This window comes from Oncorhynchus clarkii, chromosome 13 (assembly GCF_045791955.1).
Source record: "Oncorhynchus clarkii lewisi isolate Uvic-CL-2024 chromosome 13, UVic_Ocla_1.0, whole genome shotgun sequence".
Taxonomy (NCBI): Eukaryota; Metazoa; Chordata; class Actinopteri; order Salmoniformes; family Salmonidae; genus Oncorhynchus; species Oncorhynchus clarkii.
Genome location: NC_092159.1, coordinates 62,200,627 through 62,272,715, shown reverse-complemented (window position 1 = coordinate 62,272,715; position 72,089 = coordinate 62,200,627). Strand labels below are relative to the sequence as shown.

The 72,089-nt window shown below is 46.6% G+C and overlaps 1 protein-coding gene across 1 annotated transcript; it reads right to left on the bottom strand.

The window, feature by feature from the left end:
• Positions 1–25,380: 25,380 nt before the first annotated feature.
• On the bottom strand, positions 25,381–57,646 carry LOC139365226 (meteorin-like protein). The gene is made up of 4 exons (XM_071102725.1): positions 57,293–57,646; positions 42,143–42,555; positions 27,014–27,073; positions 25,381–26,234 (listed from the first exon to the last, which is right to left on the bottom strand). The coding sequence occupies exons 1-4, from the start codon at positions 57,586–57,588 to the stop codon at positions 25,909–25,911; spliced, it is 1,095 nt and encodes a 364-aa protein (XP_070958826.1). The 5' UTR covers positions 57,589–57,646; the 3' UTR covers positions 25,381–25,908.
• Between the last annotated feature and the right edge of the window lie 14,443 nt (positions 57,647–72,089).

Below are 72,089 nucleotides of genomic sequence, written 5' to 3'. Positions count from 1 at the left end.
AGGATGTTGTGTTGGAGTGAGCCCCTGGCTATCAATAATAAAAATAAAATTGTGTCGTCTGGTTTGCTTAATATAAGGAAAATGAAATTATTTATACTTGTTTACTTTTGATACTATATATGTAAAACCAAATACTTTTAGACTTTTACTCAAGTAGTGTTTTACTGGGTGACTTTTACTCAAGTAGTGTTTTACTGGGTGACTTTTACTCAAGTAGTGTTTTACTGGGTGACTTTCACTTTTACCCCTGCCCCCCTCCTCTTCCTACCCCTGCCCCCCCTCCGTTACACCCCACCTTGTCCTCCTCTTCCTACCCCTGCCCCCCCTCCTCTTCCTACCCCTGCCCCCCCTCCGTTTCACCCCATCTTGTTCCTCCTCTTCCTACCCCTGCCCCCCCATCTTGTTCCTCCTCTTCCTACCCCTGCCCCCCCTCCTCTTCCTACCCCTGCCCCCCCTCCGTTTCACCCCATCTTGTTCCTCCTCTTCCTACCCCTGCCCCCCCATCTTGTTCCTCCTCTTCCTACCCCTGCCCCCCCTCTGTTTCACCCCATCTTGTTCCTCCTCTTCCACCCCTGTCATCTATATCTCTGTCTGTATTTATATGGTTATATCCAGAATGTGTCTCCTCTCTCTTTCTGAAAGTCGTGACATAGGGTCAGGGGTCGGCGGGGGGGGGGGGGGGGGGTCAGTCTGGTTGCTATGACGACGTCCCACGGTGACACAAAGCTCATTGGACTGTGCAAACAGCCGATCCCGATCCAGGGTCTCACCCTGACACTGAGTGAAGGGGGGGGGGGGGGGGGCTCTCCCTTGGTTACGGGGTCTTTAGTTACAGTCAGACAACAGGGTTGTGATTAAAGATAGGATGTATTGAACTCACACACAAAGCATTCAAACCCCATTATGATAATATACAGCTATTGTTATTTTGTCACTTTCAGTTCCGTTTCTCCTCCATGTCTTGTCTCAGTCAATGTGACGGTGATGATGAGTATGAGAGAAAGATGCCAAAAACTCAGAGAGAAGAGGAAGAGCGAGATGTGAGAGGAGGGATGAAAATAGCCAGGGGTGGCTGAGCTGGCCAGCTGGAAGGAGTGGGATGAATTTGAAACCAAAGCTCGACCCACACACAGTCCAAAACTCAGAGTACATGGTTTACACTGTTCATAACCAGGCCACTGAATGACATCTGACGTTTTTCTAGACTGTAAACGTATTAAAGAGAGACTTCTGGTATTTAATTTTTTACATTTTAACGTTTATTTAACCAGGCCAGTCAGTTACGAACAAATTCTTATTTACAATGACAGCCTACCGGGGAACAGTGGGTTAACTGCCTTGTTCAAGGGCAGAACGACCAATTTTTACCTCGTCAGCTCGGGGATTCGATCCAGCAACCTTTTACTGACTGAGTTCTGTATCTGACTTTTAGATCCGTAGTTTGAATATTCAACGTGTGAATTTCATTTTTTTTTATTTTTATCGGTGGGTCAACTCTGATTGCCTGTCGCCGTGGAAAAAAAGTAGCGCTTCTTTTTAATACATTTTGTCCTCAAAAGGAGGGTAAACTTCATTTACTTCCATTAACCCTCTACTGAACTGTTCCTATCTGAATGGCAGTGAGTAAAGGCTGAACTTCAAGACAGACGCACCAGCCAAACCTCACTATAATACACAGACCAACAATACACCAGCCAAACCTCACTATAATACACAGACCAACAATACACCAGCCAAACCTCACTATAATACACAGACCAACAATACACCAGCCAAACCTCACTATAATACACAGACCAACAATACACCAGCCAAACCTCACTATAATACACAGACCAACAATACACCAGCCAAACCTCACTATAATACACAGACCAACAATACACCAACCAATCACAAAGCCATGGTGACATCATGAGAAAGTTGTTGTCCTTTTTGACAGGGCCTACGGTTGCCATGGAGCTGCTGCTGCCTAAATAGAACTGCAGCAGATTCTAGTAAATGAAGGAGTTGTGTGGTGGAGGAGGGGTGTGAGAAAGGGGTGATGTTGGTGTGAGTAAATAAAAGTGCTATTTGCAGCCCTGACATTGACAACTTCATCTTGTTGGAGCCATACATCTCTGTTATTAGTCCTGCAGAGGACCCAGACAGAGCCTTCAACAGCAGATTCACACGCACACTCTCACACACACACACACACACACACACACACACACACACACACACACACACACACACACACACACACACACACACACACACACACACACACACACACACACACACACACACACACACACACACACACACACATTGCTTTAGAAGGATCATGGCCCCTCTTCTCTTACCTTCTCTGTCAGAGTGTTTGGAGAATGGCCCCTCCCCTCCAATGTCCCCTGGGATGCCATTTACTCTGTCCAAAATAAGTTCTGACTGCAATGCTGAATGTTTGCTACACTATAAATGCCTGCTCATACAGTGCCTTGCAAAAGTAATCATCCCCTTGGCATTTTTCCTATTTTGTTGCCTTACAACCTGTAATTTAAATGGATTTTTATTTGGATTTCATGTAATGGACATACACAAAATAGTCTGAATTGGTGAAGTGAAATGAAAAAGTGAACTTGTTTCAAAAAAGTTGAAAAGTGGTTTGTGTGTATGTATTCACCCGCTATGAAGCCCCTAAATAAGATCTGGTGCAACCAATTACCTTCAGAAGTCTCAGAATTAGTTACATAAAGTCCACTTGTGTGCAATGTTCACCTGTGTGCAGATCACATGATCTGCCACATGATCTCAGTATATATACACCTGTTCTGAAAGGCCCCAGAGTCTGCAACACCACTAAGCAAGGGGCACCACCAAGCAAGCGGCACCATGAAGACCAAGGAGCTGTCCAAACAGGTCAGGGACAAAGTTGTGGAGAAGTACAGATCAGGGTTGGGTTAGAAAATGATATCCAAAATTTTGAACATCCCAAGGAGCGCTATTAAAACCATTATTAAAAAAGGGAAATAATAAGAATATGGCAGCACAACAAACCTGCCAAGAGCGGGCCGCCCACCAAAACTCACGGACCAGGCAAGGAGGGCATTAATCAGAGAGGAAACAAAGAGACCAAAGATAACCCTGAAGGAGCTGCAAAGCTTCACAGCAGAGATTGGAGTATCTGTCCATAGGACCACTTTAAGCCGTACACTCCACAGAGCTGGGCTTTACGGAAGAGTGGCCAGAAAAAAGCCATTGCTTAAAGAAAAAACATAAGCAAACTTGAATTTGATATTTGCCAAAAGGCATATGGGAGACCCTCCAAACATATGGAAGAAGGTTCTCTGGTTAGATGATACTAAAATTGAGCTTTGTTGCCATCAAGGAATACACTATGTCTGGCACAAACCCAACACCTCTCATCACCCCGAGAACATCATCCCCACAGTAAAGCATGGTTGTGGCAGCATCATGCTGTGGCTATGTTTTTTATCGGCAGGGACTGGGAAACTGGTCAGAATTGAAGGAATGATGGATGGAGCTAAATACAGGGAGGTTCTTGAGGGAAACCTGTTTGTATTCCAGAGATTTGAGACTGAGACGGAGGTTCACCTTCCAGCAGGACAATGACCCTAAGCATACTGCTAAAGCAACACTCGAGTGATTTAAGGGGCAACATTTAAATGTATTGGAATTGCCTAGTCAAAGCCCAAACCTCAATCCAATTGAGAATCTGTGGAACAACTTAAAGATTGCTGGACACCAGCGGAACCCATCCAACTTGAAGGAGCTGGAGCAGTTTTGCCTTGAAGAATGGGCAAAAATCCCAGTGGCTAGATGTGCCAAGCTTATAGAGACATACCCAAGAGACTTGCAGCTGTAATTGCTGCAAAAGGTGACTCTACAAAGTATTGACTTTGTGGGGGTGAATAGTTAAGCATGCTCAAGTTTTCAGTTTTTTTGTCTTATTTCTTGTTTTATTCATAATAAAAAATATTTTGCATCTTCAAAGTGTTGTGCATGTTGTATCAATCAAATGATACAACCCCCCCCCCCCCCCCCAAAAAAAAAAAAATCTATATTAATTCCAGGTAGTAAGGCAACAAAATAAGAAAAATACCAAAGGGGGATGAATACTTTCACAAGCCACTGTATTTTCCCTATAAATAATAGCTTGACTTACTTGTGATATTACCCAAATCAACTTCTGTGAAGGTTTGTTGTGACTATTATTAAGCTTTAGCTGCTGACTCTGACAGTTTAACTTGAGGTGATGAAGAATGTTCCAGGCCAACCAGAGCTACTCCTATAATTTAACAAAATATAACGCTTATCTTTATACAACATATTCTGAAATCAAATGTATTTATAAAGCCCTTCTTACATCAGCTGATATCTCAAAGTGCTGTACAGAAACCCAGCCTAAAACCCCAAACAGCAAGCAATGCAGGTGTTGAAGCACGTTGGCTAGGAAAAACTCCCTAGAAAGTCCAAAACCTAGGAAGAAACCTAGAGAGGAACCAGGCTATGTGGGGTAACAAGTCCTCTTCTGGCTGTGCCGGGTGGAGATTATAACAGAACATGGCCAAGATGTTCAAATGTTCATAAATGACCAGCATGGTCAAATAATAAGGTAGTATTCTGTAAATCTATCTGTATAGCAGACGCAGTAGCCATCTATTATAAAGGAATACAAGTCGGATTAACCTCCTGTAAGTCTATCTGTATAGCAGACGCAGTAGCCATCTATTATAAAGGAATACAAGTCGGATTAACCTCCTGTAAGTCTATCTGTATAGCAGACGCAGTAGCCATCTATTATAAAGGAATACAAGTCGGATTAACCTCCTGTAAGTCTATCTGTATAGCAGACGCAGTAGCCATCTATTATAAAGGAATACAAGTCGGATTAACCTCCTGTAAGTCTATCTGTATAGCAGACGCAGTAGCCATCTATTATAAAGAAATACATGTCGGATTAACCTCCTGTAAGTCTATCTGTATAGCAGACGCAGTCGCCATCTATTATAAAGTAATACATGTCGGATTAACCTCCTGTAAGTCTATCTGTATAGCAGACGCAGTAGCCATCTATTATAAAGTAATACATGTCGGATTAACCTCCTGTAAGTCTATCTGTATAGCAGACGCAGTCGTCATCTATTATAAAGAAATACATGTCGGATTAACCTCCTGTAAGTCTATCTGTATAGCAGACGCAGTCGCCATCTATTATAAAGTAATACATGTCGGATTAACCTCCTGTAAGTCTATCTGTATAGCAGACGCAGTAGCCATCTATTATAAAGTAATACATGTCGGATTAACCTCCTGTAAGTCTATCTGTATAGCAGACGCAGTCGTCATCTATTATAAAGAAATACATGTCGGATTAACCTCCTGTAAGTCTATCTGTATAGCAGACGCAGTCGCCATCTATTATAAAGAAATACATGTCGGATTAACCTCCTGTAAGTCTATCTGTACAGCAGACGCAGTCGCCATCTATTATAAAGTAATACATGTCGGATTAACCTCCTGTAAGTCTATCTGTATAGCAGACGCAGTAGCCATCTATTATAAAGAAATACATGTCGGATTAACCTCCTGTAAGTCTATCTGTATAGCAGACGCAGTCGCCATCTATTATAAAGAAATACATGTCGGATTAACCTCCTGTAAGTCTATCTGTATAGCAGACGCAGTCGCCATCTATTATAAAGAAATACATGTCGGATTAACCTCCTGTAAGTCTATCTGTATAGCAGACGCAGTAGCCATCTATTATAAAGGAATACAAGTCGGATTAACCTCCTGTAAGTCTATCTGTATAGCAGACGCAGTAGCCATCTATTATAAAGGAATACAAGTCGGATTAACCTCCTGTAAGTCTATCTGTATAGCAGACGCAGTAGCCATCTATTATAAAGGAATACAAGTCGGATTAACCTCCTGTAAGTCTATCTGTATAGCAGACGCAGTAGCCATCTATTATAAAGTAATACAAGTCGGATTAACCTCTTCCAGGTATCCCGGTATTTCACGTCCAAAACCAGAAGTGTCATTCTAAAGCATATTAATATGTCTGGATTTGATTGGAGCTTTGATCAACATGAACATTCTAACCTGATGCTACCTGAACCTGATGTTACCTGAAGCTGATTCTACCTGAGCTTGATGCTACCTGAGCTTGATGCTACCTGAGCCTGATGCTACCTGAGCCTGATGCTACATGAGCCATACCAAAAAAATGTATTGTGCCTTAAGGCACTACAGAAAAGCATAAAAGCCCATAGGTGTTGCTATGTTAAAAAACAAGATGACCCCCCCACAGCAGCCAGATGGAGATACACTACTGGTCAAAAGTTTGGACACAGCTACTCATTAAAACGTTTTTCTTTATTTGTACTATTTTCTACATTGTAGAATAATAGTGAAGACATGAAAACTATGAAATAACACATATGGAATCATGTAGTAACCATTAAAAGTGTCTTGTGTGTGAACATATGTGGAAACTCTCAAGACTGTTGGAAAAGCATTCCTCATGAAGGGTTGATACAGTTATTGTTTTTGGTGGTTGTGAACATTATTTTAAGTAAATTATATGAAGGAGGAAAGAGAGAGAGGGGGAGATGGGGAGGAAGAGAGGGAGAGGGGGAGATGGAGAAAGGGGATGGTGAGGGGGAGGAGGAGGAGAGGGGGTAGGGGATGAAGAGAAGGAGTGGGGAGGGAGAGAGGGGGAGATGGAGAAAGGGGATAGAGAGGGGGAGGAGGAGGAGAGGGGGTAGGGGATGAAGAGAAGGAGTGGGGAGGGAGAGAGGGGGAGATGGAGAAAGGGGATAGAGTGGGGGAGGAGGAGAGGGGGTAGGGGATGAAGAGAAGGAGAGGGGAGGGAGAGAGGGGGAGATGGAGAAAGGGGATAGAGAGGGGGAGGAGGAGAGGGGGGAGATGGAGAAAGGGGATGGGGAGGAGGAGAGGGGGTAGGGGAGGGAGAGAGGGGGAGGAGGAGAGGGGGTAGGGGATGAAGAGAAGGAGAGGGGAGGGAGAGAGGGGGAGATGGAGAAAAGGGATAGAGAGGGGGAGGAGGAGAGGGGGAGATGGAGAAAGGGGATGGGGAGGAGGAGAGGGGGTAGGGGAGGGAGAGAGGGGGAGGAGGAGAGGGGGTAGGGGATGAAGAGAAGGAGTGGTGGAGGGAGAGAAGACGAGGGGGAGAAGGAGAGGGAGAAAGAGGAAAGGAGAGAAGGGGGCCAACCTCGTACGACCACAAAACCACATCCCCTTTTCATAAGCAGACAGTCACAGGACAGGAGCCATTGGTAATATCAAGGAAGCCAACCACAGCAGTTGGTTGAGATATTACTGGTCGCCGTAGCGATCAGAGCACAATGGTAATACAACATTAAGTTCAAAGGATGTCAACAGATTGAGGAAACGTATCTCTTCTTTAAAGGGATAACTTAGCATAACGTCTGGGACAGTTTCTTTGAGGTTTTACCGGCACAATGTGACTGTCAACCTTCGAAGTCTTTGGGTTCAGTGTAGTTTGGCCGTTCCAGTGTTTTGACTGCAGAGTAATCCCAACGGTACCTGACACACACGCACACACACACACACACACACGGTACCTGACACACGCACACACACACACACACACACACACACACACACACACACACACACACACACACACACACACACACACACACACACACACACACACACACACACACACACACACACACACACACACACACACACACACGACACACAGGGCCCTAATCCTCCTGTACGTCTATGATCCTGTGACACACACACTCCTAGGGCCCCAGGCCCTTTGTACCTCTGACCCTACAGTGGAGGGTGAAGTGAGGGTAGCGGTGTGGGTGAGGCGGGGTGTGACGGAGGAGGAGGCTACAAGGTATTTCGTCTGTCTAGACACACAGTCCCCTTGGGGATTAGAGAGGTGCCTTGGCTCTCTGACTCTCTCTCTCTGGCTCTCTGACTCTCTCTCTCTGGCTCTCTGACTCTCTCTCTCTGGCTCTCTGACTCTCTCTCTGGCTCTCTGACTCTCTCTTTGGCTCTCTGACGCTCTCTCTGGCTCTCTGACTCTCTCTCTCTGGCTCTCTGACTCTCTCTTTGGCTCTCTGACTCTCTCTCTGGCTCTCTGACTCTCTCTCTCTGGCTCTCTGACTCTCTCTCTCTGGCTCTCTGACTCTCTCTCTCTGACTCTCTCTCTGGCTCTCTGACTCTGACTCTCTCTGACTCTGGCTCTCTCTGACTCTCTCTTTGACTCTCTCTGATTCTCTCTGATGTTGTGTTTCCATAAGTGGATGAATTGGTCTAATTTAGCCTGTATGATAAAGCCTCAACTCTCTTCCAATTCAAATGACCCCCCCCCCCCTCCAAGTTAATAATGGCATTTATATTGTTTTGTGTGACTACAGCAGCAGCAATAAAATGCTAAAATAAAGACACGTTCTGACTGAGTGACGCATCAAAGCAGACAACCCGCCCTGTTTCGGTTGGGTCATTACAATTCAAAACAGCATTCTAAAATAAATCACACGCGCCTCGCTGGCCTTTGGTGAGTTTCGTTCTCTCTGCTCTCTGCTCTCTACTCTCTGCTCTCTACTCTCTACTCTCTACTCTCTACTCTCTACTCTCTACTCTCTACTCTCTCTCTGCTCTCTGCTCTCTACTCTCTACTCTCTACTCTCTCTCTACTCTCTACTCTCTACTCTCCCTTGTATCCTGTTGTATATAAGGACATCGGTGTCTATTGATGGTGAATACTGATGAAACACACTGAAATAAACCTCACATCATACATAACAGAAACAACAACAGGAAAATCAAGCCAGACAGAGTTCTGTGAACCTCCGATGTCAAGAGGTAGCAGAGTTGTACATTTCCTCCAATCAGCTGTCTACTTACTGGATTAGAGAAAAACGTCTCCTAATTTAGTGTGAGAAACAAAACAAATATTGAAGCAGAGGTTTAAATCACAAATCAAATGCAGGACTGATGTGGGTTTGACTTTCAAGGTGAATGTAACATTGTGGCGGAGGTGATGTTTAGAGGGAGACAGCAGGGTGCTGTCAGAACCAGGAGAAGGTTTGACTGTCAAGGTGAATGTAACGTTGTGGCCGAGGTGATGTTTAGAGGGAGACAGCAGGGTGCTGTCAGAACCAGGAGAAGGTTTGACTGTCAAGGTGAATGTAACGTTGTGGCCGAGGTGATGTTTAGAGGGAGACAGCAGGGTGCTGTCAGAACCAGGAGAAGGTTTGACTGTCAAGGTGAATGTAACGTTGTGGCCGAGGTGATGTTTAGAGGGAGACAGCAGGGTGCTGTCAGAACCAGGAGAAGGTTTGACTGTCAAGGTGAATGTAACGTTGTGGCGGAGGTGATGTTTAGAGGGAGACAGCAGGGTGCTGTCAGAACCAGGAGAAGGTTTGACTGTCAAGGTGAATGTAACGTTGTGGCGGAGGTGATGTTTAGAGGGAGACAGCAGGGTGCTGTCAGAACCAGGAGAAGGTTTGACTGTCAAGGTGAATGTAACGTTGTGGCGGAGGTGATGTTTAGAGGGAGACAGCAGGGTGCTGTCAGAACCAGGAGAAGGTTTGACTGTCAAGGTGAATGTAACGTTGTGGCGGAGGTGATGTTTAGAGGGAGACAGCAGGGTGCTGTCAGAACCAGGAGAAGGTTTGACTGTCAAGGTGAATGTAACGTTGTGGCCGAGGTGATGTTTAGAGGGAGACAGCAGGGTGCTGTCAGAACCAGGAGAAGGTTTGACTGTCAAGGTGAATGTAACGTTGTGGCCGAGGTGATGTTTAGAGGGAGACAGCAGGGTGCTGTCAGAACCAGGAGAAGGTTTGACTGTCAAGGTGAATGTAACGTTGTGGCCGAGGTGATGTTTAGAGGGAGACAGCAGGGTGCTGTCAGAACCAGGAGAAGGTTTGACTGTCAAGGTGAATGTAACGTTGTGGCCGAGGTGATGTTTAGAGGGAGACAGCAGGGTGCTGTCAGAACCAGGAGAAGGTTTGACTGTCAAGGTGAATGTAACGTTGTGGCCGAGGTGATGTTTAGAGGGAGACAGCAGGGTGCTGTCAGAACCAGGAGAAGGTTTGACTGTCAAGGTGAATGTAACGTTGTGGCGGAGGTGATGTTTAGAGGGAGACAGCAGGGGGCTGTCAGAACCAGGAGAAGGTTTGACTGTCAAGGTGAATGTAACGTTGTGGCCGAGGTGATGTTTAGAGGGAGACAGCAGGGTGCTGTCAGAACCAGGAGAAGGTTTGACTGTCAAGGTGAATGTAACGTTGTGGCCGAGGTGATGTTTAGAGGGAGACAGCAGGGTGCTGTCAGAACTACGAGAAGGTTTGACTGTCAAGGTGAATGTAACGTTGTGGCGGAGGTGATGTTTAGAGGGAGACAGCAGGGTGCTGTCAGAACCAGGAGAAGGTTTGACTGTCAAGGTGAATCTAACGTTGTGGCCGAGGTGATGTTTAGAGGGAGACAGCAGGGTGCTGTCAGAACCAGGAGAAGGTTTGACTGTCAAGGTGAATGTAACGTTGTGGCCGAGGTGATGTTTAGAGGGAGACAGCAGGGTGCTGTCAGAACCAGGAGAAGGTTTGACTGTCAAGGTGAATGTAACGTTGTGGCCGAGGTGATGTTTAGAGGGAGACAGCAGGGTGCTGTCAGAACCAGGAGAAGGTTTGACTGTCAAGGTGAATCTAACGTTGTGGCCGAGGTGATGTTTAGAGGGAGACAGCAGGGTGCTGTCAGAACCAGGAGAAGGTTTGACTGTCAAGGTGAATGTAACGTTGTGGCCGAGGTGATGTTTAGAGGGAGACAGCAGGGTGCTGTCAGAACCAGGAGAAGGTTTGACTGTCAAGGTGAATCTAACGTTGTGGCCGAGGTGATGTTTAGAGGGAGACAGCAGGGTGCTGTCAGAACCAGGAGAAGGTTTGACTGTCAAGGTGAATCTAACGTTGTGGCCGAGGTGATGTTTAGAGGGAGACAGCAGGGTGCTGTCAGAACCAGGAGAAGGTTTGACTGTCAAGGTGAATGTAACATTGTGGCCGAGGTGATGTTTAGAGGGAGACAGCAGGGTGCTGTCAGAACCAGGAGAAGGTTTGACTGTGTGGCCGTAGGCAGGCCCTGCTGCTGTGGCTCAGTTCAGTGTGGGTGGTGGCTGTGTCTCTGCGCTGGGGGCAGGGGACCACGTGCAGAACAGACACCACAACACAGAACTCCATTGATTCACACTAATCAGGGCTGGGAGGGGGGCTGAAAGGGGGTCGGGGAGAAGTGGTGCACGCGTGTGTGAAGTCAACACATTCCTCAGATTCCTCTACTTCCCTAAAGAGGCAGAAATGTCTCCATTACATTGAAGACTCGTTTTCTCTCTTCTTCCCTCTCTCTTCTCTCTCTCCAGGGGACCTCTTGCTCTCCCTCTCTCTTCTCTCTCTCTCTCTCTCCAGGGGACCTCTTTCTCTCCCTCTCTCTTCTCTCTCTCGCTCCAGGGGACCTCTTGCTCTTTCACTCTTTCTCTCTCTTTGGTTGGCCCTTCTTCTAGCTGCCAAGTGACTGTGCAGTTCGCTGCCTCTGCACTTACCAACAGCTTGTCTTTTTTTCTTTCTCTTGTTCCGCCCACGAGACAGCGCCGACCCGGTTTCTGGATGGATCAGATCAGATGGCCAGCCCACGAGACAGCGCCGACCCGGCTTCTGGCTGGATCAGATCAGATGGCCAGCCCACGAGACAGCGCCGACCCGGCTTCTGGATGGATCAGATCAGATGGCCAGCCCACGAGACAGCGCCGACCTGGTTTCTGGATGGATCAGATCAGATGGCCAGCCCACGAGACAGCGCCGACCCGGCTTCTGGATGGATCAGATCAGATGGCCAGCCCACGAGACAGCGCCGACCCGGTTTCTGGCCGGATCAGATCAGATGGCCAGCCCACGAGACAGCGCCGACCCGGCTTCTGGATGGATCAGATCAGATGGCCAGCCCACGAGACAGCGCCGACCCGGTTTCTGGCCGGATCAGATCAGATGGCCAGCCCACGAGACAGCGCCGACCCGGCTTCTGGACGGATCAGATCAGATGGCCAGCCCACGAGACAGCGCCGACCCGGTTTCTGGCCGGATCAGATCAGATGGCCAGCCCACGAGACAGCGCCGACCTGGTTTCTGGACGGATCAGATCAGATGGCCAGCCCACGAGACAGCGCCGACCCGGTTTCTGGCCGGATCAGATCAGATGGCCAGCCCACGAGACAGCTCCGACCCGGCCTCTGGCTGGATCAGATCAGATGGCCAGCCCACGAGACAGCCCCGACCCGGCTTCTGGCTGGATCAGATCAGATGACCAGCCCACGAGACAGCGCCAGCCCACGAGACAGCGCCGGCCCGGCTTCTGGACGAATCAGATCAGATGGCCAGCCCACGAGGCAGCCCCGACCCGGCTTATGGCTGGATCAGATCCGATGGCCAGCCCACGAGACAGCCCCGACCCGGCTGTATCAGATCATATGGCCAGCCCACGAGGCAGCCCCGACCCGGCTTCTGGCTGGATCAGATCAGATGGCCAGCCCACGAGACAGCGCCGACCCGGCTTCTGGCTGGATCAGATCAGATGGCCAGCCCACGAGACAGCCCCGACCCGGCTTCTGGCTGGATCAGATCAGATGGCCAGCCCACGAGGCAGCCCCGACCCGGCTTCTGGCTGGATCAGATCAGATGGGCAGCGCACGAGACAGCGCCGACCCGGCTTCTGGCTGGATCAGATCAGATGGCCAGCCCACGACACAGCTCCGACCTGGCTTCTGGCTGGATCAGATCAGATGGCCAGCCCACGAGACAGCTCCGACCCGGCCTCTGGCTGGATCAGATCAGATGGGCAGCGCAGCACAGAGAAGCCTATGTTTTCATTCACTGTGATCTGAACTGTATTGTCATCAGGGTCACACAGTGAGGTCCAGCTGCTGTGAGGGAGTAAGATTACTGTAAATCCTACAGTACTTATTCAGCAATGAATTGTCATAGTATTGACTCATTCTTCAGCCGACAGCCAAAGCGTTGTACGACAATGTATGGAAAATACAGTACTGTACAACAGATACTGTAAAAGAAAACTGTACCAAATTAAGGAGATGTACAGTAGCCTGAGAGAGAGAGAGAGAGAGAGACCCAGAGTTCTATTTAAACATTATGCTGAGGTGAGCTGGTCATTATGGAGAAAATGACATCACTCTTCAGAAGCCAGGACTGAATACGTCTGGACCCAGCAGCTACTCTGCTCACCCCTCTGTGATACACAGACACTCACTCACAGAGAAAGGTGGCCTGAGAAGCCTGACAGGACAGACAGCTGTGCAGGAGAATACATTGTCAATGGCAAAGAGCCAACCGTTAGTTCTCCTGTCTTCTCTTCTCTTCCTCTGTTCCTGCTCTCCCCTCTCAGGAGCACAAGGAGAGAGAGAGAGAGGAGAGACAGAGAGGGGAGAGATACTGAGAGAGGAGAGACAGAGAGAGAGGAGAGACAGAAAAAGAGGAGAGATACTGAGAGAGGAGAGACAGAGAGAGAGGAGAGACAGCGAGGGGGAGGCAGAGAGAGTGTAAGAGAGAAAGAGAGTTACAGAGACGAAGACAGTTGAAAAGGGAGAGAAGGGGAGACAGAGAGAGAGAGAGAGTCAGGGAGAGGGAGACAGAGAGAGAGAGAGTCAGGGAGACAGAGTCAGGGAGAGGGAGAGAGAGAGAGACAGGGAGAGGGAGAGAGACAGGGAGAGGGAGAGGGAGAGAGAGAGTCAGGGAGATGGAGAGAGAGAGAGAGTCAGGGAGACATAGAGAGTCAGGGAGAGGGAGAGAGAGAGAGTCAGGGAGAGAGTGAAAGAGAGTCAGGGATACATAGAGAGTCAGGGAGAGGGAGAGAGAGAGAGAGTCAGGGAGAGGGAGAAAGAGAGAGAGAGAGAGTCAGGGAGAGAGGGAGACAGAGAGAGAGAGTCAGGGAGAGAGAGAGTCAGGGAGAGGGAGAGAGAAGGTTTGCAGCACAGCAGTGTATCCATAGGAACTCTGTTTGCATTTCCCAGTGAGTGATTCTGGGGCCTCTGGCATTCAGCTGGAATTCACACATTCAACTGAGCACACAGCGCTGTCTGGAATAGCAATTGTCTATTTGGGTCAACTTATTGAAAGACATTCGAGGTACATTTCCGTCTTGAGAGAAAAGCAGAGACAAAAAAGACTGCCTCTGAATGTTGTCTTAACAGACACAGCTACCAGGGTAGCATTAACAGCCTCTGAATGTTGTCTTGACAGACACAGGTACCAGGGTAGCATTAACAGCCTCTGAATGTTGTCTTGACAGACACAGCCACCAGGGTAGCATTAGCAGCCTCTGAATGTTGTCTTGACAGACACAGCTACCAGGGTAGCATTAACAGCCTCTGAATGTTGTCTTAACAGACACAGCTACCAGGGTAGCATTAACAGCCTCTGAATGTTGTCTTAACAGACACAGCTACCAGGGTAGCATTAGCAGCCTCTGAATGTTGTCTTGACAGACACAGCTACCAGGGTAGCATTAACAGCCTCTGGATGTTGTCTTGACAGACACAGGTACCAGGGTAGAATTAACAGCCTCTGAATGTTGTCTTGACAGACACAGCCACCAGGGTAGCATTAACAGCCTCTGAATGTTGTCTTAACAGACACAGCTACCAGGGTAGCATTAACAGCCTCTGGATGTTGTCTTGACAGACACAGCTACCAGGGTAGCATTAACAGCCTCTGAATGTTGTCTTGACAGACACAGCTACCAGGGTAGCATTAGCAGCCTCTGAATGTTGTCTTGACAGACACAGCTACCAGGGTAGCATTAACAGCCTCTGAATGTTGTCTTGACAGACACAGCTACCAGGGTAGCATTAACAGCCTCTGAATGTTGTCTTGACAGACACAGCTACCAGGGTAGCATTAACAGCCTCTGAATGTTGTCTTGACAGACACAGCTACCAGGGTAGCATTAACAGCCTCTGAATGTTGTCTTAACAGACACAGCTACCAGGGTAGCATTAACAGCCTCTGAATGTTGTCTTAACAGAAACAGCTACCAGGGTAGCATCAACAGCAGCATCTAGTGTGGTAGGCAGTGGCACACAGTTCAGAGATAAATAGCATTTAACTCTCTCTTCGTATTTAATTTGAGGGGAAAAGAAAATTGAAAAATGAGTCCTCTGGGAACACCGGATTAATTTTACATGCCAATCAAAGCTATAACTCCATTTCCAGATTCCTGTGCTCTTGTCCAGTGGCCAGTCATTCACAGTAGTGTATTCAGTGCAGTCAGTCTCTTCTCCTTCTTCTTCTTCTCAGACTGGGGCTCTACGCTGAAACAAAGAGGCCTTTCACGTTGACCTTACACCACCACCCCCCAACACCACAGGAACCAGAGGAGAGGAATACTGTCACCCCCCAACACCACAGGAACCAGGGGAGAGGAATACTGTCACCCCAACACCACAGGAACCAGGGGAGAGGAATACTGTCACCCCCCAACACCACAGGAACCAGGGGAGAGGAATACTGTCACCCTAACACCACAGGAACCAGGGGAGAGGAATACTGTCACCCCAACACCACAGGAACCAGGGGAGAGGAATACTGTCACCCCCCAACACCACAGGAACCAGGGGAGAGGAATACTGTCACCCCAACACCACAGGAACCAGAGGAGATGAATACTGTCACCCCCCAACATCACAGGAACCAGAGGAGAGGAATACTGTCACCCCCCAACACCACAGGAACCAGAGGAGAGGAATACTGTCACCCCCCAACACCACAGGAACCAGAGGAGAGGAATACTGTCACCCCAACACCACAGGAACCAGGGGAAAGGAATACTGTCACCCCAACACCACAGGAACCAGAGGAGAGGAGAGGAATACTGTCACCCCCCAACACCACAGGAACCAGGGGAGAGGAATACTGTCACCCCCCAACACCACAGGAACCAGAGGAGAGGAATACTGTCACCCCCCAACACCACAGGAACCAGGGGAGAGGAATACTGTCACCCCCCCAACACCACAGGAACCAGGGGAGAGGAGAGGAATACTGTCACCCCCCAACACCACAGGAACCAGAGGAGAGGAATACTGTCACCCCCCAACACCACAGGAACCAGAGGAGAGGAATACTGTCACCCCCCAACACCACAGGAACCAGAGGAGAGGAATACTGTCACCCCCCAACACCACAGGAACCAGGGGAGAGGAATACTGTCACCCCCCAACACCACAGGAACCAGGGAAGAGGAATACTGTCACCCCCCCAACACCCCAGGAACCAGAGGAGAGGAGAGGAATACTGTCACCCCCCAACATCACAGGAACCAGGGGAGAGGAGAGGAATACTGTCACCCCCCAACACCACAGGAACCAGAGGAGAGGAATACTGTCACCCCCCAACACCACAGGAACCAGAGGAGAGGAATACTGTCACCCCCCAACACCACAGGAACCAGAGGAGAGGAGAGGAATACTGTCACCCCCCAACACCACAGGAACCAGGGGAGAGGAATACTGTCACCCCAACACCACAGAAACCAGGGGAGAAGAATACTGTCACCCCAACACCACAGGAACCAGGGGAAAGGAATACTGTCACCCCAACACCACAGGAACCAGAGGAGAGGAGAGGAATACTGTCACCCCCCAACACCACAGGAACCAGAGGAGAGGAATACTGTCACCCCAACACCACAGGAACCAGAGGAGAGGAGAAGAATACTGTCACCCCCCAACACCACAGGAACCAGAGGAGAGGAATACTGTCACCCCCCCAACACCACAGGAACCAGGGGAGAGGAATACTGTCACCCCCCAACACCACAGGAACCAGGGGAGAGGAGAGGAATACTGTCACCCCCCAACACCACAGGAACCAGGGGAGAGGAGAGGAATACTGTCACCCCCCAACATCACAGGAACCAGGGGAGAGGAATACTGTCACCCCCCAACACCACAGGAACCAGAGGAGAGGAGAGGAATACTGTCACCCCCCAACACCACAGGAACCAGAGGAGAGGAATACTGTCACCCCCCAACACCACAGGAACCAGAGGAGAGGAATACTGTCACCCCCCAACACCACAGGAACCAGAGGAGAGGAGAGGAATACTGTCACCCCCCAACACCACAGAAACCAGGGGAGAGGAATACTGTCACCCCAACACCACAGGAACCAGGGGAGAGGAGAGGAATACTGTCACCCCCCAACATCACAGGAACCAGGGGAGAGGAGAGGAATACTGTCACCCCAACACCACAGGAACCAGAGGAGAGGAGAGGAATACTGTCACCCCCCAACATCACAGGAACCAGGGGAGAGGAGAGGAATACTGTCACCCCCCAACACCACAGGAACCAGAGGAGAGGAATACTGTCACCCCCCAACACCACAGGAACCAGGGGAGAGGAATACTGTCACCCCAACACCACAGGAACCAGAGGAGAGGAATACTGTCACCCCCCAACACCACAGGAACCAGGGGAGAGGAGAGGAATACTGTCACCCCCCAACATCACAGGAACCAGAGGAGAGGAATACTGTCACCCCCCAACACCACAGGAACCAGGGGAGAGGAATACTGTCACCCCCCAACACCACAGGAACCAGAGGAGAGGAATACTGTCACCCCAACACCACAGAAACCAGAGGAGAGGAGAGGAATACTGTCACCCCCCAACACCACAGGAACCAGAGGAGAGGAATACTGTCACCCCCCAACACCACAGGAACCAGAGGAGAGGAATACTGTCACCCCCCAACACCACAGGAACCAGAGGAGAGGAATACTGTCACCCCCCAACACCACAGGAACCAGAGGAGAGGAGAGGAATACTGTCACCCCCCAACACCACAGGAACCAGAGGAGAGGAATACTGTCACCCCCCAACACCACAGGAACCAGAGGAGAGGAATACTGTCACCCCCCAACACCACAGGAACCAGGGGAGAGGAATACTGTCACCCCCCAACACCACAGGAACCAGAGGAGAGGAATACTGTCACCCCCCAACACCACAGGAACCAGAGGAGAGGAGAGGAATACTGTCACCCCCCAACACCACAGGAACCAGGGGAGAGGAATACTGTCACCCCCCAACACCACAGGAACCAGAGGAGAGGAATACTGTCACCCCCCCAACACCACAGGAACCAGGGGAAAGGAATACTGTCACCCCCCAACACCACAGGAACCAGAGGAGAGGAGAGGAATACTGTCACCCCCCAACACCACAGGAACCAGAGGAGAGGAGAAGAATACTGTCACCCCCCAACACCACAGGAACCAGGGGAGAGGAATACTGTCACCCCCCAACACCACAGGAACCAGAGGAGAGGAATACTGTCACCCCCCAACACCACAGGAACCAGGGGAGAGGAGAGGAATACTGTCACCCCAACACCACAGGAACCAGAGGAGAGGAATACTGTCACCCCCCAACACCACAGGAACCAGAGGAGAGGAATACTGTCACCCCCCAACACCACAGGAACCAGGGGAAAGGAATACTGTCACCCCCCAACACCACAGGAACCAGAGGAGAGGAGAGGAATACTGTCACCCCCCAACACCACAGGAACCAGAGGAGAGGAGAAGAATACTGTCACCCCCCAACACCACAGGAACCAGAGGAGAGGAATACTGTCACCCCCCAACACCACAGGAACCAGGGGAGAGGAGAGGAATACTGTCACCCCCCAACACCACAGGAACCAGGGGAGAGGAATACTGTCACCCCAACACCACAGGAACCAGGGGAGAGGAATACTGTCACCCCCCCAACACCACAGGAACCAGAGGAGAGGAGAGGAATACTGTCACCCCCCAACACCACAGGAACCAGAGGAGAGGAATACTGTCACCCCCCAACACCACAGGAACCAGAGGAGAGGAGAAGAATACTGTCACCCCCCAACACCACAGGAACCAGGGGAGAGGAATACTGTCACCCCCCAACACCACAGGAACCAGAGGAGAGGAGAAGAATACTGTCACCCCCCAACACCACAGGAACCAGCGGAGAGGAGAAGAATACTGTCACCCCCCAACACCACAGGAACCAGAGGAGAGGAATACTGTCACCCCCCAACACCACAGGAACCAGAGGAGAGGAATACTGTCACCCCCCAACACCACAGGAACCAGAGGAGAGGAATACTGTCACCCCCCAACACCACAGGAACCAGAGGAGAGGAGAGGAATACTGTCACCCCCCAACACCACAGGAACCAGAGGAGAGGAATACTGTCACCCCCCAACACCACAGGAACCAGAGGAGAGGAATACTGTCACCCCCCAACACCACAGGAACCAGAGGAGAGGAATACTGTCACCCCCCAACACCACAGGAACCAGAGGAGAGGAATACTGTCACCCCCCAACACCACAGGAACCAGAGGAGAGGAGAAGAATACTGTCACCCCCCAACATCACAGGAACCAGAGGAGAGGAATACTGTCACCCCCCAACACCACAGGAACCAGAGGAGAGGAGAAGAATACTGTCACCCCCCAACACCACAGGAACCAGAGGAGAGGAGAAGATTACTGTCACCCCCCAACATCACAGGAACCAGGGGAGAGGAATACTGTCACCCCCCAACACCACAGGAACCAGAGGAGAGGAGAGGAATACTGTCACCCCCCAACACCACAGGAACCAGAGGAGAGGAGAAGAATACTGTCACCCCACAACACCACAGGAACCAGAGGAGAGGAGAGGAATACTGTCACCCCCCAACATCACAGGAACCAGAGGAGAGGAATACTGTCACCCCCCAACACCACAGGAACCAGGGGAGAGGAGAGGAATACTGTCACCCCCCAACACCACAGGAACCAGAGGAGAGGAATACTGTCACCCCAACACCACAGGAACCAGGGGAGAGGAATACTGTCACCCCCCAACACCACAGGAACCAGAGGAGAGGAATACTGTCACCCCAACACCACAGGAACCAGGGGAGAGGAATACTGTCACCCCCCAACACCACAGGAACCAGAGGAGAGGAATACTGTCACCCCCCAACACCACAGGAACCAGGGGAGAGGAATACTGTCACCCCCCAACACCACAGGAACCAGAGGAGAGGAGAGGAATACTGTCACCCCCCAACACCACAGGAACCAGAGGAGAGGAATACTGTCACCCCCCAACACCACAGGAACCAGAGGAGAGGAATACTGTCACCCCAACACCACAGGAACCAGAGGAGAGGAATACTGTCACCCCCCAACACCACAGGAACCAGAGGAGAGGAATACTGTCACCCCCCAACACCACAGGAACCAGGGGAGAGGAATACTGTCACCCCCCAACACCACAGGAACCAGGGGAGAGGAATACTGTCACCCCCCAACACCACAGGAACCAGAGGAGAGGAGAGGAATACTGTCACCCCCCAACATCACAGGAACCAGAGGAGAGGAATACTGTCACCCCCCAACACCACAGGAACCAGAGGAGAGGAATACTGTCACCCCCCAACACCACAGGAACCAGAGGAGAGGAATACTGTCACCCCCCAACACCACAGGAACCAGAGGAGAGGAATACTGTCACCCCCCAACACCACAGGAACCAGGGAAGAGGAATACTGTCACCCCCCAACACCACAGGAACCAGGGGAGAGGAATACTGTCACCCCCCAACACCACAGGAACCAGAGGAGAGGAGAGGAATACTGTCACCCCCCAACACCACAGGAACCAGGGGAGAGGAGAGGAATACTGTCACCCCCCAACACCACAGGAACCAGAGGAGAGGAGAGGAATACTGTCACCCCCCAACACCACAGGAACCAGAGGAGAGGAATACTGTCACCCCCCAACACCACAGGAACCAGAGGAGAGGAATACTGTCACCCCCCAACACCACAGGAACCAGAGGAGAGGAATACTGTCACCCCAACACCACAGGAACCAGGGGAGAGGAATACTGTCACCCCCCAACACCACAGGAACCAGAGGAGAGGAATACTGTCACCCCCCAACACCACAGGAACCAGGGGAGAGGAATACTGTCACCCCCCAACACCACAGGAACCAGAGGAGAGGAATACTGTTACCCCCCAACACCACAGGAACCAGGGGAGAGGAATACTGTCACCCCCCAACACCACAGGAACCAGGGGAGAGGAATACTGTCACCCAAACACCACAGGAACCAGGGGAGAAGAAGAACACTCCATCTCTCTGTCTGTCTGTCTCTCTCTCTGTAACGCTGAACATTAGTGATGCAAAGACACTGACCTTAACTGTGACTCTGCACCGCCCTGCAAGGTGAGGAGACTAAACATTCATAACAGGAACCAGGAAAGTCTTCAATAGGAAATGACCAGGAACACTGAAGTCTGTCTGTGGGCGTTCTAGGTTGGTTTTGTCCTTGGTGATTTGGTTTGTGTAAATATAGTCACTTCACACACAAGACAAACACAACGGTCCAGGGAATAAAACCTTTCAATCACTGGAGAAAAATAAATAAATCATGTTTTTATAATTCAACAGCCTTGGGACATAATACAGACTGCAATTTATACTTCTATATTTTTATTACAATTAAAATAAAAAATCAGGTTTTTAATGTATACATTTATTTCATAAGAAACATCTTCAAAACTGTACATGAAGCTTTTCACAAAGCAGTTGGATCCTCCGTTTCAGAAATGTTCCTGGTTCACATCTTCTACACATCAGGTCCAGAGAGGGTCTGTTACCTTAGAAACCTCACATCGTCTGACTGTTGATGTACGTCTCAGAGAATGAAGTCTGAGAACATTCCAATGGAACAGTCTTACAACATTCCAGAACGGTCTAGAACATTCCGGAACAGGTTTAGAACATTCCACAACAACAACAACGTTGGCTTTGAGAAATTAGTTGCTTGGCAACATTCAGGAGCTCCAGAGCAGGACGACAGTAGGATCAGAAGGTGTCTGTCTGTCTGTCTGTCTGTCTGTCTGTGCCAGTCTGTCTGTCTGTCTGCACCCCTCTGTGGAGAGAGAAGAAGGGATGAGCCACAGGCCAAAAGAAAGTCCGACAGGTGTAGTACACCATGTCCAGCAAGAGACAAAATGGATGCCTTTACTCTTATATGTCATACAACAGTTACTGTCACAGACTTACTATCAACTCTACCACTTTCTCTAGCACTGTACAGCTTCAACTACCTCAGTAACAGACACACACAGGGCCAGTCATTGGCACCAGGCACGTGCTCGACACATACAGGAAGTGGGCTGTGGCCCGCAGGGAGGCATGTGCTGTAATTAACTTCATGTTTCCCAGATGGTTGTTTATTTACCCAGCAGCCCCAGCAGGCAGGCAGAACAGGAGTATAACAGGCAGCCCAAGCAGGCCGACAGGCAGCAGAAAGTGAGTCTCCTGTCATGGACTATGATTTTAACACCAAACAGAGCAGACCTGATCCATGCTGTCTTCTCAGAGGCTACAGAAACCACCCCCAATACACCCTGCCTGACACTCAAAATTCAGATTATTCTCTTCAAATGGATGCTAAACAACAACCATTGATTTTGAAGTTTAACAAACCATACAACTCTGTGCACAAGGGCCTACTTTGAACAATTTACCTCTGAAAGTTACCCAGTACCCGTTTTTTTAAAATGGTATGGAAGTAGTTCTGTGCCAACAATAAAAAGGGGTTTAAGGCGCACTGTGTACGGAGACAGAAATCACTCCGCCAATTCCTGGCTGAAACAATCTTAGTTTTCCTCATTTCAGTTTGTGATAAAACGTGTGAGTATATTGTAGAAAATGTACATCTAATTGTATTGGTCACATAGCAGATGTTAATGTGAGTGTAGAGAAATGCTTGTGCTTCTAATTCCGACCGTGCAGTAATATCTAACAAGTAATCTAACTATTTCATAACAACTATCTTATACACACAAGTGTAAAGGAATGAATGAGAATATGTACATATAAATATATGGATGACTGATGGCCGTGCGGCATAGGCAAGATGCAGTAGATGGTATCGAGTACAGTATATACATATGAGATGAGTAATGTAGGGTATGTAAACATGATATAAAGTGGCATTATATAAAGTAACTAGTGATACATTTATTACATCCATTGTTTAATTGTTAAAGTGACCAGAGATTGAGTCAGTATGTTGGCAGCAGCCACTCAATGTTAGTGGTGGCTGTTTAACAGTCTGATTGCCTTGAGATAGAAGCTGTTTTTCAGTCTCTTGGTCCGTGCTTAGATGCACCAGTACTGACCTCGCCTTCTGGATGATAGCGGGGTGAACAGGCAGTGGCTCGGGTGGTTGTTGTCCTTGATGATCTTTTTGGCCTTCCTGTGACATCGGGTCCTGTAGGTTTCCTGGATGGCAGGTATTTGCCCCCGGTGATGCGTTGTGCAGACCTCACTACCCTCTGGAGAGCCTTACGGGTGTGGGCGGAGCAGACCTCACTACCCTCTGGAGAGCCTTACGGTTGTGGGCGGAGCAGACCTCACTACCCTCTGGAGAGCCTTACGGTTGAGGGCGGAGCAGACCTCACTACCCTCTGGAGAACCTTACGGTTGTGGGCGGAGCAGACCTCACTACCCTCTGGAGAGCCTTACGGTTGTGGTCGGTGCAGACCTCACTACCCTCTGGAGAGCCTTACGGTTGTGGTCGGTGCAGACCTCACTACCTTCTGGAGAGCCTTACGGTTGTGGTCGGTGCAGACCTCACTACCCTCTGGAGAGACTTACGGTTGTGGTCGGTGCAGACCTCACTACCTTCTGGAGAGCCTTACGGTTGTGGTCGGTGCAGACCTCACTACCCTCTGGAGAGCCTTACGGTTGTGGTCGGTGCAGACCTCACTACCTTCTGGAGAGCCTTACGGTTGTGGTCGGTGCAGACCTCACTACCCTCTGGAGAGCCTTACGGTTGTGGTCGGTGCAGACCTCACTACCTTCTGGAGAGCCTTACGGTTGTGGTCGATGCAGACCTCACTACCCTCTGGAGAGCCTTACGGTTGTGGTCGGTGCAGACCTCACTACCTTCTGGAGAGCCTTACGGTTGTGGTCGGTGCAGACCTCACTACCCTCTGGAGAGCCTTACGGTTGTGGTCGGAGCAGACCTCACTACCCTCTGGAGAGCCTTACGGTTGTGGGCGGAGCAGTTGCCGTACCAGGCGGTGATACAGCCCGACAGGATGCTCTTGTACCATCCAAAATGCTGTGAAATATGTTTTCCATAACCAAAAATATTGTATTTTCAGCTGGTGAACAAAACCCAAAGTAAAAGACGCAAAAACTAAACTTAAGAACCGGAAGCACTGCAATAGCACACATAGAACATATCTACAGCTTCCTAGACTTGCTTTCAACGACAATCACAGATCTATAACTACATTTCTATATGAATTTGTTCCAAGTCACCCAGAAAGTTACATATCAAATTTTGTTTTTTTTTACACATATTTCCTGAGCTTTCCTAGATACGGCACAGACACGTAAATCCTATTCCTTATGATGTATTTTGTGACTGTCTGGTTTGACATGTATGAATGTGTTATTCAATATGTTTCTATGGTCTATAGTAGTAAAGGCCACATTTTAATATTTTGTCAATAAAAAATGCAGTATTATTTTTTGATACGATACAGTGGTCTTACAATTGAAAATCAAATAGGTAAATGATCCTACCCCCCCCCCCCCCCCCAGAGGCTTAGACGTTTAGAGGTTAAAGTTCAGTCCCTACTGAGCTGACATAGGCAGCGTTTATGCAGTCTCCACTAACCCGGGAACAGTTTTAAATCACACTGTAACTTCAGCGAAACAGATTGAATCCAGCCCCTGATGTGATCCGTGTCTACTAGTGTTTACTGGTTGAACCTCTACTCATGTCAACACACTGACCTTAATTGTGACTAGACATTTGACTCTGCACCGGCCTGCAAGGTGAGGAGACTAAACATTCATAACAGGAACAATGAAAGTCTTCAATAGGAAATGACCATGAACACTGAAGTCTGTCTGTGGGCGTTCTAGGTTGGTTTTTGGTTTGTGTAAATATATATCTTCACTTTATATATACACACACACACACACACACACACACACACACACACACACACACACACACACACACACACACACACACACACACACACACACACACACACACACACACACACACACACACACACACACACAAAGGAGGTGTTCCAAGGAATACAACTTTTAATCACACAAAAAGGGGGGTTATAATTCAACAGCCTGAGGACATAATAAAGACTGTAAATTGCACTTCTACATCTTCATAAAAACAAAATTAATCACAAATAAAAAATCAGGCTTTTAATGTATACATTTCTTTCATAAGAAACATCTTCAAAACTGTACATGAAGCTTTTCACAAAGCAGTTGGATCCTCCGTTTCAGAAATGTTCCTGGTTCACATCTTCTATACATCAGGTCCAGAGAGGGTCTGCTACATTAGAAACCTCACATCGTCTGACTGTTGATGTACGTCTCAGAGAATTCAGAAGTCTGAGAACATTCCAATGGAACAGTCTTGGAACATTCTAGAACAGTCTTAGAACATTCTGGAACAGATTTAGAACATTCCACAACAACAACAGCGTTGGCTTTGAGAAATGAGTCCAACAGTCGCAATGCTGCTTGGCAACATTCAGGAGCTCCAGAGCAGGAAGACAGTAGGATCAGAAGGTGTCTGTGTGTCTGGGCCAGTCTGTCTGTCCATTTGTCTGTCAGTCTGCACCCCTCTCAGTTAGTGTCCACATTCGGCTCAGACCCGGGTCTGCTGTCCATTCAGGAAGAGGCCTGTTGTTGTGGGTGTGGCCAGGTAGCTCAATGACACTCAGTCTGTGTCCACATGACAGGGGTTAGTCCCACTCTGCTCTGCCTCCTGGTACAGTCTGAGGAAGTCCTTGTATCTCGGGGCACAGCCCATCCAGGCCTCCCCGAACCTTACGCTCCCCGTGAACAGGAAGTCTCCATCCCCCTTCCCCGGGCCGGGCCTCACCCCACACTGCCTGGGCATCCTCACCCTGCCTGTCCACCTCCTCACTCTCACCCCCCCTGACACAAACACCTGAGTCTTCTGTCTGTACAGGAGGCTTATTTCCACGGTGACCGACAACTGCTCCGCCTCCTGCTCCACCCCCTGGATGGTGCCCCTCCCCACTGCAGAGAGGAGGAGAGGAGATGTTAATATATGTTACAGTACTACAGTACAGTGTACTGATACAGTATAACAAATAGTACAGTGTACTGGTACAGTATAACAAATACTACAGTACAGTATACTGATACAGTATAACAAATACTACAGTACAGTATAAAGATACAGTATAACAAATAATATAGTACAGTATACTGATACAGTATAACAAATAATATAGCACAGTGTACTGGTACAGCATAACAAATACTACAGTACAGTGTACTGATACAGTATAACAAATAGTACAGTGTACTGATACAGTATAACAAATACTACAGTACAGTATAAAGATACAGTATAACAAATAATATAGTACAGTATACTGATACAGTATAACAAATAATATAGCACAGTGTACTGGTACAGCATAACAAATACTACAGTACAGTATAAAGATACAGTATAAAGTATAGCAAATACTACAGTACAGTATACTGATACAGTATAGCAAATACTACAGTACAGTGTACTGGTACAGTATAACAAATACTACAGTACAGTATAACAAATACTACAGTACAATACAAACTGTGCCATAACCACAAGAGTAACATTTCATATTTAAAGGTCCAGTTTGTAACTTTGTGTGCGACCCAACCAAATGCACATAGTTATAGATCTGTCGTTCTCATCGAAAGCAAGTGTAATAAGCAGTGAGCCACAAGGACATGGCAGAGTAATTTGAACCTACTGTACCTTTAAAGGATGCATATAAAGGGTTTGTATAAATAGTTCTTACCAAAGTCACTGGTGCAGACTGCTAACAGCACCTCAGCATCACTGCAGGGCTGACAGGGAGCTGTGGAGAGAGAGAGAAGAAGAAGAGATGAGCTGCAGGACAAAAGACAGACAGACAGAGGAGAGAGAGCGAGAGAGACAGAGAGGAGATACAGAGAGAGAGAGAGAGAGAGAGAAGAAGAGATGAGCTGCAGGACAAAAGACAGACAGAGGAGAGAGAGAGAGAGAGAGAGAGAGAGAGAGGGAGAGAGAGAGAGAGAGAGGAGATACAGAGAGAGAGAGAGAGAGAGAGAGAGAGAGAGAGAGAGAGAGAGAGAGAGATAGAGAGGAGATACAGAGAGAGAGAGAGAGAGAGAGAGAGAGAGAGAGAGAGAGAGAAGAAGAGATGAGCTGCAGGACAAAAGACAGACAGACAGAGGAGAGAGAGAGAGAAGAGATGAGATACAGAGAGAGAGAGAGAGAGAGAGAGAGAGAAGAGATGAGCTGCAGGACAAAAGACAGACAGAGGAGAGAGAGAGAGAGAGAGAGAGAGAGAGAGGGAGAGAGAGAGAGAGAGAGGAGATACAGAGAGAGAGAGAGAGAGAGAGAGAGAGAGAGAGAGAGAGAGAGAGAGAGAGAGATAGAGAGGAGATACAGAGAGAGAGAGAGAGAGAGAGAGAGAGAGAGAGAGAGAGAAGAAGAGATGAGCTGCAGGACAAAAGACAGACAGACAGAGGAGAGAGAGAGAGAGAGAGAGAGAGGAGATACAGAGAGAGAGAGAGAGAGAGAGGAGATACAGAGAGAGAGAGAGAGAGAGAGAGAGAGAGAGAGAAGAAGAGATGAGCTGCAGGACAAAAGACAGACAGACAGAGGAGAGAGAGAGAGAGAGAGAGAAGAAGAGATGAGCTGCAGGACAAAAGACAGACAGAGAAGAGAGAGAGAGAGAGAGAGAGAGAGAGAGAGAGAGAAGAAGAGATGAGCTGCAGGACAAAAGACAGACAGAGAAGAGAGAGAGAGAGAGAGAGAGAGAGAGAAGAAGAGATGAGCTGCAGGACAAAATACAGACAGAGAAGAGAGAGAGAGAGAGAGAGAGAGAGAGAGAGAGAGAGAGAAGAAGAGATGAGCTACAGGACAAAAGACAGACAGAGGAGAGAGAGAGAGAGAGAGAGAGAGAGAGAGAGAGAGAGAGAGAGAGAGAGAGAGAGAGAGAGCAGGAGAGAAGAAGAGATGAGCTACAGGACAAAAGACAGACAGAGGAGAGAGAGAGAGAGAGAGAGAGAGAGAGAGAGAGAGAGAGAGAGAGAGAAGAAGAGATGAGCTGCAGGACAAAATACAGACAGAGAAGAGAGAGAGAGAGAGAGAGAGAGAGAGAGAGAGAGAGAAGAAGAGATGAGCTACAGGACAAAAGACAGACAGAGGAGAGAGAGAGAGAGAGAGAGAGAGAGAGAGAGAGAGAGAGAGAGAGAGAGAGAGAGAGAGAGAGAGAAGAAGAGATGAGCTGCAGGACAAAAGACAGACAGTTCTACCAGGGATCAAAGTGAGGCCTTCCTTATTTAATGTCATACAACCCTATCAAAAACTAGCCATCAACTCTAGCACTTAACTTTCAACTACTTAAAAAAACAGTCACACAGCAGGTCAATGAAGACACGTGCCGCACACGCACAGGAAGTGGGCTGTGGCCCGTAGGGAGGCACGTGCTGTAATTAATTTCAGCTCTCCCAGATGGTTGCTTATTTACCCAGCAGCCCAGGCAGAACAGGCATGCCAACAGGGAGGCAGTAGGATGGGAGTCTCCTGTCATGGACTATGACTTTACACCAAACAGAGAGGACCTGGTTCTGCCTGCCTGTCTGTCTGTCTTCTCTCTCTTTCTCGCCTCTCTCCTCTATTCTCTCTCTCCTCTTCACTCCTCTTTTCTTCTCTTCTCTTCTCTTCTCTGCTCTCTCTCTCTCTCTCTTCCCTTCTCTGCTCTCTCTTTCTCTCTTTCTCTTCTCTGCTCTCTCTCTTTCTATTGCCTCTGTCTGTCTCTCTCTCTCTCTCTCTCTCTCTCTCTCTCTCTCTCTCTCTCTCTCTCTCTCTCTCTCTCTGTAGTCATCAGTTCTGAGTGGACTTGTTGGCTCTCTGTAAGGAAGAGATTAAGAAGTCCATCACCGTGTGAGTGGGGTTTCTTTTAACACACAGCCTGAGGTACAGGACAGGGGCTACTCATTAAACAGGCCTGGTACTGAGAGGGGATGTGTGGGGTAGGGGGAGGATGAGGAGGTGAGGGGGAGGATGAGGAGGTGAGGGGGAGGATGAGGAGGTGAGGGGGAGGATGAGGAAGTGAGGGGGAGGATGGGGTGTGAGGGGGAGGATGGGGAGGGTTGATGGGGAGGACAGGTGTGAGGGGGAGGTGGCTGCCCCAGGAGGCACCTCTCACAGGATACAGAAACCACCCTCAACACACCCTGCCTGACACTCCAAAACCAATGACAACCAGATGCCCAGGATGGAAAGACAAGGCTAAGCTGACCTGGTCTGGCTGGCTGGCTAACTGGCTGGCTGGCTAACTGGCTGGCTGGCTAACTGGCTGGCTGGCTAACTGGCTGGCTGGCTAACTGGCTGGCTGGCTGGCTGACTGGCTAACTGGCTGGCTGACTGGCTGACTGGCTGGCTGACTGGCTAACTGGCTGACTGGCTGGCTGGCTGACTGGCGGCCGGCTGACTGGCTGGCTGACTGGCCGGCCGGCTGACTGGCTGGCTGACTGGCCGGCCGGCTGACTGGCTGGCTGACTGGCCGGCCGGCTGACTGGCTGGCTGACTGGCCGGCCGGCTGACTGGCTGGCTGACTGGCCGGCCGGCTGACTGGCTGACTGGCTGGCTGACTGGATGGCTGGCTGACTGTGTATTCTGTCTGTTAGCCCAGGTGGACTGAACACTTCGTCTCTCTCACAGGGCCGAGAACAACTCTCTATTCAAACAGTCCAGGTAAATAACGTCAAGAACACATTCTAATTCAAGGATCCACACGACCAGATGTATCTGTTACATTCAGATATAACCATGGAGAGAGCAGCCAAGCCAATGAGATAACCAGGAGCTTGGCCCAGCATAGTTCAGTATGACAGATAGACAGACCACAGCACCAGAACCATTCAGATGTAACCATGGTAACTCTTTATACAACCATTTACATACTGGATATAAACTAATGATTAGCAGTCTTTAAAGACAAGACAAGCCCTATATGAAGTAGACCTGGGTGTTACTGAGACGAGAGCCCCATCTCTACAGCCCTGCGCTGCCCTGCCACCTCTGACCTGTTCACAAACCACTTACAGACGAGACCATGACCCGTAGGCATGTTTCCAGACAGGGAGATCATTTTTTAGACAGGTTTGTCTGAAGTCCAGGTTGAGGTCACTGAGGAGGGGGTGAGGGGAGGGTGAGGGTGGGGGGTTGAAGAGGCGTTGGGGAGGGGTCAGAGGTTACCCAGCCACAGGCTCAGGGGCTTAGGAACAGCTGGAGAGGAGGGTGACATCAGAGTAGCCGACCGAAGGAATGACCGACCTCACCCCCCTCGTTCCCAGAGCAACGAGTAGGGAGCAGGGCCTTTAATGAGAGGACTGAGGCTGCCACCATAGCACCAGAGAACCTCTGGGATACGGTGCACCACAGGCTCCAAACCCTGACCCTGGGATGTGTCCCAAATGCCTCCCTATTCCCTTTATACTGCACTACTTTTGACTAGGCACTTAGGGGATAGGGTGCCATTTGCAAGGCAGCTCCAGTTGTTGCAGCTAGGCTCTCTCTCTCTCTCTCTCTCTTTCTCTCTTGCTCTCTGGTATCCTTCTCTCTCTCTCTGGTCTCCTTCTCTCTCTCTCTGGTCTCCTTCTCTCTCTCTCTGGTCTCCTTCTCTTTCTCTCTCTGGTCTCCTCTCTCTCTTTCTGGTCTCCTTCTCTCTCTCTCTCTGGTCTCCTTCTCTCTCTCTCTGGTCTCCTTCTCTCTCTCTCTGGTCTCCTTCTCTCTCTCTCTGGTCTCCTCTCTCTCTCTGGTCTCCTCTCTCTCTCTCTCTGGTCTCATTCTCTCTCTCTCTCTGGTCTCCTCTCTCTCTTTCTGGTCTCCTCCTCTCTCTCTCTCTCTGGTCTCCTTCTCTCTCTCTCTCTCTGGTCTCCTCCTCTCTCGCTGGTCTCCTTCTCTCTCTCTCTGGTATCCTTCTCTCTCTCTCTGGTCTCCTTCTCTCTCTTTCTGGTCTCCTCTCTCTCTCTCTGGTCTCCTCTCTCTCTCTCTCTGGTCTCCTCTCTCTCTCTCTCTGGTCTCCTCCTCTCTCTGGTCTCCTCTCTCTCTCTCTGGTATCCTTCTCTTGCTCTCTGGTCTCCTTCTCTCTCTCTCTGGTTTCATCTCTCTCTCTGGTATCCTTCTCTCGCTCTCTGGTCTCCTTCTCTCTCTCTCTGGTCTCCTCTCCCTCTCTCTCTCTGGTCTCCTCTCTCTCTCTGGTCTCCCCCTCTCTCTCTCTGGTCTCCCCTCTCTCTCTCTGGTCTCCCCTCTCTCTCTCTGGTCTCCCCTCTCTCTCTCTGGTCTCCTCCTCTCTGTCTCTGGTCTCCTTCTCTCTCTCTCTGATCTCCTTCTCTCCCTCTCTGGTCTCCTTCTCTCTCTCTCTGGTCTCCTTCTCTCTCTCTCTGGTCTCCTTCTCTCTCTCTCTGGTCTCCTTCTCTCTCTCTCTCTGGTCTCCTTCTCTCTCTCTCTGGTCTCCTTCTCTCTCTCTATGATCTCCTTCTCTCGCTCTCTGGTCTCCTCCTCTCTCTCTCTGGTCTCCTTCACTCTCTCTCTGGTCTACTTCTCTCTCTCTCTGGTCGGGGCTCAGATGTCAGACATGAAACGTTGCCACAGGAATGGCCTGGCATGATCTGAGTGGGAGTCAGCTTTCTCTACCCAGCCAAACACACGCTGTACTGATCCCATCACAGCCACTTCACAGAGAGGGGATGGAGGGATGGGAAGAGCGCTGGAGGGAAGGAGAGGGGGAGATGGTGTCCCCAGCTACACCATCTGGTCCCAGATGCATTCTCCTCTAATGGAGGGCAGCTCAGCAATACCACCCTTCTCTGATCACAACCACTACAGAAGAACGTGGAAGAGAGGGGAGACAGGATGCATAGATGAAGGGAAGAGGAATGAAAGACAAGAGGAGACAGTGGGAGAAATATAGATGTAGGAAAGATATAGAGAGAGGAGGCAGAGAAAAGGAGAAATATAGATGTAGGAAAGATATATAGAGAGAGAGGAGACAGAGAAAAGGAGAAATATAGATGTAGGAAAGATATATATATATAGAGAGAGAGGAGGCAGAGAAAGGGGAGAAATATAGATGTAGGAAAGATATATAGAGAGAGAGGAGGCAGAGAAAAGAGAGAAATATAGATGTAGGAAAGATATATAGAGAGAGAGGAGACAGTGGGAGAAATATAGATGTAGAAAAGATATATAGAGAGAGAGGAGGCAGAGAAAAGGAGAAATATAGATGTAGGAAAGATATATATAGAGAGAGGAGACAGAGAGAAGGAGAAATATAGATGTAGGAAAGATATATAGAGAGAGAGGAGACAGAGAAAATGAGAAATATAGATGTAGGAAAGATATATAGAGAGAGAGGAGGCAGAGAAAAGGAGAAATATAGATGTAGGAAAGATATATAGAGAGAGAGGAGGCAGAGAAAGGGGAGAAATATAGATGTAGGAAAGATATATAGAGAGAGAGGAGACAGAGAAAGGGGAGAAATATAGATGTAGGAAAGATATATATAGAGAGAGGAGACAGAGAGAAGGAGAAATATAGATGTAGGAAAGATATATAGAGAGAGAGGAGGCAGAGAAAAGAGAGAAATATAGATGTAGGAAAGATATATAGAGAGAGAGGAGGCAGAGAAAAGGAGAAATATAGATGTAGGAAAGATATATAGAGAGAGAGGAGACAGAGAAAGGGGAGAAATATAGATGTAGGAAAGATATATATATATAGAGAGAGAGAGGAGGTAGAGAAAGGGAAGAAATATAGATGTAGGAAAGATATATATATATAGAGAGAGAGGAGGCAGAGAAAGGGGAGAAATATAGATGTAGGAAAGATATATAGAGAGAGAGGAGGTAGAGAAAAGGGAGAAATATAGATGTAGGAAAGATATATAGAGAGAGAGGAGACAGTGGGAGAAATATAGATGTAGAAAAGATATATAGAGAGAGAGGAGACAGAGAAAAGGGAGAAATATAGATGTAGGAAAGATATATAGAGAGAGAGGAGGTAGAGAAAAGGAGAAATATAGATGTAGGAAAGATATATAGAGAGAGAGGAGGCAGAGAAAAGAGAGAAATATAGATGTAGGAAAGATATATAGAGAGAGAGGAGACAGTGGGAGAAATATAGATGTAGGAAAGATATATAGAGAGAGAGGAGACAGAGAAAATGAGAAATATAGATGTAGGAAAGATATATAGAGAGAGAGGAGACAGTGGGAGAAATATAGATGTAGGAAAGATATATAGAGAGAGAGGAGGCAGAGAAAAGGAGAAATATAGATGTAGGAAAGATATATAGAGAGAGAGGAGGCAGAGAAAAGGAGAAATATAGATGTAGGAAAGATATATAGAGAGAGAGGAGGCAGAGAAAAGGAGAAATATAGATGTAGGAAAGATATATATATATAGAGAGAGAGAGGAGGCAGAGAAAGGGGAGAAATATAGATGTAGGAAAGATATATATAGAGAGAGGAGGCAGAGAAAAGGAGAAATATAGATGTAGGAAAGATATATATAGAGAGAGGAGGCAGAGAAAATGAGAAATATAGATGTAGGAAAGATATATAGAGAGAGAGGAGGTAGAGAAAAGGAGAAATATAGATGTAGGAAAGATATATAGAGAGAGAGGAGACAGTGGGAGAAATATAGATGTAGGAAAGATATATAGAGAGAGAGGAGACAGAGAAAAGGGAGAAATATAGATGTAGGAAAGATATATATAGAGAGAGGAGGTAGAGAAAAGGAGAAATATAGATGTAGGAAAGATATATAGAGAGAGAGGAGACAGTGGGAGAAATATAGATGTAGGAAAGATATATAGAGAGAGAGGAGACAGAGAAATGAGAAATATAGATGTAGGAAAGATATATAGAGAGAGAGGAGACAGTGGGAGAAATATAGATGTAGGAAAGATATATAGAGAGAGAGGAGGCAGAGAAAAGGAGAAATATAGATGTAGGAAAGATATATAGAGAGAGAGGAGGCAGAGAAAAGGAGAAATATAGATGTAGGAAAGATATATATAGAGAGAGGAGGCAGAGAAAAGGAGAAATATAGATGTAGGAAAGATATATATATATATATAGAGAGAGAGGAGGCAGAGAAAGGGGAGAAATATAGATGTAGGAAAGATATATATAGAGAGAGGAGACAGAGAGAAGGAGAAATATAGATGTATGAAAGATATATAGAGAGAGAGGAGGCAGAGAAAAGAGAGAAATATAGATGTAGGAAAGATATATAGAGAGAGAGGAGGCAGAGAAAAGGAGAAATATAGATGTAGGAAAGATATATAGAGAGAGAGGAGACAGAGAAAGGGGAGAAATATAGATGTAGGAAAGATATATATATATATAGAGAGAGAGGAGGTAGAGAAAGGGGAGAAATATAGATGTAGGAAAGATATATATATATAGAGAGAGAGGAGGCAGAGAAAGGGGAGAAATATAGATGTAGGAAAGATATATAGAGAGAGAGGAGGTAGAGAAAAGGGAGAAATATAGATGTAGGAAAGATATATAGAGAGAGAGGAGACAGTGGGAGAAATATAGATGTAGAAAAGATATATAGAGAGAGAGGAGACAGAGAAAAGGGAGAAATATAGATGTAGGAAAGATATATAGAGAGAGAGGAGGTAGAGAAAAGGAGAAATATAGATGTAGGAAAGATATATAGAGAGAGAGGAGGCAGAGAAAAGAGAGAAATATAGATGTAGGAAAGATATATAGAGAGAGAGGAGACAGTGGGAGAAATATAGATGTAGGAAAGATATATAGAGAGAGAGGAGACAGAGAAAATGAGAAATATAGATGTAGGAAAGATATATAGAGAGAGAGGAGACAGTGGGAGAAATATAGATGTAGGAAAGATATATAGAGAGAGAGGAGGCAGAGAAAAGGAGAAATATAGATGTAGGAAAGATATATAGAGAGAGAGGAGGCAGAGAAAAGGAGAAATATAGATGTAGGAAAGATATATAGAGAGAGAGGAGGCAGAGAAAAGGAGAAATATAGATGTAGGAAAGATATATATATATAGAGAGAGAGGAGGCAGAGAAAGGGGAGAAATATAGATGTAGGAAAGATATATATAGAGAGAGGAGGCAGAGAAAAGGAGAAATATAGATGTAGGAAAGATATATATAGAGAGAGGAGGCAGAGAAAATGAGAAATATAGATGTAGGAAAGATATATAGAGAGAGAGGAGGTAGAGAAAAGGAGAAATATAGATGTAGGAAAGATATATAGAGAGAGAGGAGACAGTGGGAGAAATATAGATGTAGGAAAGATATATAGAGAGAGAGGAGACAGAGAAAAGGGAGAAATATAGATGTAGGAAAGATATATATAGAGAGAGGAGGTAGAGAAAAGGAGAAATATAGATGTAGGAAAGATATATAGAGAGAGAGGAGACAGTGGGAGAAATATAGATGTAGGAAAGATATATAGAGAGAGAGGAGACAGAGAAATGAGAAATATAGATGTAGGAAAGATATATAGAGAGAGAGGAGACAGTGGGAGAAATATAGATGTAGAAAAGATATATATAGAGAGAGGAGACAGAGAAAAGGGAGAAATATAGATGTAGGAAAGATATATAGAGAGAGAGGAGGCAGAGAAAAGGAGAAATATAGATGTAGGAAAGATATATAGAGAGAGAGGAGGCAGAGAAAAGGAGAAATATAGATGTAGGAAAGATATATAGAGAGAGAGGAGGCAGAGAAAAGGAGAAATATAGATGTAGGAAAGATATATATATATATATAGAGAGAGAGGAGGCAGAGAAAGGGGAGAAATATAGATGTAGGAAAGATATATAGAGAGAGAGGAGACAGAGAAAATTAGAAATATAGATGTAGGAAAGATATATAGAGAGAGAGGAGACAGTGGGAGAAATATAGATGTAGAAAAGATATATATAGAGAGAGGAGACAGAGAAAAGGGAGAAATATAGATGTAGGAAAGATATATAGAGAGAGAGGAGGCAGAGAAAAGGAGAAATATAGATGTAGGAAAGATATATAGAGAGAGAGGAGGCAGAGAAAAGGAGAAATATAGATGTAGGAAAGATATATATATATAGAGAGAGAGGAGGCAGAGAAAGGGGAGAAATATAGATGTAGGAAAGATATATAGAGAGAGAGGAGACAGAGAAAGGGGAGAAATATAGATGTAGGAAAGATATATAGAGAGAGAGGAGACAGAGAAAATTAGAAATATAGATGTAGGAAAGATATATAGAGAGAGAGGAGACAGTGGAAGAAATATAGATGTAGAAAAGATATATATAGAGAGAGGAGACAGAGAAAAGGGAGAAATATAGATGTAGGAAAGATATATAGAGAGAGAGGAGGCAGAGAAAAGGGAGAAATATAGATGTAGGAAAGATATATAGAGAGAGAGGAGGTAGAGAAAAGGAGAAATATAGATGTAGGAAATATATATAGAAAGAGAGGACGCAGAGAAAGGGGAGAAAGTGTGAGGAATAAAGTTCCTTCTCTCAACATCTGGTGTGAGAAACATTCCAGAGAGATGGAGACAGCAACTCAATCCCAGCAGAGCAAGTCTGACAGAGACAACTGGAAAGAAGTGGAGAAAAACAGACAGGGAGAGGAAGAGGAAGAGAGAGAGGGACAGAGAGAGGAAGAGAGAGAGGGACAGAGAGAGACAGAGAGAGAGAGACAGAGAGAGAGAGAGAGAGACAGAGAGAGAGAGGCAGACATAGAGACAGAGAGAGATAGAGAGAGACAGAGACAGAGATAGAGAGAGGCAGACAGAGAGAGACAGAGAGAGAGGGAGAGAGAGACAGAGAGCGAGAGAGAGGGAGAGAGAGAGAGAGAGACAGAGAGAGAGACAGAGAGAGAGAGAGAGAGCGAGAGAGACAGAGATAGAGAGACAGAGAGAGAGGGAGAGAGAGAGACAGAGAGCGAGAGAGAGGGAGAGAGAGAGCGAGAGAGAGGGAGAGAGAGAGAGGCACACAGACAGAGAGAGAGAGAGAAGAGAGAGAAAGAGCGAGAGACACAGAGAGAGAGAGAGAGAAGAGAGAGAGGGAGAGATAGAGAGTGAGAAAAAGAGAGAGAGAGGGAGAGAAAACAGAGCCAAACAAGTGCAATCAGATCACCAAGCCCTCTAGACCCTGCTGCCGAGTCGACGACAAGACTCCTCCCTCCCTCCCTCTCCCCCTGGGCTAGGGACCTGTCGCCACATTACACCACAAGCTCATTCCACAGAAGTACAAAGCGCAGGAAACCAAGCCGGTCATAACAACCCTGAGCATTAGACTACTATATTAGAACCTGGACCCAGCAGCACGACATTAAGACCAACCTGAGCCAACTACATTATCTACAACCATTAGACCACTGTGTTAGATCCCCTACATTAAGACCAACTACATTATCTACAACCATTAGACCACTATGATAGATCCCCTACATTAAGACCAACCTGAGCCAACTACATTATCTACAACCATTAGACCACTATGTTAGATCCTCTACATTAAGACCAACTACACTATCTACAACCATTAGACCACTATGTTAGATCCCCGACATTAAGACCAACCTGAGCCAACTACATTATCTACAACCATTAGACCCCTATGATAGATCCCCTACAATAAGACCAACTACACTATCTACAACCATTAGACCACTGTGTTAGATCCTCTACATTAAGACCAACTACACTATCTACAACTATTAGACCACTGTGTTAGATCCCCTACATTAAGACCAACTACACTATCTACAACAATTAGACCACTGTGTTAGATCCTCTACATTAACACCATCCTGAGCCAACTACACTATCTACAACCATTAGACCACTATGTTAGATCCCCGACATTAAGACCAACCTGAGCCAACAACACTATCTACAACCATTAGACCACTGTGTTAGATCCTCTTTAAGACCAACCTGAGCCAACTACACTATCTACAACCATTAGACCACTATGTTAGATCCCCGACATTAAGACCAACCTGAGCCAACAACACTATCTACAACCATTAGACCACTGTGTTAGATCCTCTACATTAAGACCAACTACACTATCTACAACCATTAGACCACTGTGTTAGATCCCCTACATTAAGACCAACCTGAGCCAACTACACTATCTACAACCATTAGACCACTGTGTTAGATCCCCTACATTAACACCATCCTGAGCCAACTACACTATCTACAACCATTAGACCACTGTGTTAGATCCCCGACATTAAGACCAACCTGAGCCAACTACACTATCTACAACCATTAGACCACTGTGTTAGATCCCTGACATTAAGACCAACTACACTATCTACAACCATTAGACCACTGTGTTAGATCCTCTACATTAAGACCAACCTGAGCCAACTACACTATCTACAACCATTAGACCACTGTGTTAGATCCTCTACATTAAGACCAACCTGAGCCAACTACACTATCTACAACCATTAGACCACTGTGTTAGATCCCCTACATTAAGACCAACCTGAGCCAACTACACTATCTACAACCATTAGACCACTGTGTTAGATCCCCTACATTAAGACCAACTACACTATCTACAACCATTAGACCACTATGTTAGATCCCCTACATTAAGACCAACCTGAGCCAACTACACTATCTACAACCATTAGACCACTGTGTTAGATCCTCTACATTAACACCATCCTGAGCCAACTACACTATCTACAACCATTAGACCACTGTGTTAGATCCCCTACATTAAGACCAACTACACTATCTACAACCATTAGACCACTATGTTAGATCCCCGACATTAAGACCAACCTGAGCCAACTACACTATCTACAACCATTAGACCACTGTGTTAGATCCCCTACATTAGGTCCTGACTGTTTATCAGTCTCTATCTGCCCGTTGTGCCAGCTGACTATGCAGGATATGAACATGTGAGCCCAGAAAGCAGTAGAAACAGATGTGAGGTAGATAGAAGTCATATGACTCCTCAGTGTGGACGAAACGACCAGTCTCTCTGGTCTGGACCTCCTCCCAGCCAGGAGTCATGCAGGGTTGGCAGGTACACAGCATGATAAAAAACAAGCCTCTGTTTTGACAGAGAGGCCCTCTCCGTTTGGCTGTAGCCCTCTGTACAGACAGACCAGGGTACTGTAAGGGAAGGCAGTGGTTCGCTATGAAACCCTGCACCCCAAGTCAACTCACAGTCCCACGATACACCGGCTTCGTAACACTAACTTGTGGGAAGGGAACTGCCAAACGTCAACATAGAATTGTCAGCGTAACGTAATATTACAAAACACAACACTGAGACTCAGACTTCAGTGGAAAGACAAATAAACCCAAGATCAAATATCAAAAATAGTTGATCTTGTAAATACAGATCTACAAAACGGAGATGTTTTCTCCAGCAGATGGCTGCATTCAGTACAGAACTACGTCGTGACTACAGACACTAAGACAAACAGAGATGTTTTCTCCAGCAGATGGCTGCATTCAGTACAGAACTACATCCTGACTACAGACACTAAGACAAACAGAGATGTTTTCTCCAGCGAGATGGCTGCATTCAGTACAGAACTACATCCTGACTACAGACACTAAGACAAACAGAGATGTTTTCTCCAGCAGATGGCTGCATTCAGTACAGAACTACATCCTGACTACAGACACTAAGACAAACAAAACCACTTCCTAGTCAGTCAATTAACAAACTGTCAGCTGAATGGCCAGTTGACTCTCTCTGACCTACCCGCGTCTGGATAGTCAGGATATGGTGCACGCCTAATGTCATTGATTTTAAAAAACTTTAAAGGGATAGGTCACCAAAATGACAACATTAGTTAGATGGTTACTTTCCTTGAATGTAGTCTCTGGGCCAACCAGGAGAGTCTGTGATCCACTGTCTGGGCCAACCAGGAGAGTCTGTGATCCACTGTCTGGGCCAACCAGGAGAGTCTGTGATCCACTGTCTGGGCCAACCAGGAGAGTCTGTGATCCACTGTCTGGGCCAACCAGGAGAGTCTGTGATCCACTGTCTGGGCCAACCAGGAGAGTCTGTGATCCACTGTCTGGGCCAACCAGGAGAGTCTGTGATCCACTGTCTGGGCCAACCAGGAGAGTCTGTGATCCACTGTCTAGACCAACCAGGAGAGTCTGTGATCCACTGTCTAGGCCAACCAGGAGAGTCTGTGATCCACTGTCTAGGCCAACCAGGAGAGTCTGTGATCCACTGTCTAGGCCAACCAGGAGAGTCTGTTAGGATTTGTCGACTTTGCCACTGTCATCAACTTTAGCATTAAAGGGGAAGTTCAGGATTTTAGACCTTAATGCTAGCTGTTACCTCAGTCTGAAAGTAGTCTGTGGACCAGGAGAAACTATCATCCATGGTTCAGTTGTCTGTCGTCAGCCACTACAAATGTCAGTTAACTTTAGCCAAAGAGTTTCTACACCCAGAGGAGAAACATCGCAAGACTTCCGGCATGCTTGTGAAACAGACCAAACAGACCAGGTTTGGGGTTCCAGAAGTCAATGAGAAGTTCATTTTCACAACCAAGACTGGAGACAATGTCTTAAATAGTTGAACATGTTATTTTACTCCAACGTTGTGGAACTGACACGTTTTCATTGGTCAAAAACAACTTTATATCAAAGGAGTGCCTAGACAGTTTGTGTGTGTATTGGTATTGATATGTCGGCTGTGTGCATTTTATAATTATTTTGAATTGAAGTAGTTCTGTTCTTGTCTATTAATATTCTGTATTATGCTTTATGTTTTGTGTTGAACCCCAGGAAGAGTAGCTTCTGCTTTTGCAACAACTAATGGGGATCCTAATAAAATACAACAAAAATACCAAGGATTTGACGGCCTGCACAGGCCCAGTTCAGTGTGAGATGACCGTTACACCCCGATCATGTGTTTCTACGCATGAGCTTCGATAGCCAACGTCGCCATGACATTGTGAACGGGAATTTCTACTGGAGAAGCAGTTTCATCTTCTTAATGTACCATCTCTGCTTTAGCCATACTGAACTTCCCCTTTAATGACCAAAGCAACAACAACAGTAGGAGTGTATCTCACCAGACAGTGCTTTGGCCATACTGAACTTCCCCTTTAATGACCAAAGCAACAACAACAATAGGAGTGTATCTCACCAGACAGTGCTTTAGCCATACTGAACTTCCCCTTTAATGACCAAAGCAACAACAACAATAGGAGTGTATCTCACCAGACAGTGCTTTAGCCATACTGAACTTCCCCTTTAATGACCAAAGCAACAACAACAATAGGAGTGTATCTCACCAGACAGTGCTTTAGCCATACTGAACTTCCCCTTTAATGACCAAAGCAACAACAACAATAGGAGTGTATCTCACCAGACAGTGCTTTAGCCATACTGAACTTCCCCTTTAATGACCAAAGCAACAACAACAGTAGGAGTGTATCTCACCAGACAGTGCTTTAGTCATACTGAACTTCCCCTTTAATGACCAAAGCAACAACAACAATAGGAGTGTATCTCACCAGACAGTGCTTTAGCCATACTGAACTTCCCCTTTAATGACCAAAGCAACAACAACAGTAGGAGTGTATCTCACCAGACAGTGCTTTAGTCATACTGAACTTCCCCTTTAATGACCAAAGCAACAACAACAATAGGAGTGTATCTCACCAGACAGTGCTTTAGCCATACTGAACTTCCCCTTTAATGACCAAAGCAACAACAACAATAGGAGTGTATCTCACCAGACAGTGCTTTAGCCATACTGAACTTCCCCTTTAATGACCAAAGCAACAACAACAGTAGGAGTGTATCTCACCAGACAGTGCTTTAGTCATACTGAACTTCCCCTTTAATGACCAAAGCAACAACAACAATAGGAGTGTATCTCACCAGACAGTGCTTGTGGCTCCACCCCAGCCAAGGCTACAGCTCCAGCCCCGGTCCTCTCTGTAACCAGCTCATACTGGAATGAAGTGATTCTCTTACTGATGTCTCTGTGAGGTATGGCCTCTATGAACAGAGACCCCTCCTGGATGCTGAAGCAGGTCACCTTCCCCTGGGCCTGGTCCTGCTCCCTCAGCAGCAGGCGCAGCTTCCCGGCCCGGTCCAGGTAGATGTTGGCCCCGTGGGAGTCCCTAGAGGGCTTGATGCAGACGGAGAGACGGGCGGCTGCCGGGGACAGGGTGTTGGGCCGCAGGTTGACGATGACGGCCCCTGTAGGGTAGAGCCAGTGGAGGGAACCCTGGGAACAACGTAGGTAGACCTGCTCCACATCACGGCTGTGGCCCTCGTGGGTCAGACCACTGGAAGGGAAGGGGGGAGGTCAGTGTGGAAGGGGAGGAGGTCAACAACACATCACACACAGAGACATGGTCACACTCCTAACACACGTGTGAAAGAATTATATATTTGGTCTGAAGTAAAACTGTTTTTTTTGGGGGGGGGGGGTGAGAGATGCCAACCATGAACCACAGTCTGTGACTGCCCGTACAACAGTCTGTGACTGCCTGTACGACAGTCTGTGACTGCCTGTACAACAGTCTGAAAGGGTCTGTATGAATATAGATCAGAGATAATCAGTGGTTCTCCAGCCGAGGGCCGAGCAAAGCAAATGAAATAGGCCTGGAACTTGGCAAAAGAACAGAAAACATCAGCTTTCTTCTGGTGAAAACCTTTTCTGAAATCCTGAGCAGTTTCACAGGGAAATAGCAGCTCTTCACGTGATCATGTCCTGCCTCCGATCAAACTCAACAGGTAGACTACAGACCAGCTCTGTGCTTCAAATGGAAACCTATTCTCTATATAGGCCTCTGGTCTAACGTAGTGCACTATGTAGGGAATAGGGGCTCTGGTCTAACGTAGTGCACTATGTAGGGAATAGGGGCTCTGGTCTAACGTAGTGCACTATGTAGGGAATAGGGGCTCTGGTCTAACGTAGTGCACTACGTAGGGAATAGGGCTCTGGTCTAACGTAGTGCACTATGTAGGGAATAGGGCTCTGGTCTAACGTAGTGCACTATGTAGGGAATAGGGGCTCTGGTCTAACGTAGTGCACTATGTAGGGAATAGGGGCTCTGGTCTAACGTAGTGCACTACGTAGGGAATAGGGGCTCTGGTCTAACGTAGTGCACTATGTAGGGAATAGAGGTCTGGTCTAACGTAGTGCACTATGTAGGGAATAGGGCTCTGGTCTAACGTAGTGCACTATGTAGGGAATAGGGCTCTGGTCTAACGTAGTGCACTATGTAGGGAATAGGGGCTCTGGTCTAACGTAGTGCACTATGTAGGGAATAGGGGCTCTGGTCTAACGTAGTGCACTATGTAGGGAATAGGGGCTCTGGTCTAACGTAGTGCACTATGTAGGGAATAGAGGTCTGGTCTAACGTAGTGCACTATGTAGAGAATAGGGCTCTGGTCTAACGTAGTGCACTATGTAGGGAATAGGGCTCTGGTCTAACGTAGTGCACTATGTAGGGAATAGGGCTCTGGTCTAACGTAGTGCACTATGTAGGGAATAGGGCTCTGGTCTAACTTAGTGCACTATGTAGGGAATAGGGCTCTGGTCTAACGTAGTGCACTATGTAGGGAATAGGGCTCTGGTCTAACGTAGTGCACTATGTAGGGAATAGGGCTCTGGTCTAACGTAGCGCACTATGTAGGGAATAGGGCTCTGGTCTAACGTAGTGCACTATGTAGGGAATAGGGCTCTGGTCTAACGTAGTGCACTATGTAGGGAATAGAGCTCTGGTCTAACGTAGTGCACTATGTAGGGAATAGGGCCTCTGGTCTAAAGTAGTGGACTATGTAGGGAATAGGGCTCTGGTCTAACGTAGTGCACTATGTAGGGAATAGGGCTCTGGTCTAACGTAGTGCACTATGTAGGGAACAGGGCTCTGGTCTAACGTAGTGCACTATGTAGGGAAAAGGGCTCTGGTCTAAAGTAGTGCACTATGTAGGGAATAGGGCTCTGGTCTAACGTAGTGCACTATGTAGGGAATAGAGGCCTGGTCTAAAGTAGTGCACTATGTAGGGAATAGAGGCCTGGTCTAACGTAGTGCACTATGTAGGGAATAGGGGCTCTGGTCTAACGTAGTGCACTATGTAGGGAATAGGGGCTCTGGTCTAACGTAGTGCACTATGTAGGGAATAGGGGCTCTGGTCTAACGTAGTGCACTACGTAGGGAATAGGGCTCTGGTCTAACGTAGTGCACTATGTAGGGAATAGGGCTCTGGTCTAACGTAGTGCACTATGTAGGGAATAGGGGCTCTGGTCTAACGTAGTGCACTATGTAGGGAATAGGGGCTCTGGTCTAACGTAGTGCACTACGTAGGGAATAGGGGCTCTGGTCTAACGTAGTGCACTATGTAGGGAATAGAGGTCTGGTCTAACGTAGTGCACTATGTAGGGAATAGGGCTCTGGTCTAACGTAGTGCACTATGTAGGGAATAGGGCTCTGGTCTAACGTAGTGCACTATGTAGGGAATAGGGGCTCTGGTCTAACGTAGTGCACTATGTAGGGAATAGGGGCTCTGGTCTAACGTAGTGCACTATGTAGGGAATAGGGGCTCTGGTCTAACGTAGTGCACTATGTAGGGAATAGAGGTCTGGTCTAACGTAGTGCACTATGTAGAGAATAGGGCTCTGGTCTAACGTAGTGCACTATGTAGGGAATAGGGCTCTGGTCTAACGTAGTGCACTATGTAGGGAATAGGGCTCTGGTCTAACGTAGTGCACTATGTAGGGAATAGGGCTCTGGTCTAACTTAGTGCACTATGTAGGGAATAGGGCTCTGGTCTAACGTAGTGCACTATGTAGGGAATAGGGCTCTGGTCTAACGTAGTGCACTATGTAGGGAATAGGGCTCTGGTCTAACGTAGCGCACTATGTAGGGAATAGGGCTCTGGTCTAACGTAGTGCACTATGTAGGGAATAGGGCTCTGGTCTAACGTAGTGCACTATGTAGGGAATAGAGCTCTGGTCTAACGTAGTGCACTATGTAGGGAATAGGGCCTCTGGTCTAAAGTAGTGGACTATATAGGGAATAGGGCTCTGGTCTAACGTAGTGCACTATGTAGGGAATAGGGCTCTGGTCTAACGTAGTGCACTATGTAGGGAACAGGGCTCTGGTCTAACGTAGTGCACTATGTAGGGAAAAGGGCTCTGGTCTAAAGTAGTGCACTATGTAGGGAATAGGGCTCTGGTCTAACGTAGTGCACTATGTAGGGAATAGAGGCCTGGTCTAAAGTAGTGCACTATGTAGGGAATAGAGGCCTGGTCTAACGTAGTGCACTATGTAGGGAATAGAGGCCTGGTCTAACGTAGTGCACTATGTAGGGAATAGAGGCCTGGTCTAACGTAGTGCACTATGTAGGGAATAGAGCTCTGGTCTAACGCAGTGCACTATGTAGGGAATAGGGCTCTGGTCTAACGTAGTGCACTATGTAGGGAATAGGGCTCTGGTCTAAAGTAGTGCACTATGTAGGGAATAGGGCTCTGGTCTAAAGTAGTGCACTATGTAGGGAATAGGGCTCTGGTCTAACGCAGTGCACTATGTAGGGAATAGGGCTCTGGTCTAACGCAGTGCACTATGTAGGGAATAGGGCTCTGGTCTAACACAGTGCACTATGTAGGGAATGGGGCTCTGGTCTAACTTAGTGCACTATGTAGGGAATAGGGCTCTGGTCTAACGTAGTGCACTATGTAGGGAATAGGGCTCTGGTCTAACGCAGTGCACTATGTAGGGAATAGGGCTCTGGTCTAACGTAGTGCACTATGTAGGGAATAGGGCTCTGGTCTAACTTAGTGCACTATGTAGGGAATAGGGCTCTGGTCTAACGTAGTGCACTATGTAGGGAATAGGGCTCTGGTCTAACGCAGTGCACTATGTAGGGAATAGGGCTCTGGTCTAACGTAGTGCACTATGTAGGGAATAGGGCTCTGGTCTAACGCAGTGCACTATGTAGGGAATAGGGCTCTGGTCTAACGTAGTGCACTATGTAGGGAATAGGGCTCTGGTCTAACGTAGTGCACTATGTAGGGAATAGGGCTCTGGTCTAACGTAGTGCACTATGTAGGGAATAGGGTTCTGGTCTAAGGTAGTGCACTATGTAGGGAATAGGGCTCTGGTCTAACGCAGTGCACTATGTAGGGAATAGGGCTCTGGTCTAACGCAGTGCACTATGTAGGGAATAGGGCTCTGGTCTAACGTAGTGCACTATGTAGGGAATAGGGCTCTGGTCTAACGTAGTGCACTATATAGGGAATAGGGCTCTGGTCTAACGTAGTGCACTATGTAGGGAATAGGGTTCTGGTCTAAAGTAGTGCACTATGTAGGGAATAGGGCTCTGGTCTAACGCAGTGCACTATGTAGGGAATAGGGCTCTGGTCTAACGTAGTGCACTATGTAGGGAATAGGGCTCTGGTCTAACGCGGTGCACTATGTAGGGAATAGGGCTCTAGTCTAACGCAGTGCACTATGTAGGGAATAGGGCTCTGGTCTAACGTAGTGCACTATGTAGGGAATAGGGCTCTGGTCTAACGCAGTGCACTATGTAGGGAATAGGGCTCTGGTCTAACGTAGTGCACTATGTAGGGAATAGGGCTCTGGTCTAACGTAGTGCACTATGTAGGGAATAGGGCTCTGGTCTAACGTAGTGCACTATGTAGGGAATAGGGCTCTGGTCTAACGTAGTGCACTATGTAGGGAATAGGGCTCTGGTCTAACGTAGTGCACTATGTAGGGAATAGGGCTCTGGTCTAACGTAGTGCACTATGTAGGGAATAGAGCTCTGGTCTAACGTAGTGCACTATGTAGGGAATAGGGCTCTGGTCTAACGTAGTGCACTCTGTAGGGAATAGGGCTCTGGTCTAACGTAGTGCACTATGTAGGGAATAGGGCTCTGGTCTAACGTAGTGCACTATATAGGGAATAGGGCTCTGGTCTAACGTAGTGCACTATGTAGGGAATAGGGCTCTGGTCTAACGTAGTGCACTATGTAGGGAATAGGGCTCTGGTCTAACGTAGTGCACTATGTTGGGAATAGGGCTCTGGTCTAACATAGTGCACTATATAGGGAATAGGGCTCTGGTCTAACGTAGTGCACTATGTAGGGAATAGGGCTCTGGTCTAACGTAGTGCACTATGTAGGGAATAGGGCTCTGGTCTAACGTAGTGCACTATGTAGGGAATAGGGCTCTGGTCTAACGTAGTGCACTATATAGGGAATAGGGCTCTGGTCTAACGTAGTGCACTATATAGGGAATAGGGCTCTCGTCTAACGTAGTGCACTATGTAGGGAATAGGGCTCTGGTCTAACGTAGTGCACTATATAGGGAATAGGGCTCTGGTCTAACGTAGTGCACTATGTAGGGAATAGGGCTCTGGTCTAACGTAGTGCACTATATAGGGAATAGGGCTCTGGTCTAACATAGTGCACTATGTAGGGAATAGGGCTCTGGTCTAACGTTGTGCACTATATAGGGAATAGGGCTCTGGTCTAACGTAGTTCACTATATAGGGAATAGGGCTCTGGTCTAACGTAGTGCACTATATAGGGAATAGGGCTCTGGTCTAACGTAGTGCACTATGTAGGGAATAGGGCTCTGGTCTAATGTAGTGCACTATGTAGGGAATAGAGGCCTGGTCTAAAGTAGTGCACTATGTAGGGAATAGGGCTCTGGTCTAACGTAGTGCACTATGTAGGGAATAGAGGTCTGGTCTAAAGTAGTGCACTATGTAGGGAATAGAGGCCTGGTCTAAAGTAGTGCATTATGTAGGGAATAGGGCTCTGGTCTAACGTAGTGCACTATGTAGGGAATAGGGCTCTGGTCTAACGTAGTGCACTATGTAGGGAATAGAGGCCTGGTCTAAAGTAGTGCACTATGTAGGGAATAGGGCTCTGGTCTAACGTAGTGCACTATGTAGGGAATAGGGCTCTGGTCTAACGTAGTGCACTATGTAGGGAATAGGGCTCTGGTCTAACGTAGTGCACTATATAGGGAATAGGGCTCTGGTCTACAGTAGTGGACTATATAGGGAATAGGGCTCTTGTCTAAAGTAGTGGACTATATAGGGAATAGGGGCTCTGGTCTAACGTAGTGCACTATATAGGGAATAGGGGCCCTGGTCTAAAGTAGTGGACTATGTAGGGAATAGAGTCCCAGGTCTAAAGTAGTGCACTATATAGGGAATAGGGCTCTGGTCTAAAGTAGTGCACTATATAGGGAATAGGGCTCTGGTCTAAAGTAGTGGACTATGTAGGGAATAGGGGCTCTGGTCTAAAGTAGTGGACTATATAGGGAATAGAGTCCCAGGTCTAAAGTAGTGGACTATATAAGGAATAGGGCTCTGGTCTAAAGTAGTGGACTATATAGGGAATAGAGTCCCAGGTCTAAAGTAGTGGACTATGTAGGGAATAGGGCTCTGGTCTAAAGTAGTGCACTATATAGGGAATAGGGGCTCTGGTCTAAAGTAGTGGACTATGTAGGGAATAGGGCTCTGTTCTAAAGTAGTGCACTATATAGGGAATAGGGGCTCTGGTCTAAAGTAGTGGACTATGTAGGGAATAGGGCTCTGGTCTAAAGTAGTGCACTATATAGGGAATAGGGTTCTGTTCTAAAGTAGTGCACTATATAGGGAATAGAGTCCCAGGTCTAAAGTAATGCTCTATATAGGGAATAGGGCTCTGGTCTACAGTAGTGCACTATATAGGGAATAGGGCTCTGGTCTAAAGTAGTGCACTATATAGGGAACAGGGCTCTTGTCTAAAGTAGTTCTCTATATAGGGAATAGGGCTCTGGTCTAAAGTAGTGCACTATAGAGGGAATAGGGCTCTGGTCTAAAGTAGTGCTCTATATAGGGAATAGGGCTCTGGTCTAAAGTAGTGCACTATATAGGGAATAGGGCTCTGGTCTAAAGTAGTGCACTATATAGGGAATAGATGAAGTGTGTGTGTTGCCAGGTGGTGGTGGTTTAATACACTTAGACAAAGCGTTAAGACTCCTGCGGCTCCGTGCGCTGCACACGGCCGGCAGCATGACCAGTCACGAGCCACCCTGCCTCGACATGGCTCAACTGACCTCAGCCCCAACACACACGTCTTATGGCACATTGTTCCTTCTGGGCTCAGCGCTCTGGCAACAGACGACTGACTGCCTGGCAGGCTGCCTCAGGGTCGGAGAGAGGAGAGGGGGAGTCTAGAGACAGAACTGGATGAAGGGAGAGGAGAGAGGGGAGAGGAGAGGGGGAGTCTAGAGACAGAACTGGATGAAGGGAGAGGAGAGAGGAGAGGGGGAGTCTAGAGACAGAACTGGATGAAGGGAGAGGAGAGAGGGGAGGGGGAGTCTAGAGACAGAACTGGATGAAGGGAGAGGAGAGAGGGGAGAGGGGGAGTCTAGAGACAGAACTGGATGAAGAGAGAGGAGAGAGGAGAGGGGGAGTCTAGAGACAGAACTGGATGAAGGGAGAGGAGAGAGAGGAGAGAGGGGGAGTCTAGAGACAGAACTGGATGAAGAGAGAGGAGAGAGAGGGGAGAGGAGAGGGGGAGTCTAGAGACAGAACTGGATGAAGGGAGAGGAGCGAGAGGAGAGAGGAGAGGGGGAGTCTAGAGACAGAACTGGATGAAGGGAGAGGAGAGAGAGGAGAGAGGAGAGGGGGAGTCTAGAGACAGAACTGGATGAAGGGAGAGGAGAGAGAGGAGGGGGAGTCTAGAGACAGAACTGGATGAAGGGAGAGGAGAGAGAGGAGAGAGGGGGAGTCTAGAGACAGAACTGGATGAAGGGAGAGGAGAGAGGGGAGAGAGGGAGTCTAGAGACAGAACTGGATGAAGAGAGAGGAGAGAGAGGAGGGGGAGTCTAGAGACAGAACTGGATGAAGAGAGAGGAGAGAGGGGAGGGGGAGTCTAGAGACAGAACTGGATGAAGAGAGAGGAGAGAGAGGAGGGGGAGTCTAGAGACAGAACTGGATGAAGGGAGAGGAGAGAGAGGAGAGAGGGAGTCTAGAGACAGAACTGGATGAAGGGAGAGGAGAGAGGAGAGGGGGAGTCTAGAGACAGAACTGGATGAAGAGAGAGGAGAGAGAGGAGAGAGGGAGTCTAGAGACAGAACTGGATGAAGAGAGAGGAGAGAGAGGAGAGGGGGAGTCTAGAGACAGAACTGGATGAAGAGAGAGGAGAGAGAGGAGAGGGGGAGTCTAGAGACAGAACTGGATGAAGGGAGAGGAGAGAGGGGAGAGAGGGAGTCTAGAGACAGAACTGGATGAAGAGAGAGGAGAGAGGAGAGGGGGAGTCTAGAGACAGAACTGGATGAAGAGAGAGGAGAGAGAGGAGGGGGAGTCTAGAGACAGAACTGGATGAAGAGAGAGGAGAGAGGAGAGAGGAGGGGGAGTCTAGAGACAGAACTGGATGAAGGGAGAGGAGAGAGGAGAGGGGGAGTCTAGAGACAGAACTGGATGAAGGGAGAGGAGAGAGAGGAGGGGGAGTCTAGAGACAGAACTGGATGAAGAGAGAGGAGAGAGAGGAGAGGGGGAGTCTAGAGACAGAACTGGATGAAGAGAGAGGAGAGAGGAGCGGGGGAGTCTAGAGACAGAACTGGATGAAGGGAGAGGAGAGAGAGGAGAGAGGGAGTCTAGAGACAGAACTGGATGAAGGGAGAGGAGAGAGAGGAGGGGGAGTCTAGAGACAGAACTGGATGAAGGGAGAGGAGAGAGAGGAGAGAGGGGGAGTCTAGAGACAGAACTGGATGAAGGGAGAGGAGAGAGGGGAGAGAGGGAGTCTAGAGACAGAACTGGATGAAGAGAGAGGAGAGAGAGGAGGGGGAGTCTAGAGACAGAACTGGATGAAGGGAGAGGAGAGAGAGGAGAGAGGGGGAGTCTAGAGACAGAACTGGATGAAGGGAGAGGAGAGAGGGGAGAGAGGGAGTCTAGAGACAGAACTGGATGAAGAGAGAGGAGAGAGAGGAGGGGGAGTCTAGAGACAGAACTGGATGAAGAGAGAGGAGAGAGGGGAGGGGGAGTCTAGAGACAGAACTGGATGAAGAGAGAGGAGAGAGAGGAGGGGGAGTCTAGAGACAGAACTGGATGAAGGGAGAGGAGAGAGAGGAGAGAGGGAGTCTAGAGACAGAACTGGATGAAGGGAGAGGAGAGAGGAGAGGGGGAGTCTAGAGACAGAACTGGATGAAGAGAGAGGAGAGAGAGGAGAGAGGGAGTCTAGAGACAGAACTGGATGAAGAGAGAGGAGAGAGAGGAGAGGGGGAGTCTAGAGACAGAACTGGATGAAGGGAGAGGAGAGAGGGGAGAGAGGGAGTCTAGAGACAGAACTGGATGAAGAGAGAGGAGAGAGGAGAGGGGGAGTCTAGAGACAGAACTGGATGAAGAGAGAGGAGAGAGAGGAGGGGGAGTCTAGAGACAGAACTGGATGAAGAGAGAGGAGAGAGGAGAGAGGAGGGGGAGTCTAGAGACAGAACTGGATGAAGAGAGAGGAGAGAGAGGAGAGGGGGAGTCTAGAGACAGAACTGGATGAAGAGAGAGGAGAGAGGAGAGGGGGAGTCTAGAGACAGAACTGGATGAAGGGAGAGGAGAGAGGGGAGAGGGGGAGTCTAGAGACAGAACTGGATCAAGAGAGAGGAGAGAGGGGAGGGGGAGTCTAGAGACAGAACTGGATGAAGGGAGAGGAGAGGGACAGGCTACATCCCAAATTGCACCCTATTCCCTATATAGTGCCATAGGCCCTGGTCAAAGGTAGTAAACTGTATAGAGAATAGGATGTCATTTTGGACACAGTAGAGCTGATTTAGACAACCAACGGCAGCAACAGTAACCAGGCTGCCAGGAGCCTCTGCTGAATGCAGGTCAATCAGACAAACCTCCCCCTGCAGCCGGGACAAAGGGACTGGAAGAGACATGTCCAGGCAGCACTCTGGACAGGACTGACCCCCTGGCGCCAGACAGGCAGCACTCTGGACAGGACTGACCCCCTGGCGCCAGACACACAGCACCACCAAACCACTCACTATACATACACACAGTGACAGTCAGTGTCGAAAATGGAATTCTGTTCGCTATTTAGTGCACTAGTCATGACCAGGGCCCATAACCCTAATCCCTATATAGTGCACTAGACATGACCAGGGCCCACAGGGCTCTCTACAGGGAATAGGGAACCATTTGGGATGCTAACACAGAATGTAATGCATAATTGTTGAAGTCCTAGATTTGGCCCAAATCTGTAGCTCATATCATTCATAATCTGAAGTCCTAGACTTGGCCCAAATCTGTAGCTCATATCATTCATAATCTGAAGTCCTAGACTAGGCCCAAATCTGTCGCTCATATCATTCATAATCTGAAGTCCTAGACTAGGCCCAAATCTGTCGCTCATATCATTCATAATCTGAAGTCCTAGACTAGGCCCAAATCTGTCGTTCATATCATTCATAATCTGAAGTCCTAGACTAGGCCCAAATCTGTCGTTCATATCATTCATAATCTGAAGTCCTAGACTAGGCCCAAATCTGTCGTTCATATCATTCATAATCTGAAGTCCTAGACTAGGCCCAAATCTGTCGCTCATATCATTCATAATCTGAAGTCCTAGACTAGGCCCAAATCTGTCGCTCATATCATTCATAATCTGAAGTCCTAGACTAGGCCCAAATCTGTCGTTCATATCATTCATAATCTGAAGTCCTAGACTAGGCCCAAATCTGTCATTCATATAATTTATAATCTGAAGTCCTAGACTAGGCCCAAATCTGTTGCTCATATCATTCATAATCTGAAGTCCTAGACTAGGCCCAAATCTGTCATTCATATAATTTATAATCTGAAGTCCTAGACTAGGCCCAAATCTGTTGCTCATATCATTCATAATCTGAAGTCCTAGACTAGGCCCAAATCTGTCGTTCATATCATTCATAATCTGAAGTCCTAGACTAGGCCCAAATCTGTCGTTCAAAGCAAAGCCAAGCTATGAGGCAGGAAACGAGCAGCATACTTCTATTACCATATGGGTGCCATGCCAACAGCAACAGGCTGGTGGTTTGATGTTCTTGGTAGGAATGACCCAATTTAAAATGAAAACGAGATGGTGAAATATGAATAAGGCCCATTGATGTGAGGACCAGAGGAGAGCACATGTTGGTCATCATGACCCGACCAGCCTCTCCTCTCCTCAACACATTCTCTTTAATTAACTCAGTTGAACTCTTCCACCGTCTCTAGTCTGCATGTAATTAGAAGAGATTAGCTGAGAGGAGAGGTAATGAGCAACAGATTCCCTGGTACAGACTCAAAGTAACTGCTTGTCAAGACTACTCCTCGACTGGCTTAGAAGAGAAAACCACTTTCTCTTCATGCCACTGCACTTCACCCAATATATATTCACCCAATATATATTCACCCAATATATATTCACCCACTATATATTCACCCACTATATATTCACCCAATATATATTCATCCAATATATATTCACCCAATATATATTCACCCACTATATATTCACCCAATATATATTCACCCACTATATATTCACCCACTATATATTCACCCAATATATATTCACCCAATATATATTCACCCAATATATATTCACCCAATATATATTCACCCACTATATATTCACCCACTATATATTCACCCAATATATATTCACCCAATATATATTCACACAATATATATTCACCCAATATATATTCACCCAATATATATTCACCCACTATATATTCACCCAATATATATTCACCCAATATATATTCACCCACTATATATTCACCCAATATATATTCACCCAATTTCACCCACAAGGTTTCATTTATTTATTTCACCAGGTCGGCCAGTTGAGAACAAGTGCTCATTTACAAATGCGACCTGGCCAAGATAAAGCAAAGCAGTGAGACACAAACAACACAGAGTTACACATAAACAAATGCACAGTCAATTACACAATAGAAAAGTCTATATACAGTGGGTACAAATGAAGTAAGATTAGGGAGGTAAGGCAATAAATAGGCCATAGTGGTGAAATAATTACAATTTAGCAATTAAACACTGGAGTGATAGAGGTGCAGAAGATGAATGTGCAAGTAGAGATACTGGAATGACAGATGTGCAGGTAGAGATACTGGGGTGCAAAGGAGCAAAACAATAAATAACAATATGGGGATGAGGTAGTTGGATGGGATATTTACAGATGGACTACGTACAGGTGCAATGATCTGTAAGCTGCTCTGACAGCTGATGTTTAAGTTAGTGAGGGAGATATGAGTTTCCAGCATCAGTGATTTTTGCAATTCGTTCCAGTCATTGGCAGCAGAGAACTGGAAGGAAAGGAGGCCAAAGTAGGTGTTGGCTTTGGGGCTGACCAGTGAAATATACCTGTTGGAGCGCGTGCTCCGTTTGGGTGTTGCTATGGTGACCAGTGAGCTGAGATAAGGCAGGGCTTTACCTAGCAAATACCTATAGATGACCTGGAACCTGTGGTTTGGCGACGAATATGAAGTGAGGGCCAGCCAACGAGAGCATACAGGTCGCAGTGGTGGGTAGTATATGGGGCTTTAGTGACAAAACAGATGGCACTGTGATAGACTGCATCCAATTTGCTGAGTAGAGTGTTGGAGGCTATTTTGTAAATGACATCGCCGAAGTCAAGGATCGGTAGTATAGTCAGTTTTACGAGGGTATATTTGGCAGCGTGAGTGAAGGAGGCTTTGTTGCGAAATAGGAAGCTGATTCTAGATTTAATTTTGGATTGGAGATGCTTGATGTGAGTCTGGAAGGAGAGTTTACAGTCTAACCAGACACCTAGATATTTGTAGTTGTCATACAGAGTAGTAATGCTAGACCGGCGGGCAGGTGCGGGCAGCGATCGGTTGAATAGCATGCATTTAGTTTTACTTGCATTTAAGAGCAGTTGGAGGCCACAGAAGGAGAGTTGTATGGCATTGAAGCTCGTCTGGAGGTTTGTTAACACAGTGTCCAAAGAAGGGCCAGATGTATTCAGAATGGTGTCGTCTGCCTAGAGGTGGATCAGATGATCACCAGCAGCAAGAGCAACATCATTGATGTATACAGAGAAAAGAGTCGGCCCGAGAATTGAACCCTGTGGCACCCCCATAGAGACTGCCAGAGGTCTCGGACAACAGGCCCTCTGATATAACATACTGAACTGTGTCTGAGAAATAGTTGGTGAACCAGGCAAGGCAGTCATTTGAGAAACCAAGACTGTTGAGTCTGCCGATAAGAATGCTGTGATTGACAGAGTCGACAGCCCTGGCCAGGTCGATGAATATGGCTGCACAGTATTGTCCTTTATTGATGGTGGTTATGATATCGTTTAGGACCTTGAGTGTGGCTGAGGTGCACCCATGACCAGCTCGGAAATCAGATTGCATAGCGGAGAAGGTATGGTGGGATTTGAAATGGTCATTGATCTGTTTATTAACTTGGCTTTTGAAGACTTTAGAAAGGCAGGGCAGGATGGATATAGATCTATGACAGTTTGGGTCTAGAGTGTCTCTCCCTTTGAAGAGGGGGATGACCGCGGCAGATTTCCAATCTTTAGGGATCTCAGACGATATGAAAGAGAGGTTGAACAGGCAATTAATATTGGTTGCAACAATGGCAGCGGATAATTTTAGAAAGAGAGGGTCCAGATTGTATAACCCACTAGATTGTCTGTAATATATGATGTATAACCCACTAGATTGTCTGTAATATATGATGTATAACCCACTAGATTGTCTGTAATATATGATTTATAACCCTCTAGATTGTCTGTAATATATGATTTATAACCCTCTAGATTGTCTGTAATATATGATTTATAACCCTCTAGATTGTATGTAATAGATTATTTATGAAGACAAATAATGTTTTTACCTCTACAACATCAGCATTTATTTGTATTAATTTATTTAACTAGGCAAGTCCGTTAAGAACAAATTCTTATTTACAATGACGGCCTACCGCCAGCAGTAATTTAATACCTACATTGAGTATAATGTCATGTGTTGCTGCCTTGCTGTGTTGTTGTCTCTCTTTATGTACTGTTGTGTTGTCTCTCTTATCGTGATGTGTGTTTTGTCCTATATTTTAATTGAATTCATTTTTATTTTAATCCCAGCCCCCGTCCCCGCAGGAGGCATTTTGCCTTTTGGGAGGTCGTCATTGTAAGTAAGACTTTTTTTCTGAACTGACTTGCCTAGTTAAATAAATAAAGGTTAAACAAATAAAATATTAGAGGCATTCACGAAGTGTCAAACTTCACGAGGTGCCAAAATCAAGTATTAAAGCCTCTTACTATATCACTATTTAAGCCATGGTGTTGCTTCTAAAAAGAGTGACTCGAATTTTATAACAAGTGAAGGGAAGGAAGAACCGAAAGGGAAAAGTTGTGTGCTCAAGTTGAGATTTATAAATGTATACAAGGTAGGCTGTTATAGACGTTGTGAGGAGCCACCTCAAACTGTACTTTTACTGATGCGTCACTGTGTTTATTCATGAAACAATGTATACATTTCCATTTGATCATTGAACTGTATCAACATTAAACGTGATCCTAAGAGTGTTATTAGAACGCTTCGGTTGAAAAAAAAAGGGTACATTTCAGTTGAATATGAATGTTTTAAAAATATAATTAGATTTTGTTTTAAAGTAATAATCTCAAAACCATTATCATGTTGTAAACATAAAATAAAGAGAGATAAATCGCTTGGAGTCCTTGACAGAAGTCGCATTCCACAGACCTGACTCAAGGTGATCATTCAGTAAGAGGGAAAGATTTGTGTAATTCACCTCTCAGGAGAGAATGGATAACTCATTCTCTATTTAGTTTATTACATTATAACAATCTCTTCACCAGTCGGCCTTGGATATAAAAAAACACTGACGCATTCACCATTCTGTAACTTTAATTTCCACAAATCGAAGCATTCAAATCTAAATGGTAGCCTACAAATAGTTCGTCTGCACAGCTCCTTTTCAATTCGACCATTATGAACAAGCAGTTCATGAAATAATGAAAGTTACAAAGAAGAACTCTCACCTGCCCTTCCAACTACACTGATCGCTGGAGTATTGAGAGAACGCTATCCGACACAGCAGGAGGACCGATAACAAGTATGCTAAAATCGGTGTCAGCATGTTTAATCCCACCGCTGTTGCTCCGAGCGCAACACGTTCCTTCTTCTCAACTAAAACAACCAAATCCACCCGCGTAACTCCAACGACATAACGTCCCCATCGGTTCTGGTCGCCTGTTGAAATGTCTTCGAATGTTGTTTTCTTCCCATAAAAGCCAGTAGAACCGTGAAAAAAAAGCGTTATTTCAGTAAGAACCATCCACCGTATCGTAACCTACAACCGACAGCGGCTACTTGCATTCCTCTACTGGAAGTTCAGTGAGTGAATTTCTCCGAGGTCTTCTCACGTCACTCCCCTTCACCAAGCAGATCCGCACGCATGCGCAATGCCTTCTCGGCTAGATCTTGGAAGTTTGTTTCTATACTTACAAAATCTCACCGAGGCTAGTATCTACTTACTAGGAATTGATAAATGATACATTACAAAGTCTACAGTCGAAATAACCCGCCGGTGAAAGTTTGGGTAAATTGACTGAGTAATCTGTGGTTCATTAACTTTTCCTTTCCAAAAGTGCCCCTCGTCATTCCAATTCTACTTGATATTTGTTGTCAGTCATTCGTTATGATGACATATGTGGGTACAACCATATTGTTCTGTTACATTTGATGGACTGTCATATATATAGTCCTCTGGGAAGTTTTTATTTTGAAACAAGATATAAGTGTGTTTTTCCAACTGAACTAGACACACACACACAATCATATATATCTTTTTTTAACTGAAACCCGTTAGACAGGAAACTGGAGCTGTTTGAGACAAGGGAAACTGGAGCTGTTTGAGACAAGGGAAACTGGAGCTGTTTGAGAAAAGGGAAACTAGAGCTGTTTGAGAAAAGGGAAACTAGAGCTGTTTGAGACAAGGGAAACTAGAGCTGTTTGAGAAAAGGGAAACTAGAGCTGTTTGAGACAAGGGAAACTAGAGCTGTTTGAGAAAAGGGAAACTAGAGCTGTTTGAGACAAGGGAAACTAGAGCTTTTTGAGACAGGCACTTTTAATCTCTGATTTCTTTGGACATGTGTGTGTGGTTGTGTGTGTGTGTGTGTGTGTGTGTGTGTGTGTGTGTGTGTGTGTGTGTGTCCTCTATATTAACACAGTATTTGTATTGGTCTTGCTACATTGTTGCAGCATGTTGTCACTGACTAGACCCTAGCTGTTGTAATGTAATCATGATGCGTGTTGGGACACGCTGTCTGGGAGTCAACCCCACAACAATGACACCTGCCTCCACAGCCACACTGACACCTGTATAGCTTTAACAACTATTATGAATGTCTGAAACCGAGGTTAGAAAGAGTGAGAGACCGACATGTACAGTTGAAGTCGGGAAGTTTACATACACTTAGGTTGGAGTCATTAAAACTAGTTTTTCAACCACTCCACAAGTTTCTTGTTAACAAACTATAGTTTTGGCAAGTCGGTTAGGACCGACAAAAGTCATTTTTCCAACAATTGTTTACAGACAGATTATTTCACTTATAATTCGCTGTATCACAATTCCAGTGGGTCAGAAGTTTACATACACTAAGTTGACAGTGCCTTTAAACAGCTTGGAAAATTCCAGAAATTATGTCATGGCTTTAGAAGCTTCTGATAGGCCAATTGACATCATTTGAGTCAATTGGAGGTGTATCAGTGGATGTACTTCAAGGGCTACCTTCAAACTCAGTGCCTCTTTGCTTGACATCATGTGAAAATCGAAAGAAATCCGCCAAGACCTCCACAAGTAAGTCTGGTTCATCCTTGGGAGCAATTTCCAAATGCCTGAAGGTACCACGTTCATCTGTATAAACAATAGTACGCAAGTATAAACACCATGTGACCACGCAGCCGTCATACCGCTCAGGAAGGAGATGCGTTCTGTCTCCTAGAGATTAACGTACTTTGGTGCGAAAAGTGAAAATCAATCCCAGAACATCAAGGACCTTGTGAAGATGCTGGAGGAAACAGGTACAAAAGTATCTATATCCACAGTAAAACAAGTACTATATCGACATAACCTGAAAGGCCGCTCAGCAAGGAAGAAGCCACTGCTCCAAAGCCGCCATAAAAAAGCCGGACTACGGTTTGAAACTGCACATGGGGACAAAGATCGTACTTTTTGGAGAAATGTCCTCTGGTCTGATGAAACAAAAATAGAACTGTTTGGCCATAATGACCATTGTTATGTTTGGAGGAAAAAGGGGGAGGCTTGCAAGCCAAAGAACACCATCCCAACTGTGAAGCATGGGGGTAGAAGCATCATGTTGTAAGGGGGGCTTTGCTGCAGGAGGGACTGGTACACTTCACAAAATAGATGGCATCATGAGGCAGGAAAATTATGTGGATATATTGAAGCAACATCTCAAGACATCAGTCAGGAAGTTTAAGCTTGGTTGGAAATGGGTCTTCCAAATGGACCATGACCCCAAGCATACTTCCAACGATGTGGCAAAATAGCTTACGGACAACAAAGTCAAGGTATTGGAGTGGTCATCACAAAGCCCTGACCTCAATTCCATAGAAAATTTGTGAGCAGAACTGAAAAAGCATGTGCGAGCAAGAAGGCTTACAAACCTGACTCAGTTCTACCAGCTCTGTCAGGCGGAATGGGCCAAAATTCACCCAACTTATTGTGGGAAGCTTGTTGAAGGCTACCCAAAACGTTTGACCCAAGTTAAACAATAACAATAAACAATATAAAGGCAATGCTACCAAATACTAATTGAGTGTATGTAAACTTCTGACCCACTGGGAATGTGATGAATGAAATAAAAGCTGAAATAAATCATTCTCTCAACTATTATTCTGACATTTCACATTCTTAAAATAAAGTGGTGATCCTAACTGACCTAAGACAGGGAATTTTTACTAGGATTAAATGTCAGGAATTGTGAAAAACAGAGTTTAAATGTATTTGGCTAAGGTGTATGTAAACTTCCGATTTCAACTGTATATATCAATGAATTGGCGAGGGCACTAAACAGTCTGCAGCACCCGGCCTCACCCTATTAGAATCTGAAGTTAAATGTCTGCTGTTTGCTGATGATCTGGTGCTTCTGTCCCCAACCAAGGAGGGCCAACAGCAGCACCTATATATTCTGCACAGATTCTGTCAGACCTGGGCCCTGACAGTAAATCTCAGTAAGACAAAAATAATGGTGTTCCAAAAAAGTCCAGTTGCCAGGACGACAAATACAAATTCCATCTAGACAAAGTTGCCCTAGAACACATGAAAAACGATACAAACCTCGGCCTAAACATCAGCATCACAGGTAACTTCCACAAAGCTGTGAACAATCTGAGAGGCAAGGCAAGAAGGGCATTCTATGCCATCAAAAGGAACATAAAATTCGACATACCAATTATGATCTGGTTAAAAACACTTGAATCAGTTATAGAACCTATTATCCTTTATGGTTGTGAAGTCTGGGGTCCGCTCACCAACCAACAATTCACTAAATGGGACAGACACTAAACTGAGACTCTGCATATTGAAATGCAAAAACGTCCCCTGTGTAAAACACCAAATAATGCATGCAGAGCAGAATTAGGCCGATACCGACTAATTAACAAAATCCAGAAAAGAGCTGTTCATTTCTACAACCACCTAATAGGAAGCGATTCCCAAAACTTCCTTAACAAAGCCATCACCTACAGAGAGTTGAACCTGGAGAAGAGTCCCCTAAGCAAGCTGGTCCTGGGGCTCTGTTCACAAACACAAACACACCCCACAGAGCCCCATGACAGCAGCACAATTAGACCCAACCAAATCATGAGAAAACTAAAAGATAATTACTTGACACATTGAAAAGAATTAACAAAAAAAACTGAGCAAACTAGAATGTTATTCGGCCCTAAACAGAGAGTTCACTGTGGCAGAATACCTGACCACTGTGACTGAGCCAAACTTAAGGAAAGCTATGTACAGAGTCAGGGAGCAGAGCCCTGCAATTGAGAGAGGCCGCCGTAGGCAGAACTGGCTCTCAAGAGAAGACAGGCTATGTGCTCACTGCCCACAAAATGAGGTGGAAACTGAGCTGCACTTCCTAACCTCCTGCCAAGTGTATGACCATATTAGAGAGACATATTTCTCTCAGATTACACAGATCCACAAAGAAATTCAAAAACAAACACAATGTTGAAAAATTCACATATTTATTGGATGAAATACCACAGTGTGGCATCACAGTGTGACATCACAGTGTGACATCACAGCAGCAAGATTTGTGAGCTGTTGACACAAGAAACCAGTGAAGAACAAACACCATTGTAAATACAACCCATATTTATGTTGATTTATTTTCCCTTTTGTACTTTAACTATTTGTACATCGTTACAGCATATATATATATGTATATATGTATATAGACATACTATGACATTCGCAATGTCTTCATTCCTTTGGAGCTTCTGTGAGTGTAATGTTTACTGTTCATTTTTATTGTTTATGTCACATTTGTTTATTATCTATTCCACTTGCTTTGGCAATGTTAACATATGTTACCCATGCCAATAAAGACCTCTGAATTGAATTTCATAGAGAGAGAGCTAAATCCCCTACAACCCATTACCTGTCCAATCCACCATACATTTTACAACTGTGGGCAATTTGTCCCCCTGTGACTTCCTCTCTAAATCTTTTATAATGCCTAATTGCTGCACAACCTAAAACGTTTACAGTTGTTGTTGTTGTTTTATAGTGGGACAGTAGTTAGTTGTTTTAAAGTGGGACAGTAGTTAGTTGTTTTAAAGTGGGACAGTTGGTTTATAGTGGGACAGTAGTTAGTTGTTTTAAAGTGGGACAGTTGGTTTATAGTGGGACAGTAGTTAGTTGTTTTAAAGTGGGACAGTTGGTTTAAAGTGGGACAGTAGTTAGTTGTTTTAAAGTGGGACAGTTGGTTTAAAGTGGGACATTAGTTAGTTGTTTTAAAGTGGGACAGTAGTTAGTTGTTTTAAAGTGAGACAGTAGTTAGTTGGTTTAAAGTGGGACAGTAGTTAGTTGTTTTAAAGTGGGACAGTTGGTTTAAAGTGGGACAGTAGTTAGTGGTTTTAAAGTGGGACAGTAGTTAGTGGTTTTAAAGTGAGACAGTAGTTAGTTGGTTTAAAGTGGGACAGTAGTTAGTTGTTTTAAAGTGGGACAGTTGGTTTAAAGTGGGACAGTAGTTAGTGGTTTTAAAGTGGGACAGTAGTTAGTTGTTTTAAAGTGGGACAGTTGGTTTAAAGTGGGACATTAGTTAGTTGTTTTAAAGTGGGACAGTAGTTAGTTGTTTTAAAGTGAGACAGTTGGTTTAAAGTGGGACAGTAGTTAGTGGTTTTAAAGTGGGGCAGTAGTTAGTTGTTTTAAAGTGGGGCAGTAGTTAGTTGTTTTATAGTGGGGCAGTAGTTAGTTGTTTTAAAGTGGGACAGTAGTTAGTTGGTTTAAAGTGGGGCAGTAGTTAGTTGTTTTAAAGAGGGACAGTAGTTAGTTGGTTTATAGTGGGGCAGTAGTTAGTTGTTTTAAAGTGGGACAGTAGTTAGTTGTTTTAAAGTGGGACAGTAGTTAGTTGGTTTAAAGTGGGGCAGTAGTTAGTTGTTTTAAAGTGGGACAGTTGGTTTAAAGTGGGACAGTAGTTAGTTGGTTTAAAGTGAGGCAGTAGTTAGTTGGTTTAAAGTGGGGCAGTAGTTAGTGGTTTTAAAGTGGGGCAGTAGTTAGTGGTTTTAAAGTGGGGCCGTCCTCCTCTTGTCTTGTTATTCCAGTTGTGTTATCTCCAGTCAGTTCCCTGTGTTTGTTTTTGTCTTTTTCTTTTGACTGACTGACGTACTCCGAACCCTCACCTGTCACATATCTCAAACAGGGAAAAGGAGAGGGAGTGAGGGGGAAGGGGGGGAGAAAGAAATAAGGAAGGGGGAGAGAGAGGGAAGGAGGGGGAGAGAGAGGGAAGGAGGGGGAGAGAGGGGAGAGTGGGGAAGGAGGAGAGAGAGGGAATGAGGGAGAGAGGAGGAGAGAGAGGGAAGGAGTGGGAAGGAGGGGAGAAAGACGGAAGGAGAGGGAGAGAGGGGGAAGGAGGGGAGAGAGAGGAAAGGAGGGGAGAGAGAGGAAAAAACAAAAACCAAGAAGGATAAGTACGCACAGAAAGATAACTAGTTAATGACTACCTGTTGGTGGTTGTAGACTGAAACTTGTCAGAGCAGCACAGATGTCCTATTGAGTAGTGATGAGGGATACATGAGAAGGTAGGCATGTTTTGGTAAATATGATGTAGCCTGGACAGGAAAGGGGGGAAGACAATGTAGTTCTGACTAGCTGTGAGTAGTGAGAGGGGGGGGGGAGAGGGGGAACAGATCAGTTTGGAGGAGGTGTGAGAGAGAGGGAAAGAGAAAAGAGAGGAAGGACAGAGCGAGATTGTGGAAAGAGTGAGGGAGAGGACAGAGAGAGAGAGGGGAGGGGACGGAGAGAGAGGGGAGGGGACGGAGAGAGAGGGGCGGGACGGAGAGAGAGAGGGGAGAGAGAGAGGACAGAGAGAGAGAGGGGAGGGACGGAGAGAGAGAGGATAGAGAGAGAGGGGAGTAGAAAAAGAGAGCGAGAGAGAGGGGGGAGAGAGTGGGAGAGAAGGAGAGAGGGGAGAGAGAGAGGGGGACAGAGAGAGAGAGAGAGAGAGGGGACAGAGAGAGAGAGGGGGGCAGAGAGAGAGAGAGGGGAGGTTGTTATTTCAGAGTAGCTGTTGTTGTCCTGAATGATGTGTCTGTCTCCTGCTGTGACTCTGTGAGCCAAGCTGAGAAAGCACCAGTAAACGGGATTGCACTGCTGGCAGGATGTGATTATGTGTGTGTGTGTGTGTGTGTGTGTGTGTGTGTGTGTGTGTGTGTGTGTGTGTGTGTGTGTGTGTGTGTGTGTGTGTGTGTGTGTGTTCTGTCATCGCCTATCCTCAAACACCTCAACGTTACGAGAAGAAGTAGCGTTTCTGGTTTCTCCCGGACAGTTCACTGTATATTGTGAAATGAGAAAACAATAGTGTGTGTTTGTGTCTGTGTGCTTGTGTCTGTGTGTCTGTCTATGTGGTTGTGTGTGTGTATGTGTGTCTGTGTGCTTGTGTCTGTGTGTCTGTCTATGTGGTTGTGTGTGTGTGTGTGTGTGTGTGTGTGTGTGTGTGTGTGTGTGTGTGTGTGTGTGTGTGTGGTTGTGTGTGTGTGTGTGTGTGTGTGTGTGTGTGTGTGTGTGTGTGTGTGTGAGAAAGAAGCACTTGAATTCCAGTGAAATAATAATCAGATTGTCTTCTGTTTGTTCAGCTCCAGAGCCTTCAGAAAGTATTCACACCCCTTCACCTATTCCACATTGTGTTACAGCCTGAATTTAAAATGGATTACATTAAAAACATTTGTGTCACTGGCCCTAGACACAATACCCAATCATGTCAAAATAGAATAATGTATTTACATATATAAATTAATAACAAATGAAAAGCTGAAATGTCTTGAGTCAATAAGTATTCAACCCCTTTTGTTATAGCAAAGCCTCAATAAATTCAGAATTCAAAATGTGCTCATTAACAAGTCACATAATACAATGGCTTGCGAAAGTATTCAACCCCCTTGGCATTTTTCCTATTTTGTTGCCTTACAATCCGTTTGTATCATTTGATTTACACAACACTTTGCCAATGCAAAATACTTTTTATTGTGAAACTTTGACAATTTGACAAATAAACTGAAAACTTGAGCGTGCATAACTATTCACCCCCCCAAAGTCAATACTTTGTAGAGACACCTTTCGCAGCAATTACAGCTGCAAGTCTCTTGGGGGTATGTCTCAATAAACTTGGCACATCTAGCCACTGGGATTTTTGCCCATTCTTCAAGGCAAAACTGCTCCAGCTCCTTCAAGTTGGATGGGTTCCGCTGGTGTACAGCAATCTTTATGTTGTAAAAAGACTGAAACAGGTTTCCATCAAGAATTTCCCTGTATTTAGCACCATCCATCATTCCTTCAATTCTGACCAGTTTCCCAGTCTCTGCCGATGAAAAACATCCCCACATGCTGCCACCGCCCTGCCTCACTGTGGGGATGTGGTTCTCAGGGTGATGAGAGATGTTTGGTTTGCGCCAGACATAGCGTTTTCCTTGATGGCCAAAAAGCTCAATGTTAGTCTCATCTGACCAGAGTCTCCCACATGCCTTCTGGCATTTTTTCTTTAAGCAATTGCTTTTTTTCTGGCCACTCTTCCGTAAAGCCCAGCTCTGTGGAGTGTACAGCTTAAAGTGGTCCTATGGACAGATACTCCAATCTCCGCTGTGAAGCTTTGCAGCTCCTTCAGGGTTATCTTTAGTCTCTTTGTTGCCTCTCTGATTAATGCCCTCCTTGCCTGGTCTGTGAGTTTTGGTGGGCGGCCCTCTCTTGCCAGGTTTGTTGTGGTTCCATATTCTTAAAATGTTCAAATAATAGATTTAATGGTGCCCTGTGGGATGTTCAAAGTTAATTATATTTTTTTATAACCCAACCCTGATCTGTAGTTCTCCACAACTTTGTCCCTGACCTGTTTGGAGAGCTCCTTGGTCTTCATGGTGCCGCTTGCTTTGGTGGTGCCCCTTGCTTAGTGGTATTGCAGACTCTGGGGCCTTTCAGAACAGGTATATATATACTGAGATCATGTGACAGATCATGTGACACTTAGATTGTACACAGGTGGACTGTAACTAATTCTGTGACTTCTGAAGGTAATTAGCTGCACCAGATCTTATTAAGGGGCTTCACAGCAAAGGGGGTGAATACATACACACAAACTTTTTATTTTTTAAATTTCACTTCACCAATTTGGACTATTTTGTGTCCATTACATGAAATCGAAATAAAAAATCAATTTAAATTACAGGTTGTAAGGCAATAAAAGAGATAAAACGCCATGGGGGATGAATACTTTTACAAGGACCTGTACATTTCATGGGCTCACTTTTTGTGCAATAATAGTGTTTAATAACATTATTTTTTAATGACTATCTCATCTCTGTTCCCCACACATACAATTATCTGTAAGGTCCTGAATTTACAACCCAGATTAAAACCACAAACACCAGGGAGCTTTTCAAATGACTCACAAAGAAGGGCACCTATTGGTAGATGGGTGAAAATAAAGTAGACATTGAATATCTCTTTGAGCATGGTGAAGTTTTTAATTACACTTTGGATGGTGTATCGATATACCCAGTCACTGCAAAGATACAGGTGTCCTTCCTGCCGGATAGGATGGAAACCACTCAGGGATTTCACAATGAGGCCAATGGTGACTTTAAAAAGAGGTGCAGAGTTTAATGGCTGTGAGAGGAGAAAACGGAGGATGGATCAGACAGAGTGAAAAGAAGGAAGTCTGTACAGAATAAAACTATTCATCCTGTTTGCAACAAAGCACTAAAGTAATACTGCAAAACAAGTGGCAAAGCAATTCACTTTTTGTCCTGAATACAAAGTGTTATCTTTGGGGCAAAACCAATACAACACATTACTGAGTACCACTCTCCATATTTTCAAGCATAGGGATAGCTGCATCATGTTATGGGTATGCTTGTAATCGTTAAGGACTTGGGAGTTTTTTAGGATGAGAAATGAATGGAATGGAGCTAAACACAGACATCTACTTGAAAATCTATGACAAGACCTGAAAATGGTCGTCTAGCAATGATTAACAATTTGAAAAGAGCTTGAAGAATTTTGGAAAGTTTAACGTGCAAATGTTGCACCATCCAGGTGTAAAAAGCACTTACAGACTTACCCAGAAAGACTCACAGCTGTAATAGTTGCCAATGGTGCTTTTACAAAGTATTGACTCGGATGTGAATACTTATGTAAATGAGGTATTTCTGTATTACATTTTACAACAATTTTATAAAAACATGTTTTCGCTTTGTCATTATGGGGTATTGTGTGTAGATGCATGAGAAAAACATATAATTAATCAATTTAGAATTTAAGGCTGGAAAACAGCAACATTTGGAAGAAGTTAAGGGGTATGGATACTTTTTGAAGGCACTGTATATCTGCTGAGAGCCAATATTGATTAATAGGGCTCGGATCCCGCTAGTCGGATCAAAATCAATAACATCCGGTGAAGCTGGAGCGCGCCAAATTCAAATGACAAAATTGTAATATTAAACATTCATGAATATACAAGTGTCTTACATCATTTAAAAGCGTAACTTCTTGTTAATCCAACCACGTTGTCAGATTTCAAAAAGGCTTTACGGCGAAAGCATACCATGCAATTATCTGAGGACAGCACCCCACTTCAAAATACTTTTCCAAACCACTACAGGCGTCACAAAATCACAAATAGCGATAAAATAAATCACTTACCTTTGAAGATCTTCCTCTGTTTGCAATCCCAAGGGTCCCAGCTAAACAACAAATGGTTGTTTTGTTCAACAAAATCCTTCTTTATATCCCAAAATTGTCAGTTTAGTTGGCGCGCTTGTTTCAGTAATCCACTCGTTCAACATGCATACAGTACAAACAAATCCAAAAAGTTACAGGTAAGTTCATCCAAACAAGTCAAATTATATTTCTAATTAATCCTCAGGTACTCTAATATCTAAATAAACGATAAAATTGAAGACGGAGAATAGTATGTTCAATAGGGACGATAAATAACGAAGAGTGAGACGCACTTCATTCACACGCGCAACAAGACACTTTTCTAATGTGAGACACATTGGAAAAACTACAACTACTCCTTTGTTTTTCAAAAAACAAGCCTGAAACCCTTTCTAAAGACTGTTGACATCTAGTGGAAGCCATAGGAACTGCAATCTGGGTATTTTTTATTTGTATATCTAGCATTGAAATGGCCTGTGACCTCAACAACAACAAAATTCAGAATGGATTTTCCTTTGGTTTTTGCCTGCCATATCAGTTCTGTTATACTCACAGACATTTTTTAAACACTGTTAGAAACTTCAGAGTGTTCTATCCAATGCTACCAATGCTAATTATATGCATATCCTAGCTTGTGGGCCTGAGTAACAGGCAGTTTACTTTGGGCACGTCATTCATCCAAACTTCTGAACACTGCGCCCTAGCCCTAAGAGGGTTTACCCAGATCAGGACTGGTAGTGAGATGAGGATTTTTTACTCTACTCTACTCTACTCTACTCTACTCTACTCTACTCTACTCTAACCCCCCAGGTTGATGAACAACAACAGGTGTATTGCTGTAGGCTCACCCTTGTAACACCTAACAGTGCTTTATCTCCAGAGTAAGTCCATAGTTTCATTAAGTCTTATCTCTGACAGATAGACTGGAATCCTCAAGCATGTCAATAACTCTGTGGTTTGTGGCACTCAGAAGATAGAAGATAGTTTGTGCGTGCTTTCGTGTGTACGTGCATGTGTGTGTGTTCTGGAATGCACTCATAAGATAGAGCAAGACTGATATAACAGGGAGGGATGGAGGGAGGAGGGAGGGAGGAGGGCAGACAAACAGACAGACAGGGAGGGAGGAGGGCAGACAAACAGACAGGCAGGCAGACAGACAGGGAGGGAGGAGGGCAGACAAACAGACAGACAGGCAGACAGACAGGGAGGGAGGAGGCTGGACAAACAGACAGACAGGCAGACAGACAGGGAGGGAGGAGGGCAGACAAACAGACAGGCAGGCAGGCAGACAGGGAGGGAGGAGGGCAGACAAACAGACAGGCAGGCAGACCGACAGGGAGGGAGGAGGGCAGACAGACAGACAGACAGACAGACAGACAGCAAGGGAGGGAGGGAGGGAGGGAGGGAGGGAGGGAGGGAGGGAGGGAGGGAGGGAGGGAAGAGGGCAGACAAACAGACAGGCAGGCAGACAGACAGGGAGGGAGGAGGGCAGACAGACAGACAGACAGACAGGGAGGGAGGGAGGGAGGGAGGGAGGCCACCTGTCAACAACCTCAGCCCTCCTCCATGACCTTCACAGCCTGTCAGTCCGTCTGTAAGAAACAGCTGGCCAGAATGCAGCTACCATCATTTATCACATTCCTCTAGATAAACAAGAACACTCAGTCTGTCTATCTACACTGAACAAAAATATAAGCGCAACATGTAAAGTGTTGGTCCCATGTTTCACGAGCTGAAATAAAATATCCCAGAAATTTGCCATATGCAAAGAAAAAGTATTTCTCTTACATTTTTTTGCACAAATTTGTTTACATCCCTGTTAATTAAAATGTATCCTTTGCCAAGATTATCCATCCGCCTGACAGGCGTGGCATATCAAGAAGCTGATTAAACAGCATGATCGTTACACAGGTGCACCTTGTGCTTGGGACAATGAAAGGCCACTCTAAAATGTGCACAAATGTCTTACGTTTTGAGGGAGCGTGCAATTGAGCTTTTACCAGATAAATTAATGTTCATTTCTCTACCATAAACCGCCTCCATGTGTGGTGGCGCTGCGTGAGGCAAATGGTGGTCACACCAGATACTGACTGGTTTTCTGATCCACGCCCCAACTTTTGTTTGTCTAAAGGTATCTGTGACCAACAGATGCATATCTGTATTCCCTGACATCCACAGATTAGGGCCTAATGAATTTATTTATTTTTGACTGATTTCCTTATATGAACTGTAACTCAGTAAAGTCTTTGAAATTGTTGCAAGTTGTGTTCACATTTTTGTTCGGTGTAATACCCTTTCACACTACTGAGTTGAGCCGAGCCGGTCTGTGCTGACCTGAGTTGAGCTGAGCCGAGCCGAGTCGGTCTATGCTGACCTGAGTTGAGCTGAGCCGAGCCGAGCCGGTCTATGCTGACCTGAGTTGAGCTGAGCCGAGCCGAGTCGGTCTGTGCTGACCTGAGTTGAGCTGAGCCGAGCCGGTCTGTGCTGACCTGAGTTCAGCTGAGCCGAGCCAAGCCGGTCTATGCTGACCTGAGTTGAGCTGAGCCGAGCCGGTCTGTGCTGACCTGAGTTGAGCTGAGCCGAGCCGAGCCGGTCTGTGCTGACCTGAGTTGAGCTGAGCCGAGCTGAGCCGGTCTATGCTGACCTGAGTTGAGCTGAGCTGAGCCGGTCTGTGCTGACCTGAGTTGAGCTGAGCCGAGCCGAGCCGGTCTAGGCTGACCTGAGTTGAGCTGAGCCGAGCCGGTCTATGCTGACCTGAGTTGAGTTGAGCTGAGCCGAGCCGGTCTATGCTGACCTGAGTTGAGCTGAGCCGAGCCGGTCTATGCTGACCTGAGTTGAGTTGAGCTGAGCCGAGCCGGTCTATGCTGACCTGAGTTGAGCTGAGCCGAGCCGAGCCGGTCTATGCTGACCTGAGCTGAGCCGAGCCGAGCCGGTCTATGCTGACCTGAGTTGAGCTGAGCCGAGCCGAGTCGGTCTGTGCTGACCTGAGTTGAGCTGAGCCGAGCCGGTCTGTGCTGACCTGAGTTCAGCTGAGCCGAGCCAAGCCGGTCTATGCTGACCTGAGTTGAGCTGAGCCGAGCCGGTCTGTGCTGACCTGAGTTGAGCTGAGCCGAGCCGAGCCGGTCTGTGCTGACCTGAGTTGAGCTGAGCCGAGCTGAGCCGGTCTATGCTGACCTGAGTTGAGCTGAGCCGAGCCGAGTCGGTCTGTGCTGACCTGAGTTGAGCTGAGCCGAGCCGGTCTGTGCTGACCTGAGTTCAGCTGAGCCGAGCCAAGCCGGTCTATGCTGACCTGAGTTGAGCTGAGCCGAGCCGGTCTGTGCTGACCTGAGTTGAGCTGAGCCGAGCCGAGCCGGTCTATGCTGACCTGAGTTGAGCTGAGCCGAGCCGAGCCGGTCTATGCTGACCTGAGTTGAGCTGAGCCGAGCCGGTCTGTGCTGACCTGAGTTGAGCTGAGCCGAGCCGAGCCGGTCTAGGCTGACCTGAGTTGAGCTGAGCCGAGCCGGTCTATGCTGACCTGAGTTGAGTTGAGCTGAGCCGAGCCGGTCTATGCTGACCTGAGTTGAGCTGAGCCGAGCCGGTCTATGCTGACCTGAGTTGAGTTGAGCTGAGCCGAGCCGGTCTATGCTGACCTGAGTTGAGCTGAGCCGAGCCGAGCCGGTCTATGCTGACCTGAGTTGAGCTGAGCCGAGCCGGTCTGTGCTGACCTGAGTTCAGCTGAGCCGAGCCGGTCTGTGCTGACCTGAGTTGAGCTGAGCCGAGCCGGTCTGTGCTGACCTGAGTTGAGCTGAGCCGAGCCGGTCTGTGCTGACCTGAGTTGAGCTGAGCCGAGCCGAGTCGGTCTGTGCTGACCTGAGTTGAGCTGAGCCGAGCCGGTCTGTGCTGACCTGAGTTGAGCTGAGCCGAGCCGGTCTGTGCTGACCTGAGTTGAGCTGAGCCGAGCCGGTCTGTGCTGACCTGAGTTGAGCTGAGCCGAGCCGGTCTGTGCTGACCTGAGTTGAGCTGAGCCGAGCCGGTCTGTGCTGACCTGAGTTGAGCTGAGCCGAGCCGAGTCGGTCTGTGCTGACCTGAGTTGAGCTGAGCCGAGCCGGTCTGTGCTGACCTGAGTTGAGCTGAGCCGAGCCGGTCTGTGCTGACCTGAGTTGAGCTGAGCCGAGCCGGTCTGTGCTGACCTGAGTTGAGCTGAGCCAAGCCGGTCTGTGCTGACCTGAGTTGAGCTGAGCCGAGCCGAGCCGGTCTGTGCTGACCTGAGTTGAGCTGAGCCGAGCCGGTCTGTGCTGACCTGAGTTGAGCTGAGCCGAGCCGAGCCGGTCTGTGCTGACCTGAGTTGAGCTGAGCCGAGCCGGTCTGTGCTGACCTGAGTTGAGCTGAGCCGAGCCGAGCCG

Bases quoted from the DNA above. Each gene is read 5' to 3' on its own strand.
- LOC139365226 (XM_071102725.1), bottom strand. From the start codon at position 57,588: ATGGTTCTTACTGAAATAACGCTTTTTTTTCACGGTTCTACTGGCTTT. The intron at 42,556-57,292 runs GTGAGAGTTCTT...CTTCCCTTCCAG, and splicing joins CAGTGTAGTTGGAAGGGCAG to TGGTCTGACCCACGAGGGCC. The intron at 26,235-27,013 runs GTAAGAACTATT...TCCTCTCTGCAG, and splicing joins AGTCTGCACCAGTGACTTTG to TGGGGAGGGGCACCATCCAG.